This window comes from Drosophila subpulchrella, unplaced genomic scaffold (genome assembly GCF_014743375.2).
Source record: "Drosophila subpulchrella strain 33 F10 #4 breed RU33 unplaced genomic scaffold, RU_Dsub_v1.1 Primary Assembly Seq16, whole genome shotgun sequence".
Classification (NCBI taxonomy): domain Eukaryota; kingdom Metazoa; phylum Arthropoda; class Insecta; order Diptera; family Drosophilidae; genus Drosophila; species Drosophila subpulchrella.
In genome coordinates this window covers 2,313,271-2,385,359 of record NW_023665498.1, presented here as the reverse complement: position 1 = coordinate 2,385,359, position 72,089 = coordinate 2,313,271, and the positions used below count along the sequence as shown (strand labels likewise).

Sequence of the window (72,089 nt, the reverse complement as noted above, 5' to 3'; positions counted from 1 at the left end):
GTATATTGTCATGGAACACCTTTTGATACTTCTCGACCAGCTCCTTAAGTGCGGTTAGTCGTGAGGAGTATTCACTTCCCGTGGGTAGTGCCGCTTGCTGGACCTCTTCATCCAGATCACAAAATTGTTGCCAGAGCTCCGTTAGTTGTTCTAACCTGCCGGCATAATAGCCTTCTCGGAGGCGCCGGTCGGCGGAATCTTTTCCATAGTTCTTAATAAGCTGTTGTATTTTTCCTTGCAGCTCGTTTTGATCGTCTAACAACCGATTGTGTAAATCGATTCTAGTTTGGTTTGTCTGCTCGATGAATGAAGTCGACATAGTGCAGATCTTCAGTAAGTCGGCTACTGCGGTTCTTAAGATAGGCTTGACAGGTGATTGTGTAAACAAGTCTTACCTGTGCAAACCGGTGTGCCTTGCCTATGTGGAAGGCGAATGCTGAAGTGTGATCCTTTGTTGGTAAAGGATCACGTCGGGGTCACCAATGTTCTTGCCTAAGGTCGATGGGCAAGGTCGGGTCACTCCGCGGGACGAGAAGGGGTATAGACGCTCGTCGCTGGCACGGGGACGCTGTTTTATTGCAGTCGGATCGCGTCGCGACACGGGTGATTGTGGGTATCACGGTGCCGGACCACGGGCGATATGGACTGTGTGAGGAGGGGTACCGGATACTCGTGTAACCGGGGTTCAACAGTGTGTTGAGGTCACGCCGCGGGACAAGGAGGATACTGACACACCTGTCGCTAGCACGGGGACACTAGAGAGCACACAGGACGATTCGCGTCGCGACACAGATAGCTAGAGTAGTATGGTGCCGGACCACAGGCGATCGATGAGCTGTGTTAGGGTGAGTTGACAAGAGTCTTTACGTGAGAGAAGTAATAAGACTTGTGAGTGTTTAGATTTGTAACTGACTTTATTGGGTTGTAGACAAGGGCTTAAATACTATTCTAACCCGGAAACGGGTGTCTAAATTCTCTGCTCCGTACGACATCAGCGTTGGCGCTTGCGTTGACCTAGTTTGGTATTGGTTCTGTGGGTCGGTCATCTAGGCTGCAGTGTCAGCAGCACCGCTACTTGTTGGGTTGTTCTGCTGAGTCTCGGTCGATTGTGTCATACCTGTGGCGTCGTCACAATATTGTGCTGCTACTGTACGCCTGGTTGCTGCTCCGTATAAGTTGCGTTGATCGTGTGTTCTTGTTCGCTGGTGTGTTGTTGACCCCTGCAACGCAACTTGGCTAGATCGAACATTGGTTTGATCGATCCGAGTAACCGTGGTTACGAACAGATTCTTTTAAGAGATTTTTTGGAAATGATCCCCGCAAAAATGGACACACGCAACTTATTTATTGTAATCATTGCGGATCTGATACTCATTTCGAGAAGAACTGCTTCAAGAAACGCGATCAAGAGAATATTAATAAAACCTAGTGTAACTTAAAAACATTATATAAGCAATTAGTAGTAATATAATATATTAAAATTCATTCTGAATAGAATAAATTTTTTTAATAAAAAATGCTTACACAATTTATACATCCTTTTACAATGCTTTCTTGTGGATCCTCAGGATCGGGGAAAACAACCTTTTTAGAAAATCTAATCATCAAAAAGAATGATCTTATAAACATTTCAATAGATCGAATTATTTGGTGTTATGGAGAGGAGAGTGCCAAGCCCAATTTCGAAAGGGTTGAATATTTTAAAGGAGTCCCTGAAACAGTTGAAAATGAAACGAATGAACCAATTCTTTTAATATTGGATGACTTGATGATGGGAGCCTTTAATAAAAATGTGTGTAAGCTGTTTACAAAAGGATCACACCATAGCAATTTATCAGTAATAGTGGTAACTGAGAACATATTTCACTAAATACCAAATACATTGTTGCTTTTAAAAATCCTCGTGATAAGCTTCAATTTCAATGTTTAGCAAGACAAATTTCCCCAGAAAACCTACCGGAGCTATTTAGAATATATAAAGAAGTAACGGAGCAACCTCACGGATATTTACTTATTGATCTCACTCAGGGCATTAACGATCTATTAAGATTTAGATCTGACATTTTTAATTCAGAATATTCTGTGTGCTATTCAATTCAGGCAATTATAAGCAAATGTAATAGTGACCTGGTTAAAACAATAGTAGAGATTGTATTAAATACATTACAGGGAAACCATAAAGTTACTAAATCCCATCTTAATGCTCTAAAAAAGTATAAAAATGCATTGCGCTACCTTTCGTGGCCAAAGCGTACATTAAACTCTAAGAGAAAAGTCCTTATTCAAAAAGGGGGATTTCTATTCATTCTGAATAAAATAAATTTTTTTAATAAAAAATGCTTACACAATTTATACATTCTTTTACAATGCTTTCTTGTGGATCCTCAGGATCGGGGAAAACAACCTTTTTAGAAAATCTAATCATCAAAAAGAATGATCTTATTAACATTTCAATAGATCGAATTATTTGGTGTTATGGAGAGGAGAGTGCCAAGCCCAATTTCGAAAGGGTTGAATATTTTAAAGGAGTCCCTGAAACAGTTGAAAATGAAACGAATGAACCAATTCTTTTAATATTGAATGACTTGATGATGGGAGCCTTTAATAAAAATGTGTGTAAGCTGTTTACAAAAGGATCACACCATAGCAATTTATCAGTAATAGTGGTAACTGAGAACATATTTCACTAAATACCAAATACATTGTTGCTTTTAAAAATCCTCGTGATAAGCTTCAATTTCAATGTTTAGCAAGACAAATTTCCCCAGAAAACCTACCGGAGCTATTTAGAATATATAAAGAAGTAACGGAGCAACCTCACGGATATTTACTTAAACTCTAAGAGAAAAGTCCTTATTCAAAAAGGGGGATTTCTACCGATTTTAATAACTTCATTGCTTTCTGGAATTTTTGGAAAACTTTTAAAAAATGATTAAAAATAAACATAATTTAAGCAAAGTTATTTTAATGCATCCTAACAGCTATCAGAAATTGATAAACAATGATAGAGGAAATGAAATAATTAATATAAAATTTTTACCAATTTTGAATAATAACAAAATAAGTGAATTCGATAAATGGCTCAAAATTCGTCAAGAATTAAGTTACTATTAAAATAAAAAACGTAATAAATCATGGAATCTTCAAAATGAACAAAAAGCGAATCCTATTACAACCAGAACAGGTGAATTCCAAACCACTGATTGGATTGATATAAAACCAACATCAAAGTACGATCACTCACGACCGGAAAAATTTGAATTCCCCGATTTACCACCTGAAAGTGATGATGAGGATTTTAGTTCAAATAAAAAAGAAAATGTAGTATCAGATAAACGAAAAGTGAGTGATACCTCTTTTTTAGATAATCAAACAGATAAAAAGAAAATAGGATTAGAGAAACCAGTGCTCAAAGTGAAGCTTAATGAACGAGAACGTAAATTAAAAGCAAAACTACAAAAATTGAAATTACCTTATCAAAATTTTTAATATGTAACAGGACGTGAAAGGCTAATGCGATCGGTTAGAACAAAAAATTCAGTACAAACTGGTAAAAATAAATTAAATTGGATTTCGTATCTTTAGGTTAGGTTAGGTTAGGTAGGAGTGGTTGGAGATTAGATATTAATCCCCTCACTTAGGCCATATTGGGCCCCTTGTGATACCTCATGATCTCTGAACAGATCCGTTTCCCTAGCTCATGGGTTATCTGCTTTCGCGAAGTATTATGTTCTTCTTAAGAAACATAAGAGTTTTTGGACGCTTACGCCCTGAATGGCCGCAAGGTTCGGAAGTGTGTAGCTACCTAGGGTTTGAAAGCGCTTTAGGTTATGCGCTGGGCAGAAGCATAGGAGGTGTTCGATGCTCTCCTCTTCGTCTATCTGTTTGCAGTTGCGGCAGAAGTCGTGGTTACTGAGTCCCAGCCTGAGCACATGGGTCCCTATAAGGCAGTGGACCGTGAGGGCATTTAGGAGAGTGGAGATGTCCTCCCTCCTACATTGTAGGAGAGTTTTTGTTCTTTTCGAGATGTAGTTTGGCCACGTGAGCCTAGAATTGTAGCATGTTGAGATTGAGTTCCAACGGTTGTTGGAAAGTGTGTACATTCTCTGCCTGAGATGGAGCTTGTCCTTATCGCGAAGCATGTCGGCGGTTGTCCCCTGTCTTGCTAGCTCGTCTGCTATGCAGTTGCCCTCAATATTGCAGTGTCCAGGCACCCAGATGAGGTTGATTCTCAGATGAGTGGCCATCTCGTTAAGAGATTTGCGGCATTCAGAGATTGTTTTTGAGTTCGTTGTGTAGGAGTCGAGGCCCCTGAGGGCTGCTTGACTATCCGAGAAGATGAAGATATCAATGTCATGATGTACTGACGTGTCCAGGTGAGTCATGGCTTCCTGAATTGCCATGATTTCCGCTTGGAAAACACTACAGTGGTAGTGGTAGGTAGTGTGGTAGGCGGAATGAGACTTTTATGTCTAGTTCGGGGGAAAGACTCCCCCACCTGTTTGGGAGTTAAGCTTGGAGCCGTCTGTGTATATGTTGACGGCGTTTTCGAATTGGTGTGGAAGGTTGTCCCAGTCTGTACGGGTGGGTATGAAGATCTTGTATCTTCTTTCGAAGTTGACTATGGGTGGAACGTAGTCTGTACTACGTGGTAAGGGTGTATGTTTTGATAGGATATTGGAGTGACCCGTAGAGCCTGTTGTCCATGCCGCTGATTCGCGGAGCCTCAGCGCTGTTGCAGATGCCCAGCTTTTGGCAAGTAGATCCAGGGGTTGGACGTCGAGAATTGTGTTTAGTGCCTCAGTGGCGGTGGTGCGAAGCGCCCCACTGATGCAGAGCTCTGCGCTTCTTTGGATCTTGTGAAGGATCCGGAGGTTGCAATTCTTTTCTAGGGAAGGCCACCAAACGATGTTTCCGTAGAGGAGAATGGGCCTGACTATTGCAGTGTATAGCCAGTAAACTATCATGGGGGAGAAACCCCACTTCGTCCCTATGGCTTTTTTACAAGCGAAGAGGGCTATGGCCGCTTTGGGTGTGCGATCTAGGATGTTGTCTGTCCAGAGGAGCTTTTTGTCAAGGATGACACCTAAGTACTTTGCTTGATTGCTAAGGGTTAGGCGCGTTTGGTGTAGTTTTGGGAGAATTACATTTGGTACCTTATACTTCCTTGTAAAGAGAACTAGTTCGATCTTTTCTGGGTTAACTACCAGTCCACAGACAGCCGTCCACCTGGAGAGGGTGGATAAGGCTGTCTCCATTAGATTGCAAAGAGTTTGCGGGAATTTGCCCTGCAGTAGGATAACCACGTCATCCGCGTAGGCTACCACTTTAGTGCCCGCCTCTTCTAGAAGTGATAGCAGTTTGTTGACCACTATAACCCATAGAAGAGGTGAGAGTACGCCCCCTTGTGGGGTTCCTCTGCTGACATTCCTGGTCGAGTGGGCTGATCCCATAGTGGAGTACACTACTCTGCTGGTTAGCATGGTGTGTATGAGTCCCACTATGGGCCGCTCAATGCCCAGTTCAGTCAGAGCACCAGTAATCGCCGTTGGGGTGACGTTGTTAAAGGCGCCTTCTATGTCTAGAAACGCTGCCAGAGATTATTCCTTATTGTGGAAACCTCTCTCTATACTGGACACTAGAGAGTGGAGGGCGGTATCTGTTGATCTACCCTTACGGTACGCGTGCTGTGCGTCAGAGAGTAGGCTTTGGTCAATGGTTAGCCTGATGTCAATTAGCCTTTCCAGGGTCTTCAACAAGAAGGAAGAGAGACTAATCGGGCGGAAGTCCTTTGGGTTGGAGTGGGAGGGTTCCCCGGCTTTCTGTATAAAAATTACCTTACCGTCCAGCCACCTTGTTGGAATATGGTTTAGAGCAAGGCAGCCGTGGAAGATGGCTGTCAGCCAGGGTAGGGAGATATCTAGTGTCCGTTGTAGCGGGGCCGGGAAGAACCCATCTGGGCCGGGGGACTTGAAGGGCTTAAAAGAGATAACAGCCCACTGAATGCGGCAAGGGTTTGAAATGTTGTCTATACTCTGGTCGTCAAAGTTCTCCTCTACGTAGAGGTCCTCCACTGCGTGGGTGTTTTTAGGGAAGTGGGTGTCTAACAGTAGTTTTCCGTCCAGCTGTCAGCATTGGTTTTTAGATAGCCAATGGTTGCTGGAGATTTTGCTAAAATTCTTCTGAGCCTGGATGCTTCCGCAGTAGATTCTATGCTACTGCAGAAACTAGCCCAAGCTCTACGTTTTGATATTCTAATTTCCTTTTTTGTATAGGCTTAGTTTTGTATGGTATAAATTCCAGGAGGATTCGCTATTGTTGTATTTAGCTCTATTGAAGTAAGTTCTACACTCTCTTTTAAGGTTCGCCAGGGTTGCGTTCCACCAAGGGGGTTTGTGCTTTGTTTTGACTGTTCTGCTTGGGCAAGCCCTTTTTAAGGCCTCACCGCAGATATCAGTAAAAGTGTTAACTAGGTTATCTAATTCTTGACCGTTTCGTATGTGCGTCGGTGGAGCGTGTAGGTTCCTGTTGAGGAGATTTTTGTAGTATCCCCAGTTGGTTAATCTTAGATTAGTAATGTTCTCGGCGGGAGGACAGTCTAGAGTTATTGTAAATTCTATGTATCGGTGGTCTGAGAATGAGTGCTCGATCCCCACCTACCACGCTTCTAGCTGGTTAAGTAGTAGTAACTCACCCCTTTCGTTTGTGTTTGTACTTCCCCATAGTGTGCGGTGTGAGTTAGCGTCCCCACCCAGGATGAGTTCCTTGGATGAGTGTGTATGTATGAGTTGTTGGGTAGTGATGTTTTTTAGTGGAATGATGCTAAGGTGTGATGAGTGCTTTCGTTTAGCTCCAGTCTGACCGTGGTGAGGTCGCCTTCGCTAAACTGTGGAATAAGAAATGTGTTAAAGTGTGTCTTTGTAAGAATGCAGGTTCTGGTTTTACCCTTATCCTTGGTGTAAAATAGCTTGTATAGGGGGGTTGATAAGCCACAGATGTTGTTACCAACAATCCATGGCTCTTGAATGAGGACTACGTCTATGTTGCCTGTTGCCAGTCGGCTGAGGAGGGCAGCGAATGCTGCCTTGCTGAACAAAACTCCCAACATTAAAATTTCACACCTTCGCGCACAAGCAGTCATGAGTAAGGACTCGAGGGTAGGGGGTGAGATTCGGGTTCGTGGGTACGCACGTTCACTTTCTCCTGCTCATTCTCAGAAGATAACGAGGGGTCACAATATTTGAAATGCAACAAAGCGGGAGGATTTCGTGGGATACCAAAGACACTGATTATGGAATGTGTATATGCTTGCAATTAAAAAAACTCATACAAAATACATTTAAAACCGCCGAAAAAAACATCCGAAACCGCTTTTAATAGCTACTTTTTCCAATTTTAAAGCGATAATCTTAACGTAAATTAACTTTTGCAAGCAATTTAACGTAAACTCATTAAATCAATTCCTTTATTAAGAAGTTAACGTAAATTTGTGTTTTTACGCGGTAGCGAGTTGTTGCTCCTTCTGCCGACGTCGCTGCCGCGGCTTGCTGCTGCTGACTGGTTGCTGCGCACTTTGCTAAAGTAATTTTGTTAACAATAACAAACATTTCTTTTTTTCATATTTTAAATTTTATTCTGGTAAATTTTCGATTTTCAATTTTTTTTCATTTTGTTTTAATTTATTTTTATAAGCTTACGTATTTAGGATCTAATAGTCCCATAAGTTTTAGTCTTTTTAAAGACTTACACATATAATTCTATTGTGCCTCGACTATCAGATACCCGTTACTCAGCTAAAGGGACTAAAGGGAAATGGAGATAAGCAAGCAGCAAAGCGAGATTGAAATGCGCCACCTATCGGCGGTAGACAGATTTAAGCGTTATGGGCGTTAGGGTGGGCGTGGCTCAATCGATAGGTATTGACGAGACCAATACAGTTCAGTTAAAATTTTGTATCTAGCATGAAAATTGTGGGCGCCACAGGCTTGGGCGGCTTGTGGGCCTTAGAGTGGGCGTGGCATATTCGCGCAACAAACTTGCGCTGCGCACAAGGCTACGGAATCTAAATCTGAGATCCCAATTCTCTATCTTTGATAGTTCCCGAGATATCCACGTTCATACTTACGATTTTTTAAAGTTTGTGGGCGTAAAAGTGGGCGTGGCAAACTTTTTTTTTATCAATCGATTGGTATTGATAAGAACAATACATTTCAGTTTAAATTTTTATTCTAGTTTCAAAACTGTAGGAGTTTTGGGCGGTTTGTGGGCGTAAGAGTGGGCGTGGCACTCTACTAAAACAAACTTGCGCTGCGTAAGAAGCTCAGGAATCTGCACGCCAAATGTCAACAGCCTAGCTCTCATAGTTTCCAAGATCTCAGCGTTCATCCGGACAGACAGACAGACGGACAGACGGACATGGCTAGATCGACTCGGCTAGTGATCCTGATCAAGAATATATATACTTTATGGGGTCGGAAACGCTTTCTTCTGCCTGTTACATACTTTCCGACGAATCTAGTATACCCTTTTACTCTACGAGTAACGGGTATAATAAAGCCGAAATTCCTACGTGGATTCAGCTTGATTCCTATTTGACGGAGCGCCATCGAACTCTTGAGGCCGTTGATAGCTTCCGATCTGACAATTTGCTCCACGTCCAGTCCAAAGACACAAATCGAGTGGCAGAATTTCCAAAAATAAATTCCTTCAACACAAGGTTAGTTACGATACCCAAATGCTGCGATCTGTGTTCGAAGAATAACCACCCCGTTCGTATATGTCCACGCTTCCTACAGATGACGGTAGACGATCGCCTGGCCTATATTCAAAGGATGCAGTTGTGCTCCAATTGCTTTGCTAACTATTTAATTGTTTGTGTCTCTTACTTTTCTTTTATAAAAAAAAGCAAAAGCCCAAAAAAATAATTTATTACAATTAAATTTATTTTATAAAAACAAAATAGCAAATTATGGGAAAAAAACCAAAAACAACAAGAAAGGAAGTTAGCTTCGGCAAGCCGAAGCTTATATACCCTTGCAGCTATAATTATTAAATTTAAAAACACAAAAAATAATATTCCCAATAGTATAAGATAATATGTCAAAAAACACCGAAGCTATAATTTGTTTCATATTATTTTCCTACCAATTTTCCGATCGTTCCTATGGCAGCTATATGATATAGTCGTCCGATTTTGATAAAATTAAATTCGAAATTCAGAACTAATTAAAAAATCTTATTTCCAAGCATAGGAGGTTATATGTTAAAAAACACCGAAGCTATAATTTGTTTCATATTATTTTCCTACCAATTTTCCGATCGTTCCTATGGCAGCTATATGATATAGTCGTCCGATTTTGATAAAATTAAATTCGAAATTCAGAACTAATTAAAAAATGTTATTTCCAAGCGTTGGAGGTTATATGTTGAAAAACACTGAAGCTATAATTTGTTTCATATTATTATTCCAAAAATTTTCCGATCGTTCCTATGGCAGCTATATGATATAGTCGTCCGATTTCGATAAAATTAAATTCAAAATTCAAAACTAATTAAAAAATGTTATTTCCAAGCTTAGGAGGTTATATGCTAAAAAACACCAAAGATATAATTTTTTTAAATTTTTTTGTCCGATTATTCCTATGGGAGCTATAAGATATAGTTGTCCGATCCGGCTGGTTCCGACTTATATACTACCTGCAAAAGATATAAGACTTTTGGGAAAGTTTCAGCCCGATAGCTTTAAAACTGAGAGACTAGTTTGCGTAGAAACGGACGGACAGACGGACAGACGGACATGGCTAGATCGACTCGTCTAGTCATGCTGATCAAGAATATATATACTTTATGGGGTCGGAAACGTCTCCTTCAATGCGTTGCAAACTTCTGACTGAAATCAATATACCCTCTGCAAGGGTATAAAAAAAAGTATAAGTAGGCTGTCGTAACGTAAAATAAGTAATATATATTTTAATTTATTTGGTACTGTTAATAATTATGCCTTCCGTATGGTACGGATAAACAACATTTTTGGGGAACATGGAGTTTTCAAACTTGTACAAAGTCGAGTCGTCTTGACTTGTCTGCTGCATGTCCTAAATCCATTGGCTAATTATATAGAACGGACAATCTTTTCATTTTAATTGCATAGAAATTATCATTAATTTTAGTTGCACTTTAAAAATTGGATTTTGAAATTAAAGTTTTGTCACAATGTGCTTTTCGTCCAGTCTTGGTGCTATCGGGAGCTTCCCATGTACTAACAAGCTTAATATCGACCCTGCGCTCAGGATCTTCCATTGTTTTTACGTAAACAGAATTATTCATTTATAAAAAAATCTTTTTCAAGATCTTTTTTTGCATTGTGTATATGTAAAGTATTTAGATCAATGTAATTTTATAAACAAGGCTTTTGTTAGAACTGAACTCATCTATGTATTTTTTTCAGTACTAACCCATTCTGTATAAATTGTTGCGAATGCCGATAATGTTTTCTTTTTTTTTCCCCAGGTCAGCAATTAATTTTTTTACCTTATCCTCTTTTGAGGCCAGACAATTTGACGGACAAAATGTAAGATCATTATGAAGATCATGTAAACGGTACGAAAATATTAAGTCCACTTCCAAAAAAAAACCGTTTTTGCTATCAATTGGAATATTGTGAATATAAAAAAAGTTTAAGTCTGTGGTAGATATCCTCTTAAAATCTTTATATAGTAAAGGGTGTGACTTTGCCCAACCATACAAGTTATTCGCATCCACATACATTAAAAATGAAGACTCCTTAGAGAAATCATAATCTGGCAAATATTTATTATTTTCTTTTGTATATCTATGACAACATTGAACTAAACCACCTCGAATGCTATTTCGAATAAATATATACATCTATATCTGTCAGAAATACAAGTTGAAAATATGTGGTTTTCAGCATTGCCTCCCAAGATAGACCTGGTGTCGTAAAATACTGAGCTGGGTAAAGTGAATAAATTTATTTTCGGAATTGAAGGGAATATATCGATCGAGTGGATAGCGGACGGGCACCGATTGCGGGAGTTGTGAAAACTTCGCGTATGTACTTGTGCGTTTGTTTATCAACTTCACAATTTATTAGCAGACCTTTTGTTGGCTTTTATTTTCGGATATTAGGATTTATTTATTTATTGGGAAAGAAAATAGTGGGAACTGTAGGTAGAGAAACCAAATTGAAGAGGACTGTATGAAATAAATAGTACAATTTTTGAGAAATAATTTTAGAATCGAAATTGTGGGCAAAAGATACTAGAATATTGTTGCGTAAAAGCTAACGAAATTGACGTACATATACAAAAACAAGGAAGAACGCTATAGTCGAGTACCTCGACTATCAGATACCCGTTACTCAGCTAAAGGGACCAAAGGAAAATGGAGATATGCAGGCAGCAAATGCGCCACCAACCGGCGGTAGACAGATTTAAGCGTTGTGGGCGTTAGAGTGGGCGTGGCAAAGTTTTTTTTTAAGTCAATCGATAGGTATTGACGAGACCAATACATTTCAGTTAAAATTTTTTATCTACCATGAAAATTGTGGACGCCACAGATTTGGGCGGCTTGTGGGCGTTAGAGTTGGCGTGGCAAACTTTTTTTTAAGCCAATCGGTAGGTATTGATGAGAAAAATACATTTCAGTTAAAATTTTTGTTCTAGCATCAAAACTGTAGGACGTTAGAGTGGGCGTGGCACTCTTCTGAAACAAACTTGCGCTGCGCAGGAATCTCAGGAATCTGCATGCCTAATCCCAGTATTGTAACTCTTATAGTTTCCGAGATCTCAGCGTTCATACGGACAGACGGACAGACGGACAGACGGACAGACGGACAGACGGACGGACGGACAGACGGACAGACGGACAGACGGACAGACGGACATGGCTAGATCGACTCGGCTAGTGATCCTGATCAAGAATATATATACTTTATGGGGTCGGAAACGCTTCCTTCTGCCTGTTACATACTTTCCGACGAATCTAGTATACCCTTTTACTCTACGAGTAACGGGTATAATCAAGGAAGAACGCTATAGTCGAGTGCCTCGACTATCAGATACCCGTTACTCAGCTAAAGATAAGCAAGCAGCAAAGCGAGATGAAAAGCGCCACCTACCGGCGGTAGACAGATTTAAGCGTTATGGGCGTTAGGGTGGGCGTGGCAAATTTTTTTGGGTCAATCGATAGGTATTGACGAGACCAATACAATTCAGTTAAAATTTTGTATCTAGCATGAAAATTGTGGGCGCCACAGGTTTGGGCGGTTTGTGGGCGTTAGAGTGGGCGTGGCATATTCGCGTAACAAACTTGCGCTGCGCACAAGGCTACGGAATCTAAATCTGAGATCCCAATTCTCTATCTTTGATGGTTTCCGAGATATCCACGTTCATACTTACGATTTTTTGAAGTTTGTGGGCGGTTTGTGGGCGTAAAAGTGGGCGTGGCAAACTTTTTTTTTGTCAATCGATAGGTATAGATGAGAACAATACATTTCAGTTAAAATTTGTATTCTAGCATCAAAACTGTAGGAGCCACAGTTTTGGGCGGTTTGTGGGCGTTAGAGTGGGTATGGCACTCTATTGAAACAAACTTGCGCTGCGTAAGAAGCTCAGGAATCTGCACGCCAAATCTCAATAGACTAGCTCTCATAGTTTCCGAGATCTCAGCGTTCATCCGGACAGACGGACATGGCTAGATCGACTATGGCTAGTGATCCTGATCAAGAATATATATACTTTATGGGGTCGGAAACGCTTCCTTCTGCCTGTTACATACTTTCCGACGAATCTAGTATACCCTTTTACTCTACGAGTAACGGGTATAATTACCGGCAAATGTGTGGAACTTATCTGAAGATTAAGAAATCCGTCTCGACCAAATAAGCAAGGAAAGGGTCAGAACAGGTCGCACATATTTTGGCTGCAGGTTGGATAGGATAGATTTTTTCTAACTTACACCATCAATAGATATTTTTGGGAAGATATATGAAACGTATGAGTATAAACGTGTATAGGGAACAGTTTGAAAAATTTCGTATAATTTTTTAAATCAAAGACCTTGTTGTGTTGACTTTAAAGTACGCACATCTAAGGTTAAAGTAAGAAGATAGAAACCTGTATAATATTTCTTTATAAATTGTGTAAATATAAGTAAAAGGCTAAGTAGAAATTGTTGGTAAAGATAGACATCATGAATTTTAATAAAATTAATAATAAAATATGGGGTGTGATTTATTTCTTTTAATCCGAATTGACATCGGAAACATTAACATTATTAAATTAAATATACAAAGAAACATGTTCACAACACCAAAATAAAATAATTTTTTTGTAATTGTAAATATACATTTGACATTTAATTATAGTAAAAATAACAGGTAAAGAAAAAGGGAAAATATTTTCTCGAGTCGCTTTTTATGACGTCCAGGTAATGATAGGTCACGGCAAGTCGGTTTTTTGTAAGTGATGCTTATTTTAATAGTGTCATGTTTATGATTCACTTGTGAAAAGGAGCAAATCTTTAAACATTTTTCAATAAATGATTCTGGGACGGAAACACAAGTGCCAACACATCTGAAAAATAATCAGTTGGGAAACTATTGGGATTGGTTTGAATTCGCATTACGTATTATGTATTACGTATACTCGCTATGGACATGACCGAAACGTGCTAATGACATTAAAATTAGTTCATTCATGAATTATGCTAATTGTCCTGGAAACCGGATACATTAATGACAGGGGCGAGAGCTATTCTACTTAGGAAGTGGGCGGTGGCTATTAATGATAATGTTTTCCATCTACTCACCTCACCCCATTATACTTCCTCAAGGCAGCCATTTTCCTTTCTTTTTCACTTTTTAATTTACACAAAATTTATAAAAAGCATTCATTGCATTTCATAACACTTTCCTAACCTGGTACCTTTGCGACTAATACATAACACATAAATAAATATAAATACTAAATAAGTGTATACATGAATAAGCGAATATTCACTGGTAGCTATTTTATATGTGTATGTAGGTATTTTAAGACATTTTAAATAATCATGCCAAAATATTTATACCCATTACTTAAAGAGTAAATAAAACTCATTTTCGACCCTATGGAACATCAGGATCAGGATCTAGCCATGTCCGTTTTTCAGATTTGTATGATCAATCTTAATGCTGAGAATCGCACCAATCGCATTGTTATTTTAAAGGATATGGCTTAAAAGATATAAATATATATATAACGCAAAATAACGCCAAAAGTCTTCTTAATTTTCGGCTGTGTTTGTATTGGTTGTGGTTGAATAAGCAAAGTTAAGGGACGAATCCAAATAATTCGGTTTCTTGGTCGGCACTATGTGTTTGTGGAGAGTCAGTCTCCTAATATGACAAATGAGATAAAATCTAGTCCAAATATTTGTTTTGCATGACGCGAAATTGCTTCAAATTAAAAATAAATCGTGCTATGTTGTCGTACGCTACGTTTAATTTATTTATATTTTAAAAAATTAGTATCGACTTTGTTAATAGTAGAATATAAATATATAGTATATAGAATAAATAGAATAGTTAGAGCAGTAGAATACTCTGGACCAGTTTTATTTGCCTTAATTGGCAATACGTTTCGCCGACTATACAATGCTATGGTTAGACCATGAAAGGGTACTGTTGAGCACAATCCCAAGGTTATTAGCTAAACCCCTTAGCCTTTGCATTGATGTGTTTATTCCTTTGGTTAAAATATGCAAGACGTTTATTTTTCGCCCAATTGGTAGGTAGATAGCTAAGTAGGTTTTGTTGTGGACTAAAAACTAACCCCAAACTTAGGCCACAAAGGGCCCCTTGTGAACCATATAATCTCTGTCAGAACAATTCCCCTAGCTCTTGGGTCAGTATTTTTCTCGAACTTATTAGATCTTTGTAAGAAAAATAGCAACGTGACAGCAAGCGACGCCTTAATTTGTTCCGCTCTATCGAAATTCGGAGTCAGTGGCCTCAACTTTAGTCTCTCACGAGTCGATCTCAAGCGTAGGGCATCTCTGTGACGTCGATGTGGGTAATTTTGCGAAAAGATCTTCGGCTACATCCGTACAAGGTTAAATTTAAGGAAGAACTCAAAGAGCTCAAGATCCCAGCCTCCTTACCCAAGTTATAAACAAATTCTTTATAAATATTTCTTAGCTGAGAACGCTTTCCAGCTCAAGTGCCCAGACGCCTTACCCAAACCATAAACAATTCTTAGCTGGGAACCCCTTACTCAGCTTTCCCACAGAATCCCATTTAGCTCATCAGACAATCGGCCCTTGGCCTGGCAGTCCAGCCTCGACCATGCTTTCGTGGAGTGCAGACGCGTTTTTGCATTGCTACGAAATTCTTTGTGAAGATTCTATGGACAAGTCCACCTTCGTGGCAAATCAATTTGTTTTTGTAAGTCCGGCAGCTAAAGCTGCAATTGTGGAACCTACTCTAAGTGGGTTTGTCTACTGGAAGTCGGTAAAGCAGTACAGAGCGGTGCACAGCATCCAATATGCCTACAATGTCGGACTTCGAATCCAAATTCGAATCAAAGGTGGTTAAGGCGCAACAGACTATGACTAATGCTCTAAATTCCTCATTACAAAAATATTGCAGCATTTAAAAAGCCAGCTCCATCAACGCCCAGCCCTTACCATCCCATGACATTGAACCCGAGCTAGAAGCCATAGCCCGCGACGATGAAGACTGGTGGACCCCAAGGAACAACAAAACAACTAAGTCTGCCAACCGATTTGCTGAGCTTTCGGACATGGACACAACCAAAGAATATTTACAATCTTACCAAACAGTCAGCCAGTTGGTTAACAACCCTGATCAGGCCAGTACCAGCACAGGCTTAAGCCACGGCAGCTCCAGTAACAGCAACAACGTCGAACGCAACAGCAGTCAATCCAACAACAACAGTATCGACAATGCTACTAACAAACACCAACCCAATCACAAGCCACCGCCGATTGTAATCAATAACTGCAAGAATCTGAACGGGCTAATTCGATCCATGGATAAAATCCGTATAGAGCAATAAGTAAATATTTGATTGCAATAAAGGTCCCGTTCCACTCCTGGCAGCTTAAAGAGGACAGATCTTATCGCATGGTTATTCGGGGTGTTTATCACTCCACTCCGGACGAACACATTAAAGAAAGCCTTACCATGCTTGGCCATATTGTTCGTTTCATTAATAGACCAAAAAGCCGTTTCGACAAAACAAAGTTCGTCAACCTAGTGTTTGTTAAACTAGAGCCATCTCCAACCAACAAGGAAATCCACGAAGTTAAGACTCTATGTCGCCAGCGTGTTCAAGTGGAATTACCATACAAAAAGGATGAAGCCATGATTTCCACCATACAAAAAACAACTGTTTTCTGTATCATAACTGTGTGAGATGTGGTCAGAAACATGCCATAGAGTCCTGCGAACGAGATATTCATCCTGTTAAATGTGTAATTGTGGTGAGAAACACACAACAAATTACAAGGGATGTGTTGTCTACCAGCAGACAGTAAGACGTCGAAAAAATCTTTCATCCCAGGCTAACGCTCTTCCCGAAAAAACCTCTACAAAAAGGACGACTGTTCGATCGGATGTCGTGGGAGCTCTGTCATACGCAAATGTCACCAATGGTCATTCTCGTCACCAAAATCAACAGGGTGGCCGACCCCAGTTGCAGCAACCTGCACCAGAACCAATTCCCTCCACTGGGGACAAGCAATATGAGGCCTAACCAGCAACATAAACCAAATGACCACCCCCGATTACGGACACAAACCATACAGACGACAGACCAACAACAATACCCAGAGACCCGCCATCAGCAGCAGCAGTCCTTCCGGCGACAACATCAACGAAATCGCGAGCAATTCCAAAACGATCAGCAATGGAAACGACAAGAACAAAGGTATCTGCGATCTGAAGAACAACTGTCTGACCTTGTTGCTCGGTTTGACAAAATGCTTCAGATGATGATGTCAATGATGTCTTTTTAACCAACCTCTTACCCATGACCTCTAACCATGAGTCAAATTGGACTCAAAATCGATGTGTGGAACGCCGACGGCTTGACCAACAAGACACTCGAGATGAAGCTTTTTGTAAAGCATATCGACTTTATGTTGGTCAGCGAAACTCATTTCGGCTCTAGATCATACTACCAGCTAAGGGGATATGACGTTAATCTTTCAAACCATCCTGCTGATCGCCATCGCGGAGGATCCGCAATTATCATCAAATCGTGCCTTAAATACTACCAATTCTTATGTATAGAACACCAAACGGCTCAGTGTGTTGCGATCAAATTAAAAACTGACCAAGGGGAAGTAGTCATTGCGTCTATACTTTGTCCTCCAAATTCGCATCTCACAGCTTACCACTACGAAGAGCTTCTTAGTGAGCTTGGGTCAAATTTTATAACTGCCGGGGACTGGAATGCGTATCATCGTCTCTGGGGATCACGTAACTCTACAATTAGGGGCAGAACTCTAGCGGATATTATACTCACATCTCATATGCAGATTCTTGCTAGCGAAGGTCCTACACATTACCCTAACAGCCAACGCATGCCATCAGCCATATACTTTGTCATTTACAAAGGAATTCTTTCTAATTTACTAAGCATCTCTGAAATTGTTGAACTAAGTTCGGACCACATCCCATTAATAATCCAGTACAGAGTTTCCGCTTGTAAGCTTTCCTGCAAGACGTGCGTCCTGCCCCAGAATGCAAATATACCACAGTTTCAGGAAACGATTAACGGTTTAGTTAACCATAACATGCAGCTGAACACTTCTGATGACATCGACGATGCAACTGAAGTGTTTGTGTTTCATCGCTGCTGAATCATCAACCTGCGGCCAAAGACCTAACAGCCCATCTGATCCACCTCACGCCCTTTTAAAACCTGAGGTCCTGGATTTGGTGAGACTTAAAAGGACATTGCGTCGCTGATTTATGCGTTCTCGAGACCCTGCTGACAAAGGAGAATATCGTCGTGCTGAGGACGATCTTAAGAAACTTTTCCTTAGAACGAAGAATGAATACTTTGCTGATATGCTCCGCAATGCTGATCTCACAAAGCCGTTGCATCCTACCTACCAATAAGTCTACTGCCCACCTTCTCTAAAATATTTGAAAGAATATTCCTTAGTAGAATGATGGCAGTAAGAAGTGTGCAGGACGCCATTCCAGACCACCAGTTCGGCTTTAGAAGTCACCATGGGACCCCAAGGGACGCACATCGGGTAACGCAGCACATCCTTGGAGCGTTCGAAAACAAGCAGTACAGTTCTTTCTTGACGTCAAAGAAGCTTTTGACCGCTTTTGGCACGATGGCTTGCTGTTTAAGTTGAAAACTCTCTTGCCTACTGCCCAATATCTTTTCCTGAAATCGTATCTCTTAGAACGAAATTTTATGGTAGATGTGAGAGGCGAAATATCGTCTATCATATGCATTCGAGCTTGCGTACCTCAAGGTAGCGTTCTTGGTCCGGTTCTATACACTCTGTTTACCGCTAACCTGCCATACCCTAGCTACATATGCTGATGATACAGCCTTTATTGCCAACTCCACGTGTCGAATTGAAGCGACTCAAATCACACAAAACTTTTTGTATTTGGGCTTGATTTTGGACAAACGTCTTACGTGGAGGCAGCACATAACTAAGATTACAGCAACATGTCGTGCTAAACTGCGGAAACTAAATTGGATGCTTAAAGGTGCAAGTGAGCTCAGCCTTAGCAACAAAATGTTGCTGTACAGGTCGATAGTGGTTCCTTCATTCACTTATTGCATACAAATATGGGGTACCGCTTCAGACTCAAATGTCATGAGGGTCCAAGGAGTGCAATGCGCCTTGGTACGTAAGGAACGAGGTCCTAGCTTGCGATCTTCACATCCCCACGGTGCGAGGCGAAATCAACGTGCACTCAAGCCGTTACAACGACCGTCTACTAGCCCACACCAACCATCTAGCAGCATCCCTGGCAAACCGAACTATAACGAGAAGAAAACTGAAGCGTCGGCACCCTGACAATTTTTTGGGCACGAGGACTACATCGTACCCATGTCTTAAAACAATGTCTCTGTTATAAATTTGTTAACTTCCTTATTTCTGTTATGTTTCATGTTATTTTTTTCTTTGTTATTTCCATGCCTTTTATAGAAATTAAGTTGGGATTCAGAACAAAACTGGGGTCCGCTCGACTTCGAAGGACTTAATAACAACACTGACATTAACCTTCTTAACAGGTTTTAAGAATACATACTTGTAAAGTCAAGGAAACTTCGCTGAAACATCTGTTGTGTTAACGGTGGTCTATGGACACGATCCTGTGGTTTGTTTGCTTTGCAAGACTCACAAGCATTGATACGTCGGGTACAAGACGAGGCCAAAAACATTATCGCCTCACGCGCTCGATGGTTTTATGTATCCCCCACGAGAGGCTAATGAGCTATTGTGAGTTTGGATAAGGACTTCAGGCATATTCATCGCGAACTTGTTCTTAAGTGTTTTGCATTCAGTTTTAAGATCAGGGAAATAGTCTCCGTTCGCACCAACCATTGCCACAACATCCTTATACGCAACAGACTTTAAATGTTCTGAACATAAATCAACTAACAACCCTTCTCGTAAAATTACTGCTGCGGGTTCGTCCTTGGTAACACGCGATCATGTCCTTCCCCGTATGCTCCAAAGTTATTCACTGTTACTATCGCTGTCAAACACTCCTGCTCGGTAACAATATAGTTTTTCTGAGCTCGATTTAGCTTTTTCAACATAAAGACTATAGGGAGTTCGTCTCCTTCCTGGGATACCTGTAAAACCACAGTACTGACACCAGACTTGCTAGCATCACAATGGTTGGCGAACCGCTTGGTAAAGTCCGGGATACATAACACTGGTGCTTTGCTGAAATTTATCTTCAATACTTCAAAGGCTTTCAATGCTTCTACGGTCAGACTTAACTCCTCAAACCTCGCTGAGTTTTCGGACTTAAAGCGATTGCTTTAACCATTTCAGGATCTGTTTGAATAACGCCAGCGCAAATAATATGGCCCAGATAGCGTACACGTCGCAAGCTGAAATAACTTTTGCCGTTGTTCATTGTCAATCCTGCACGCTTGATGCGATCGACTATCTCCCTATGTACGTAAAGATGGCTCTCAAAGCTCGACGATACTACAAGGAGGATCTAAGTAGATGAATATCTCGTTTCTGAGATGAGCTGGAACAACTTTGTACATCAAGGAGACATTGTGCTGGTGGCATTACAAAATCCAAAAGGCATCCATAAAGGCAGTCTTTTTGGGGAATGAACTTCCAACGGCACTTGCCAATAGGCATCCTTCAAGTCATGAGTGGTAATATACTCGGCTTTTAACAACCGACTTCAGATGCCGCTGATTTGGGGAAGGGAATAGGCGTATTTTTCGGAAAACTGTTGACCGTTCGGCAATATTGACAAATCCCTACTATGCCAAGTTTGGTAGCCATGACGATAGGAGAGGACCACGCGCTTTTCAACTCTTATATAACCACTATTTGCAACGTTCTGTCTATCTCTGCGTACATACTCTTATCAACGGGAGGTAAGACAGGGAGATACCGCTGTTTAACAGGCTTAGCACTGCCCACGTCAATTGAATGTGTAATTAAACAATTATTGCCAAGACCTTCTTTGGCAAATGAAGGGACGCAATTGATAACATTGGATAGCTATAACTTATCTACTTTAGACCACTTGTGTTGATCTACATCGACCTTGCTACTGACTTTTCTAGCTTCCTTAGATTCTAGCTCAGATATATGTAAATTTTTAAGAAGGAGATCATAAAGCCTTCAAAAATCTATACCCTTGCTTTAGTGAGGTTACAATATAAATGTTTAATGACTTTCGATTTTGTCAAAACGATTTGATTCTTTTAGAACTCCGAGACTTCGATTTTTCAAAAGGCACAAACTTTTATGTTTGAAATGTCAGGTAAATTTTTAATTTTACAATATAGTAAAGAACTGCCATTGCTTTCTGGAACGTCAGGGATAGTTTGTGGTGTAAAGTAGTCCACATTTAATCGGTCATTGTTGACTGGCTACTAGATGAACTCGAAATATTTGTTTCGAGAATTCGAAGTGCCGAACCTCGAGTTTTTTAAAACTTTACATTTTGGGCACATCCGTCTCTATCGCAGGTAAAAAAAAAATATATGTACTTGATGGGGTCGGAGACGCTTCCTTCTTTCTGTTACATACTTACCCTACGAGTAACGGGTATAATAAGAACGGAACCGGAATCGCATAAACACCAGCGAGGCTTTTTGCGGAAATATATCTTATACTTTCACGGACTGGTGTAAAAATAAGAGCTTTATAAAAACGAACCCTATCAGCTGTTCAAAATATCGAAAAGTCTGGTCAGGCTGAACTTTAGTTCGCCAGTCGCTACAGGCGTCGTTCCAAATATCGGTAACCAAGCTTGAATTGTTCCCCATAGTGCTTCTGTTCTCGCTCAGCAAATGTCTCTCTCTCTCCATACTTTAAAAGATATGCCTTCCCCACGTTACCTATCTAGATGTTTCAAAAAATTTATACAATTGACATACGGGATTTGTATGTTTATTTTTTTTAGTTGAATTACATCTGAGATTGAAACAAATTGTTGATTTATGCAAGGCTCTAATATTCATCAACATGCCAAAAATTCAAACATAAATCGAAAAGGTTTGTTCTAAAATTTAACCTTCGTGAGCGTAAGCAGATAAAATGGCAGACCATTTCTCAAAACGAATCAGGCTAGTATAGATACAGTCATACCATTAATTTGAAAGCTCTGTAACGAACTGATTTTGTTGGTCTGCTCGCTACAAGATTCGTGCGGCTAGCCCAGTAGTGTGTTGTGTGTTCGTCCCACCAAATTTATATGACGTGACTGCCCCGTAAATCAGTGAGAAAACACAGGGTTCGAATGGTAACAGTGGGTTTTATTCTTGTCTTATTAATACAGCGAGTGTGTGGCTGGACTGGACTCGGAATCTCCTTGCTCTGGTTCCAAAGACTGCTTATGTTCCTCGTCCTGGCTTGTCGACGTTGACTTGACGACCGCTGGCTTCTGTGTCTCGGGATGCTCGTAGTGACCCGCCTCTGCTCGCTTGCCGCCGCGCTGCCTCGGGGTCGCTTGTCACGCCTTGGGCTCGCAGAGAGTTCAGCCTTGCGGGCTTAGGGAAGCGTCACCGATCTCAGACTAGGGTGAACAAGCCTTGCTCTCCAGGGCAACGCCTGTCAATACCTGTCCCTTGCTCTGTCCCGGATGGTCCCGCTAGGTTCTTGCTCAGATCGCGCTAACAGTCAACGCTAACCAGGAAGCTGCCTAGCCGTTCACTTTGCTTTTCGCCTTGTCTCTTGCGCCTCTTGTCTTGCGTGCCCTTGGGCAACCGCCGTTCCGGGACTTGCTGAACCGCAGGGCTCTCCAGGACAACGCGTCTTGAAACCACAAATCGATCCACCGCTCGTCCTTCGCGCCAGGTCCTGCTTGGTCGGGCAAGGTACGCTGGGGCTTAGACAACTTTCCCCCCGAGCTCACGGTTCCTCGTCGCAGGACTTTCTCGCTTGACTCTGACACACCCGCCGGGCGATTCGCCAGGGTGTGGTCGTGACAAATTTGGAAACCAAACGCCTTGACTTAACCGTGCGATGCCTCCCGGACCTCAGCCACCTGTGTCTCAATTCGGAGATACCTGATGTCCCAATCCCGAACGTCTCGACGTAGTGATCTTGCTCCTTGTAGGCTTCCCACGGCGCTGCTTCCAACGACTTGGTATCTTGACTGATCTTGATGGTTTGACTCTTCGTGATCGACTAATCCAGCTCTGCGGCCTTATATAGGGCCTTCGGGAACCGTTATTTCTCTTTTGCGCACGGCACGCTGAATCTCTCCACTCCGGGTCCAAGGTCCGTGGCTCCTGTTTGACCCACTTGTCCTTTACGCACAGCTGGTTCCGCTGCCGAGATGTGGCACTTCTTCTCCCGGTCCAAAGTCAAAAGTCCGGTGGAGTTCCGTTATCCCCTTTTGCACACGGCACTCCTGCTCTGCCCGCCAAGTCTCCACTCTCTCATTCTCCGCTCCTTGGTCTTAAACCTCTCTAATACTCCATCCTTGGTCTCCAAACTCTCTTCTTCTCCAACCGCTCCTCGCCGAGACGCTAATACGCGAATTCCCGGCGTATCTGGTAAGCGGCCGGTTATCCGCTGCTGCTGCTGCTTAGATTTGTGGGGAGTTATTCAACTCCTTACAGCTCAGACAAGGCCGCAAAGAGAAAACTTTTGAAGAATCCGCCACCTGAATCAAGCTTCAAAAAACCCAGAACTTGAGAGAACCACATTCTTTGACTTTGCTAGCTCTATCTACTCAATCTAAACGTAGAGCTGAATGTATATAGGATTAACATGAAAATTTTATCTTGATTTTACCGCGATTTTTTGTTAAAAATATTAAACATTTCCACGTTTGTTCTAATCTGTCCAAACCGTCTGTCCGTTTCTACGCAAATTAGTTATTCAGTCTTAAAGCTATTGGGATGAAACCTTCCCTTAAGGGGGTATTCTAGTCTAGAAATTTGAAAAAATCTAAAAATTTTTTTTTCATAATTCGATAGTTTAGATATTTAAAAATATCTCCCTAAACGGATTTTTCAAAATTCAAATTATTTTTAAAATTATGGCTGATTAAGAGAATGTAAGTTATACGTGCTATTCTATCATTTACACTGCCTGAAATTTAACGTAAAACTTTAAACGCGTTTTTCTCCAAACTACTTTTTCTGATACGGTAGCCATAATATTTCAAGTTCTAATCAGCCGATTTACTTACAATTTGGCATGAATATTCTTTCAATATCTCTCTATCGCATGAACCAACAAAAAATAAGAATTTAAAATTTGTAATATTTTTAAAAAATTCGATAAAATTAAAAAATTAGTGAAAAAATCGACTTTTTTTTTGGGTGGCCGCCATTTTATGAAAAAATTTTTTTTTTTTGTTTTGCTGGTTCATACCATAGCGACATTCGTACTGATTAAGAATCTTTTTTTTTTTTATTTTTCGGATGACCACAAGGGTAGAAATCATGGCGACGAGGACCCGGCCTTTTTTTTCCCCCCTCTACTTCAAGGACACATAACTCGATGAAAAATAAATTTTTTTTTTTCAAATTTTATTTTATGTACTCTTCTAAGTTAAATAAACAAATGATAAAAAACCCGACACTAAAAATATCAATGGTTTAGTTTTAATTAATTGTTAAAAAAGGCTCTAAAATAGAGCCTCTAGACTAGAATACCCCCTTAAGACTTATTTCTATTGCAGGTAGTATATAAGTCGGAACGAGCCGGATCGGACAACAATATCCTATAACTACCATAAGAATAATCGGAAAAACAATTTTGTTGTTATTTTTAGTTACTTAATCGGTGTGTTTTTAAATATCTCAGAAATGTTATTTTTATATCAGAGTTTCGAATTAAATTTTAAAACAATGCGACGACTACGGTATATAGCTGCCTAACTAACGATCAGATAATTATTGGGAAAATAATAGGAAAATAGTTATATCATCGTTATTTTTATACCCGTTACTCGTAGAGTAAAAGGGTATACTAGATTCGTCGGAAAGTATGTAACAGGCAGAAGGAAGCGTTTCCGACCCAATAAAGTATATATATTCTTGATCAGGATCACTAGCCGAGTCGATCTAGCCATGTCCGTCTGTCCGTCTGTCCGTATGAACGCTGAGATCTCGGAAACTATAAGAGCTACAATACTGGGATTATGCATGTAGATTTCTGAGATTCCTGCGCAGCGCAAGTTTGTTTCAGCAGAGTGCCACGCCCACTCTATCGCCCACAAACCGCCAAAAACTGTGGCTCCTACACTTTTCATGCTAGATACAAAATTTTAACTGAAATGTATTGGTCTCGTCAATACCTATCGATTGATCGAAAAAAAACTTAGCCACGCCCACTCTAACGCCCAAAACGCTTAAATCTGCTTAAACCTACCGCCGGTATGTGGCGCAATCTAGCTTTGCTGCTTCCATGTCTCCATTTTCCTTTGGTCGCTTTAGCTGAGTAACGGGTATCTGATAGTCGAGGTACTCGACTATAGCGTTCTTCCTTGTTTATCATGTTCTATTCAATTCCAGTATACAGCAAAATTAGTGTCAAAATATTGCAAAAATCGTTATATTTCGTTTCCGGCAAAACGTTAATAAATTAAGATGTAAGCTTTATTCAAATATTTCTGTAATTTTTATTTTAATTTTATTAAATTTGGAAAGCTTTAAAAAATGTTATGATAGGGAAACGAAGCATTGAAAATATTCTTGAGCAGGACCCTTTAAAATCCTAAAGAAAGTCCAGACGGTCTAGGATTTGAGTATTCTTTTTACTTTTATTAAGACAATGATGGATAAGTTGGAAAATAAAAAAGGAGTCGGAAAATTCGAAATTAATCCGATTTAATACCAGCGCTACAAGATGAATGGGATATAATATACTGCATATATTGAAGACGGCTTAATAAAGTCATAAAAATGAAGGGATATCCTACATAATATTAACATAAGCTTAAGCGGCAAATATAAATTAAAAGTACGTAATGGAAAGTGTATCATGATTTTTGCGGGACCAGATATTTGTATTTATTAAGTCTTTAGAAAACCGATTTTTTTACTGCACCATTTTGAAGTGAATTGCAAAGACCTCGATAAATTAAAACGATATATGGTCGTACGCTTTGATACTGAAAAAACATGTTCGAAGATTTTATCTCTGACATAGGAATTAAGTTAATGCTCTTGATTACACACAAAACAAGGGAAACGGTATAGTCGATGGCCTCGACCTTACGATAACCAGAGTTAAAAATGCTCTGCTATATTTGTATATATATTTGTAATTTGTTTAAAGCCTGGAGCAAAGCATTTTTGATGTACTAAAAACAGAACACCTTAGGTAGCCGTGGCAATATTTAAAATTTTGTTGGATCAGAGCGTACTATATAGTAAAAACCAGGAAAAACGTTCTAGTCCATGGTTTCGACTATTAGATACCCGTTACTCGGCTAAAAAAAAGTGCGAGACCCTCCTAGTGCTAACTAGCGCCACCAAGCCTACAACACCAACTAGCCCTTAGCGCCTCTAGCGGCTTGTTGGCGTATTAGTGCAAACACCTGATTTTCTGCATATGATGACCAATCTCGATTGAATTTGCAAAATATTATTTTTTATTTGGTTTTAACTTTATAATGAATAGTTCGATCTCATTTTTGGCATGGAAGTGGGTGTTGATAATACGAACAAACTCTCATTTAAATTTTTACTTAATATTAAAGATTGTGGGCGCTGGGCGGGCTTTAGTGTTATTGTCGATTGTGGGCGTTAGAGTGGGCGTGGCACCCCGCTGAAACAAACTTGCGCAGCGCAGGAATCCCAAGAATCTGTCCCAACACTCTAGCTTTTATAGTTTCAGAGGTCTCGGCGTTTATACGGGCAGACGGACATGGCTAGATCGACTCGGCTAGTGATCCTGATCAAGAATATATGCATATACTTTATGGGGTCGGAAACGCCTCTTTCTACCTGTTGCATACATTCCGACGAATCTACTATATACCCTTTCACTCTACGAGTAACGGGTATAATAAGCACATATTATTATATCATGATAATGTTACATGTAACGATTTTCGTATTTTTTGACATTAATTTTGCGATCCTTCTTAAGTGGTCATTATACTCTCTGCAAGGGTTAAAAAATTAATTACTGGATGTAGGCTGAAAATCAAACAAATTTAAATTCGGGTATCTATGGGCAGTACAGTAGCCAATACTAGTGAGTTTTTCCAAATTTTTCTTATCATACTCAATGTTCTACATACGGGTTTACCTGGACTTTAACTCCTTCCCCTTTGTATGCCTTAAAAAAATTAAAAACAAAATGTAGCGAAAGAAAACATTGAAAAACAATAAAGGAAGTTAGATTCGGCAAGCCGAAGCTTATATACCCTTGCAGCAATAATTATTAAATTTAAAAACACAAAAAATGATATTCCCAATAGTATAAGATAATATGTCAAAAAACACCGAAGCTATAATTTGTTTCATATTATTTTCCTACCAATTTTCCTATCGTTCCTATGGCAGATATATAATATAGTCGTCCGATTTTGATAAAATTAAATTCGAAATTCAGAACTTATTAAAAAATGTTATTTCCAAGCGTTGGAGGTTATATGTTGAAAAACACCGAAGCTATAATTTGTTTCATATTATTTTTCCACCAATTTTCCGATCGTTCCTATGGCAGCTATATGATATAGTCGTCCGATTTCGATAAAATTTAATTCAAAATACAAATCTAATTAAAAAAGTTATTTCCAAGCTTAGGAGGTTATATGCTAAATAACACCAAAGATATACTTTTTTTAAATTTTTTTATCCGATTATTCCTATGGGAGCTATAAGATATAGTTGTCTGATCCGGCTGGTTCCGACTTATATACTACCTGCAAAAGATATAAGACTTTTGGGAAAGTTTCAGCCCGATAGCTTTAAAACTGAGACTAGTTTACGTAGAAATTGACGGACAGACGGACATGGCTAGATCGACTCGTCTAGTCATGCTGATCAATAATATATATACTTTATGGGGTCGGAAACGTCTCCTTCACTGCGTTGCAAACTTCTGACTAATATCATTATACCCTCTGCAAGGGTATAACAAGACAGGAAGTTAACTTCGGCACACCGAAGTTTGTAAACCCTTGCAGTTATAAGAAATAATCAATGTTAGTAACACCATGTTAAGTTCTTAAGGATTGTTGGTAGCTTCAGTGATATTAGTGTAAAATTAAATTCGTAATGCTGGAAAGTTAAAATGTTCTATATCCCAAAGTAAAAGAAAATACTATCAAAATCAACAAATCAAATTTTTTTTAATAATAATTATTTTATTATTTCTGACCGTTTCTTTGACAGCTATATGTTAGAGTCGTCCGATTTTTATAAAATTTAATTCGAAATTCCTAAATATACAAAAAATTATATTGCCAATGGTATAAGATATGTTAAAAAACACCGAAGTTATAATTTGTTTCATATTATTTTCCCACCGATTTTACGATCGTTCCTATGGCAGCTATATGATATATTCGTCCGATTTTGATAAAATTATATTCGAAATTCAGAACTAATAATAAAATGTATTTTCCAAGCCTAGGAGGTTATATGTTAAAAAACACCAAAGATATAATTATAAAAAATTTTTTTTTCAATTATTCCTATGCAGTGGCGGATCTAGGGGGGGCGAAGCGGGGCAAGCGCTCCGGGCGTCAAATCTAAGAGGCGCTAAATCGAATCCGACTAGCAATATATGTTTCGAGAATTCATATTTTCCCGCGGCGCTGCGCATGTAACGCTCCCTATAGAATACAAGTGTAAGTGTTTTATGATGTGATCAAAAGGAAAAGGGACGCTCGAAACGTCATAATAAACTTTCTTGATTAGAGAGAGAGAGAGAGAGAGAGAGAGAGCGAGCAGTATACGTGTTAGGTTATGAGCGCGTTTGTTTACATACATTCCAATCAAGGCAGTGTTTTTCTATTGCAACATTTAATCAAGGTACTTATGCTTCGATGTTATTTATCAAATATTATTCACTGAACCTTCCATTTCTTGATGTTCTAAAAATATATTTATACTATTTCAAATAAGGCGTGGAAAACACAAAAATGAAACGAATAAAACCAAGTGGTGCCCAGTTCGAAAAAATTCGGACAAAAAAACAACACACCGAAAATTTGTCGAAAGAATTTATGTTAAATTACGTGAAAAGTCATAACAAGGAAAACTCAGACACCTCAAATAATCATTCGGTTTCTGGATCAAACCTGGAAAATCCAACACAGCATGTTATAGACGAGTGTACAAGCTATATTGAAAATGAGGTATGATGAAAGGTGGTGCAATATTTGGAATATGTTGTAATTTTTTTTTTAATGAACCAAATTGATTTTTTATTCAGGTGGAATATTTATCAAAGGAGATTCCGGAGACAGAAAACGCTGGACAACCATCTGTTGGAATTGATAGTGATGTCATTTTTCTTCTGAAAAGGGCCAATAAAAAGGGAGAAAGTCTTGATCTCACTCCAAAAGGAATGCTATTGTATATTTCATCGTTGGGGTTAGAGGCGTACAAAACACTTGTGACGGCATTGAAAATTTTGCTGACTCTACCATTGTCCGTGGCTTCGTTTGAGCGATCATTCAGTAAACTGAAATTGATAAAATCTTATCTCCGCACAACCATGAACCAAGACAGGCTGTCAAATTTAGCTATACTATCTATCGAAAATGAAGTAGCAGCATCACTCGACTACAATGATATTATTACTGAATTTGCGGCAATCAAGGCCAGAAAAGTTATATTCTAAAAGTAATAATTTTTTGTCTTGCAAAAACACAAATAATAATGTTTTTTCCGTTGTTACTGACAAAAGAATCGATATGAAATACAATTCTTCAAACGTATAAGCTTTTAATAATTAATAACCTATTTACACTTAAAATACTCCTAATGTTATTCGTACAGCGAATAGGGAGGGGGCGGAATTTATCGCTTTGCCCCGGGCGCCAGCAACCGTAGATCCGCCACTGTTCCTATGGGAGCGATAAGATATAGTTGACCGATCCGGCTGGTTCCGACTTATATACTACCTGCAAAAGAAAGAAGACTTTTGGACATGGCTTGATCGACTCGTCTAGTGATGCTGATCAAGAATATATATACTTTATGGGTTGCAAACTTCTGACTGAAATCATAACACCCTCTGCAAGGGTATAAAAAAACGGTTCGTTTAGGGAACTTTGCGATCAACTGTTGCAGCAATCCAGCAATGGTACGCATCTTCGAATGATGCCGGCTGATGTTTCTATTACTAAAGTAGTCTTATTTACTCTTTAATAGGATTAAAAATGGTTTACTTTTAATCGCAATCTGTGAAAAATATAATTTAGAGAAGGTAATGTTTAATTTGTTCGAAAATTTTTAATTCGTTTTCAGAGTTATTTGCATATCCAATTGAGCTTGAGCAATGTTTTCCAATGCAGACTGCATTTTTTCTAGCAAAAGCTCGCCCCTTCGAACGACTTCCTCAAGTTCGTGTGCAGTTTCTTGATTTTCAATCTCAAGTTTCTTTAGGCTGGAATTTTGCAGTTCAATGGAACTGTCTTCATTTGGTAATGACTCTATTAATGTGTCAATATCTTTGGCACATCTTGCAATTAACTGTGCAAAAAGCTGGGCATAGTCCTCTTGCGGCTGAGTTGGGTTGGGCGTTTGGCATCCTGTGCGGTCGAAATTTGGAAATTTACTAGGAAAGGATGTTTGCTGAATCACACCAATCGCGTTGCAAAAGTGCTCTGCTTGCTGCAATAAACATTTATATTTTGGCATTTTGGAGTTACTCAGAGTTTTGACTGAATTACCTGATTAACTGTGTCTTGCAACTGCGTAAGTCTATCAGCCATTTTAAAATTTATTGAATTATGATGATGAAAGCAATGTATGTATAGCAAATATGAAATAACATTCCTGGTTTATTTATGGGGCAGCATTTCATAACCGCATTTTTAAAGCACTTCGGAAAAAAAAGTTTATTGCTTTCTCCAAATATAGTATATTGATCTACAGATAATGATAACCAAGCATTAATACTTATTTGCAAAATGACAATTTCAAGGTAAGAGTACTTTAGAGATGTAAGAACATCGATGCCACTATCGATAGCATCGATGCTTATCTTTAAAAACGGCGATATATCTATGTATTTTTTCAAACATCGATGACACTACAGCCTAGTACTCAGTGAGAAATACTCACATCGACGAAATCCGCGAGCTCAGCATGGGAGTCAGCGAGAGGCAAATATGCGGCTAAAGCCTAGTACTCACATCGACAAAAACCGCGAACTAACCATGGGAGTGAGCGAGAGGCAAGTACGCAGCTAACGCTTTTCGTCGGGTACGGTTTTCAGCGCGGTACTCATATGAGCTAAGGAAATACAAGAAAAAATACCAGACTTAGCGCGTGAATTTCGATGAACGCCGTTAGCCGCGGCCAAAAGAATAAGAAATTTAATCTTTGGCGGTTCGTGCAGAAGTGGTGGATAATTTAATTTAATTTCAATTCAAAATGAAAGAAAAACCCCAAAAACGCCTAAAGGAGGTCAGTGCAGATAAAAAAGGACACCTAATCCAAGCTGTTGCCCATTATTGTGGGACTTGACCGGCAGGAAGCAATACCACAACGGGGCCAATCAGCACAATAGTTGAAGTGCAGGAAAAGATCCACTATAGAAGCCCAGTGGGAAGGAACATAGGACATCGCTCGATCTCCGACGAGCTCTCCATTAGGACTCCGGACACCACCACCACCAGCTACTTGGCAGCTAGAGCAGAGGTGGAGGACGCACCGGCTTCTATAGGGAGGAGCCATCACTAACCATTGTCAGGATGCTGGACGACTTCATGCAGCATCAGGCGGAACAACCCCGTTCCCAAATCAGCTCCCACTTTTTCAAGGTAAAATATTACTATTGGGATTCGGAGCTGATTCGGACTATAGATGGTGCCGGAAAGATGGCGAAGCATCCGTGGGACGAGAAGGAAGCCTTAAACTTATAATTTACATAATTAAAAACATTCGTTGAACGTTTCATTTATTTTAATTCTTATTTCTTTGGGCACCAGCAGACTCTTCTTTTTTAAATTGCTCCAATTGATTTGTTTTCCGTCTGGGAACAAGTCCAGTTGCTTGACAGTAAGACCATGCCACATGCATTGCGTGTCAACTTTGAAAACTTCGGTCACACTACAAAGAATACGATTTTTCGACTAGTGAAACTCTTAGCCGATCTGAGTACTAGGCTTTATGTTTTTCGTCGGGTCTATTTTTCAGGGCGGTAGTCAGAAGAGCTAAGGAGATACCAGAAAAATATCAGATTTCGTGGGTGAATTTGCCGTCTCACAAAGAACAAAAAATTTAAACTTTCGGTGTCGTACAGAAGCAGTGTTGCACCGAAAAATAAAAAATGGAAGGCAAGACCCAAAACGACTGCTGGAGGTCAGTGCAGATGAAAAAGGACGTCTAATCCAAGCCTTGTCCGAATTGTCCATTACTGTGGGACTGGACCCACTGGAAGCAATACCACAACTGGGCAAGTCCGCAGAATAGTGGAAGTGCTGAAGACCATTGAGAGCGAGCATGTCGTGTGGGACTTTTCTCCCTACATGGACATCCTGCCGGACTGGTCGACGCAAAGAAAGTAAGTTCTGGACAAAATATCTTTTTAGCAGAACCATCAGTTACACGATCTCAGACGAGCTCTCCATTAAAAATCACAGGACTCCACATCCATCAGCTACTTGGCACCTGGACCTGGAGGACGCGCTGACTTTAATATGGAGGAAGAAAAAAGGCCGCCCGCTAAGGGATAGATGGAGGAGCTATTACCAGCCATTCTCAGGATACTGGACGACTTCCTGCAGCATCAGCGCCACGACCCCGTTCCCAATCCGGCTCCCAGTCGCACAAGGCCAATATTACATGCATTGCGTGTGAGCTTTGATAACATCGGTCACACTACAAAGAATAAGATTTTTCGAGTCGTGAAACTCTTAGACGTTCTTAGTACTGGGCTTAAGCAACCAGTACGTAAGCTAGAACAGTTGGCACGTTCTTCAATTAATACAGTATAGATAGAGTTTATTACAGTTGAAATCTCTTAAGGCGATTCATGGCTTACAATGGCCTATAGACTGAAGTAAGACTATAATAAAAGTAATTTAAGAAATGAACTGTCTTTTTTATTTATACCCGTTACTCGTAGAGTAAAAGGAATGTATGTCTCAGGTAAAAGGAAGCGTCTCTCATAAATTATATATATTTTTTATCAGCAGCACCAGCCGAGTCGATGTAGCGATGTCCGTCTGTCCGTGTGAACGCAGTGATCTCGGAAACTGTAAGAGCTAAAAAGTTGAGAGTTTAGATTTAAATTCCTTAGCTTCGTTCGCATCGCAAGTACTTTATGCCCCCCACGTGTCGATATAGGAAAGCCCGAGTAGATGGCGCCTTATAGGGTCTTTCCACAGAGATCCAATTACCACCTACCATCCGTTGAACGGATGGTCCATAAGGATTTGCCGTTCCGAAAATGTTCCAGTTAGTTCCCCATCCAAATTTGACGGACTATTTTATGCGATGTTAGGCGATAATTTTGGGTGGAAGCCCTAAACTCTTCTTCTTGAAACTGGAAAGTGAAACATTCACTACGAAAACGTAAACAGTGATGACGGGAATCTTTTGAAAATGGAAGGTGAGTTTAAAATGATCTAATAAAATGTATTTATTGCAGATACTAGGGAATACTTTGTGGAGCTCTTGGTTGTAGACCCCGATGACAGGGAAGCCTCCATCTGCAGCGGCAGTCAACGCTCAGGCAGCACTGCACCCCCTGCTAAGCGCGCAAAGGTCGATCACAAGTCGGAGCTTGTGGAGATAGCTAAGGAAAGGCTGGAGGAGCAGCGACCGCAGTCGGAAATATTGTCGAGAATGGCAGACAGCCAAGCTAAATTCCAATCCGATTTGTTGAAGCTGTTGAGGAAAACAACGAATTCCAAAAAATGTAGAAAAATAAGACCAAAATGAAATAATAATTAATAAAAAACAAACAGATTTACAATTAATGAACTTTATTTGTTACCATTTACACAATATTGGCCTTATTTTTTCTGCAGGCTGGCTAAAATCTGCAGACATATTAGTACGATTTGGTTGTTCGCGTAGGTCACTTGCAGCCTGTTGCCAAGTTTCATTTATAGCGCTGTTGTGCTCACTTAAAATGTTTTGCAAAATGCAGCAGGCTAGAATGACTGCATTATTATTCTTGTAGTGGCTGTCAAGACCATTCCCAACAAACCGCTGATGATCCCAAGGTGTACAAGGCTATAGCGATCCGTTTTTCCGGAGGAATGGCATTTCGCCAGTTGGTGTTCTTCTTCCGTAAAACACCTAGTCGGTCCACCAAAAACGAAAAGGTCCTCTTCTCCATACGAAAGCTCTCTTTGAAGAACTCGTCGATGTTTTCCGGTATATTCTTTCCCCAAAATGTCCCGTATCGCATCTGTTTAATATAAATCGCATTCTTTAATAGTATTTTTAATACAATTTAAGATCACGTACCAGCATTCACACACTTCGTGGCATTTGCTCTTTTTCAGAAAAAATGCTTTCGTAGAGATTCAATTCGTCGTCATTCCACTCCTCTGAATTGACAGCTGATTCAACTTAAGATTTTGCTGTTGTACAACAGCCAAAATAGTTGGTAAATTGTTCATTTTGGTCTGGCAAAATCCACTTTAACAATTTTTGCTTGTGTTTTTATAAGCCACAGCTTATCTGACAGCTGTTGTCGGATGGTAGATGTTGTATGTGCCCTGTGGGAATCGGAGTTTCACATTTGTCAAAAATCCCAACTGCTTCGAACGGATAGACTTTATGGGAAGGGGGTATAAAGCACCATAACTTCATCGTAGTGTAAGCGGCTTTTAGAGTCGAGTTATGGAGTTACAGTGGCGAAAAAAATAATAGCACCACTTCAATACATTTTCTTCTGGGTAACATAAATTTGTTTTCAGTGTTTGATTTTTTTCAATACAAAATTTGTATGTACTCTTTAGTATTCTTTCTAACCAAAAATGTGTTACCCTGTTTTTAAATCCTTCCTATAAAAAAGCGTGATATCATCCAAAAGTTGATAAAGGATGGAAAATCTTACAGAGAAGTTGGTCGATTGGTCGGATATTAAAATAAAATGATAAAGAACGCTCTAAGCTTTAAGGAAAAACCTGAAACACGAGGACGAAAACAATCTATGACCCCCTTCACGTCAATCGATTGATTCGTCAGAACAAGAAGGATCCTTTTTAATCTGCTACTGAGCTTAAATAGGAGCTTAAAATAAATGCGACGGTGCAAACTGTGCATACATATCTCAGGGAATATAACCTAAAAGCCTGCAGCCCGAGAAAGGTACCACTTTTAAATGCCAGACGTATTTCTAGGCGAATGAAGTTTGCCAAGGATCATGCAAATTGGTCACCCAAACAGTGGAGGAATATTTTATGGTCAGGTCAGAGCAAGGTGATTATGTCATAAAGCATGTAGGGCGTAGTGTGATGGTATGGGCCTGCTTTTCCAATTAAGGAGTAGGCCCGATACAGTGGATCAAGGCCGTCAGGGATCAGCACGTATACGTGGATATCATGGATACCATTATGCTACCTTTCGCAGAGTATGAAATGCCGCTCGTGTGGGTCTTCCAACAAGGTAATGACCAAAAACATAGCAGCAAGAAGGCAAAGAAATGGTTTGGGGACAACTCTGTAAACGTTATGGAGTGGCGTCCGCAGTCTTCAGACCTTAATCCAATAGAGAATCTGTGGTCGGACGTCAAGAAGGCTGTCGCTGCATCGAAACCAATATCCATGGGATCCCTTTGGGAAGTAATTAAGGAGTCCTGGACTCAAATTTCCATAAAGCGATGCCAGGACCTAGTTGACTCCATCCCAAAACGCTGCGCACCTGTTATTTCCAACAAAGGATACACCACAAAGTATTAAATGAAGAATATAAACATCGATTTAATAGTTCCACATTGTTATCTCATGAATATTGGTAGTTCCTATAATTTTAAACCCATTTTTGAAAAGTGGTGCTATTATTTTTTTCGTTAAAATTTTCGATTTTTTATAAAATTTCTTAAGCAATTAAAAACCTAAAAAAAAAATCTACATTATTTTTTCATTTTCTGATTCTATGTTGCAATTCGATTCCAAAACGGGATTTCATGTTTTGACAGAGCTAAAAATATAGGTAGGGTGGCTATCCAAACATTGCTCGAGTAGGTGGTGCTATTTTTTTTTCGCAGCTGTATGTAAATGCTATTTTTCAGTAATCAGCTTAATGTCCTATTCAAAGAGCAAGTCGATAGCGTGTAACAAAGATTTTAATAAATTAACAATTGCAATTCAAAATTAATAAGAACCATGAATAAAAACGAAAGCAAAAAATTCATAATGCAACAACATTTTTTGTCGGACATTTCTTTAATGGTTATGTGACTGTTAAACTATTAATCTATGGTAAGGTATATAAATGTACGAGAACATAACATTTTACTGGAGTTTCAAAGCGTTAAGATCAACCGTCGTTGTTGTTGTGATGGGAAAATATTGTCCACTCAGCTGTTATCTAATATTGGATGGTGGATGTGCACTGTGGGGGTAGCAATTTAATTTTTTAATATTTCAAAAATCCCAACTGTTTCAGACGATTGGACTGTGTGGGAAAAGGCTATAATACCCCTGCATACAGTCGCTTAAAATTGCAGCAACGAAGAATATTTTTATTTATCTGTTCACATAGGGCATCGCTGCTATGGCAACAGCTGAAGACGTGGATAAAGAAAGAGAACCACAGTGCTTCCCTTGAAGAGCTAACATCAAATTTCTTATGATGCCAAACAAATTTTAATAAGGTGACTTTCTTAAAGCAAATTACTGTCAAATGTCAAATAATTGCACAATGCACCTTATACAACAAATTTATTTCCTTCACTGTCTTGAACCGAGACGTGTACCTTAAACGAGAGAACGCTGTAGTCGAGTGCCTCGGCTTTCAGATAACCGTTACTTAGCTAAGAGGGGTGCAAGGGAGATAGAGATATGCAAGCAGCTAAGCAACTTTTCCCAAGTTCGCACACCCTATTTGCTTTTAACTTTTGAATTGTTGGACCGACTTAAACATGGCATATAGATAGACATTGATAGTCAAAACAAATTACATTAACATATTTCCAAAAATTCAAAAACTTTGTGGGCATTTGAGTGGGTGTGGCACCCTGATGAAATAAACTTGCGCTGCCTCAAGAATTTGCATAACGAATCCCAACATTATCATTTTCGAAATCTAAGCGTACATACGGACGGTCGAACTTACGGAATATATGTACCTTATAGGGTACATATGTATATATACTAGTATATACTAGTATGTAGTATTTTTTTTTGCATACCCTTATCAAGATTAAGGGGTTATATATACTTGTAATTTTTATATGAAGAATGATGTTTGTTTAAATTCTGTGTTTGGTGTCATATGTAAATTTTTTCCTATTTTTTATTTCAAAAATAAGTAAACTTAAAACTAACGGAGTTGTAACGCTGAACGGAGGTATTTGGAAAATGTCGATTACTGCGAAAATGGACGCAGTTTAAACGAAAAAGGTGATTTGTTATCCACATGAAAACTAGTTCCGGATAAACACCGTTCCGAAAAAATCCGATTAAGTAATTCAAGTTTGCTGCTTGGGATGCCAGATTGGTATGATTTCGTGTGTGAGTATTCTTAAAACTATATACTACAAGACAATGCAACAAAATCGCACTAATCCCTCTCAATGCTCATATCTCATAGACATAGTTCATGTTCCTAGTTTTTAAAGAAATTTGAGCAGCTTTACAGATAAATAAATAGTCACATTTATATCATAAAATCGGGCAAAGTATTTACTATTCGAATCGCCGAAGCTTACTACATACATATATTTGTGAACGCTCCACATTGTTTTTCACATTAACTGTGTGTAGACGTGGTTTTATGGTAATAGGGTGTTACAAGGGAAATTAAAAAAATTTTCCTTTTGTCAATCTGGTAACATTATAAATCAGGCGTTCAATAAATGGAAGTGTGATTGCATCACAGTCATATAATTAAAGGTTATTACAGTTCATATACAAGATTATTCAAAAACATTGTAATATGAATAATTTTTGTTACCGTTGGTTTTGTTTTAGTATTATTTAACAGGTACTAATAAGTGTTTAATTACAGCTTGATAATGGCCTTTCGAAACTGGTTCTCACTTCCTGTTGTTCGAGCCGATGACGAAGAGGAGTTAGTGGACCCTCAAGCAGCCCTAAGAGTAAGAATTTAAATTTATTTTTGCAGAAAAATATTACATGTTTTTATGCAACAGGAAAAATGCCAATCTAAAGGCCATATTGAATCCTTGTACAATAAATACCAAGAATGCAATGATCGAGTGAACGGGCGATCTAAGACAACTGAAACTTGCATGGAGGAATTATTTGACTACGTTGCTGAATTGGATCATTGCGTTGCTCACAATCTTTTCTCTAAACTAAAGTAACTGAGAATGAAGGCATATTTATCAATAGCACTGTTTGAAACTAAATGCTTAAAAATTTTAACTTAAATAAACAATTTTTTTGAACAATGTACCTAAGTATGTATGCACATTGTAAATATGTAGTCATTATAGCTAGAGTTACATAATGGTGATGTCTAAAATAAGTCGATTTTCTACATATATGTAAATAAGGCGAGGTGCGCTGGTCCAGTCCTGTGGCAGTTCCTCCTTCCCTTTGTCCAGCGACAGTTACGTACATAGTATCTTATTAAGATTACGGTGGCAGGCTTGACTTCGCCTTTGGTGATTACTGGCCTTGTGGCTCAGCAATGTAATTGTACTATAAAATAATTGATTTTACGGCAGTGTGCCGGAGTAACGTAAGTTTATTCTTAAACGTTGATACAGAAACTGAATTGTAGTCTAAAATTGAATTGAAGTGCAACCCAAAAGCTGAACCCATAAGCTAGAAAGACACAGCCGGCACGCCGACTCAGCATAAGTGATAACGCAGACACTTGCAGCATGGTCAAGTATCAGGTTACCGCTGCTGACCGTTGTGGTCGGGGCGCTGAACTCATGCGTCAGCGGTATGTACATGTTTGGAGCAAATGAGTAAATTGAAGTGCGGTGCAAGTTTCTTATTTGTGAGCAATTCTTATGTGTACAAGTTATATGTAGTGTAGGTACGACCCATATTTTTGGTATGAGTGCTAACAAATGCACTATGGAAACTCAACCGGCAAAATCGGTAAAATTAATAGAAGACCAAACTGCTATATTTAAATTCAGCAACTCCGATAAAGGAAGCTTCTGCAGAGATAATTCCATTCTGGGGCTTAAGAAATTTGACGTAAGGCTAGCATTTCATAATTTCTAAAAATTACAAAGCATTTTTGGTATTTGGTATTGTTGAGGCCAGCGCCACCCTGTCCTCGACTTTACGTAGCACGTCCCGGTTCTAATAAAACTCGCAGGGTAACATATATCCAATTTATTATTCAATATATAACTGCTGGCTGTATGGCGTTACATATAGCCGTGAGAAAAATAAGTAAGGGAACCGCTTTAAAAATAATCGTAGCAGACGGTGGATAGTGCTGTACTGAATAAGCGCGGGCGAAGTAAGTGCTCGCGTACCCGACAAGTGCGCTTAAAGCTTGTGTTGAACGGTACAATTCCAGCCACTCATCTGCTGATTGGAACATTATAGTGGGCTCATTAGATCTGTCTATTGTAACAGATTTCGGCGGTGACATTCTCCCCCCGGTAAACTTGGCTCTCCTGCGTCTGGGTTACCCTCAATCTTGCCGACGTTCAATACAGCCAGCTTCGTTACGGGTCGTCGTAAGATGCCGTGGGCAGTCTTGATCGTAGCGCTTCTTACTTGCTGGTCCTTAGCTAAGACCACATCGGTGACTATTCCTTTCGGCCACGTGTTTCGTGGTAAGTTCTCGTCCACTATGAGGACGACGCTGCCAATCGTTAGAGGTGGCTGCTTGGCGTACCATTTTCCTCGGCGAGCTAAGTCGGGAACATATTCCCTGACCCATCGTTTCCAGAAATGGTCAGCGAATAGTTGAGCCGATTGCCACATGCATCGAACCGAGAGATTGTTGTCGAAGATGGGCTTATATCCGCTTACTGACCCCAGTAGCAAATGATTGGGTGTGATGGCTTCGTCGTCGTTGGTGTCCAGCGATACGAATGTGAGCGGCCTTGAGTTTATTATAAATTCGATCTCCCAAAGTGTAGACTCTCGCTAGTAAACTTCATCGCTGGGTAGATGGCGGACAGGACCCTTTTTATGGAGCCTATAAGGCGCTCCCATGCTCCCCCCATATGAGGCGCTGGTGGTGGGTTAAAGCTCCACTTAATTGTGTCGAACGATCTGTATACTTCGTCGAAGTCAACCCTTGGAAGCTGCTCGCAGATCACCTTCTCGGAAGCTTTAAAATTAGTGCCGTTGTCCGTGAATATTTCTCTAGGTGTCCCGCGGCGATTGAAGAAGTTGCGGATACACATAATGCATGACGAGGCGTCGGGGGAGTGAGCTATTTCTAGATGCACTGCCCTGACCGTGAGACAGGTAAAGATTACTCCCCATCGTTTCTCCTTCCTCCTGCCAACGGACACGAGAATTGGTCCAAAGTAATCGATTCCAACGTAGGTAAATGGGCGTTGATAAGCGGCGACTCTAGCAGTGGGAAGTTGGGCCATTAGCGGCGGTTTTGGGGAGGCATTATCGTTTCTGCAGCGCTGACATGCTCGTCGGGCTGACTTATATAAAACTCTTAAGCGTGGTATATAGTAAATGCCACGAATCCTATTGATGCAGGCCTCGTGCATGGTGTGGTGCATCTGACGGTGATACCAGTTAACAATTAGGCGTGTTACGTAATGCCCGTAAGGGAGTACTATTTGCTGTTGGGGGCACAAGTTTTCAGCTCTCCCTCGGATCCGTAGCAACTGGTCATCGTCTAGAAACACATTAAGACAAATTAGTTTTGAATTTGCGTTTAGAGCTTTACCTTTTGAGAGTAAACATATTTCTTTTCGGAACTCTGATACTTGCGCGTAGCGTATCAGTGTTGTTTGAGCGCGGCGTATCATCTCGGCGTTAATGCTCGTAATCGGAGGCGTTTTCCGCGCTGTTGCTTTCAGCTTTTCGATGTATAATATGAACGTTGCTACCGCTCGATATAGCCTCCGCCAGTCGGAAAAGTGTTCTACGTTCACGATGGGGTCCGGTGGTGTAGTAGCGACGAAAAACACCTGCTTCACTTCGATGTTGGTTGGGGCTCCTAGGTCGGTACAGGTGGGCCAACGAGAGCGTTCCTGGAGAAGATACTCCGGGCCATCAAACCATTTATGCATGGAAGTGTAACTCGAAGTCTTAGTGGCGATGTTAGCAAGGTTTAAGTCTGATGGCACCCAGTGCCATTGGTCGACATTGGTGAGCTCCAACACTTCTCCTACGCGATGCATTACGTACTGCTGGAACTTGCGCGGGTCCATTCGCAGCCATTTGAGGACTGTTTTGGAGTCCGTCCAGTAGTAATGGGAGTTAACTGATAGCCGAGAATTTGTTTGAATTGACTGGCTAAGCTTGGCACCAGTGACTGCTGCCTGTAACTCCATACGAGGGATGGACAGCGGGCTTAGCGGGGCAACTTTAGTTTTGGCTGCTAGCAGGCTAAGATAAACGAAGTTGCCTTGTTGGATGCGAAGATACGAGACTGCTGCATATGCAAGTTCACTTGCGTCTACGAAGGTATGGAGCTGCACGTCATGGATGTCCTCGTTGGTTCTGAAGAAGCATCGCGGAATCTTAACCGTGGCGATAAGGGTTAATGCCTGCTTCCATCGATTCCATCTTGGGAGCAGGCTTTCTGGTATGCAGTCGTCCCAGTCGGTGGGGGTCCGCAACACTTCTTGTAATAATATTTTCAGCTCTATAGTGTAGCAGGCGATGAGGCCGAGGGGGTCGTACATTGACATAAGTACTTGGAGGAGTTCCCGCTTCGAGGGTGCATCGTTTTCAGTCCATATGTCGCGTTTCAGACGGGAGAATTTGAAGATAAACGTTAGGTCGTCCGTTTCCGGGATCCAGTATAGGCCGAGGACTTTCTCGGCGGTGGTGATTTCGACCTCGGTTGACGATGATTCTCCGCCTAGTTCGCCAAGCACAGTCTTCGAGTTCGATGCCCAGTTGCGAATATAGATCCCTCCTGCGGCGTGAATATAGCGAACTTGTGTGGCGATTTCTATCACCTCCTTAATGTCGTTGCCGCTGTAGATAAAGTCGTCGACGTAGTCGTAATTTTTCACGGCTTGTGCGGCGGCGGGATATTGCTGTTGGAACCTGTCAGCGTTTCTGTCCCGTATGAAGTGTGCGATACATGGTGCGCAGTTTATGCCGAATGTGAGCGCTTCCATCGTGTAGACGCTTGGATGGTGTAGTTCGTCATCTTGGTCGTACCAAAGGAAGCGCTGAACATGGGCATCTTCCGGCTTGACTCGAATTGGATGAAACATCTCCGCGATGTCACCGATGATCGCCACCTTTCCGGCGCGAAATGAGATCAGCAGATCCACCAATGGTTTCAAGAGGTCGGGACCGGCGTGTATGAAGTCGTTCAGGGATTGTCCCCCTGACTGCGCCGCTGCATCCCAAACTAGACGAACCCTATTAGGTTTGTTCGGGTTTGTAATTATAAAAGTTGGTAGGTACCATACCCTCGCGTGTTCTTCCAATATCTCGGCTGCACTTAGCTTACGGGCATACTTCTTTTGCACGAGATTGTCGATCTCCTTTTGGGTTTGAATCTTTAGTGCTGGTTCCTTGATGAATTTCCGTTGTAGGCACTTCAGTCGTCTAAGGGCGTTTGGGTAACTATCTGGTAGAGCTACATTTTCGCTCTTCCACAGCAGTCCAATTTCAAATCTACCGTCCTCAAATTTGGCTGTCGAGTTCATGATGGCTAGGGCACGGGAGTCAGCTTCAGAATATAGGTGGGCACGTCGAGGAGCCTCTACTGCAAAGGTTTGCTTAATGGCCTCGTGTAAGGCGATGTCGGCTTCGTAGCATCTACACTCATGGATGTTAACGTGTCCCTCTGCGTTAGATCTTTTGCTCGGAGGGATTTGCAACGTCCATCCCAGTCGAGTTTTGGATGCAATTGGCTGGCGCCACGCTCCCTCCCGGATTCTAAGAGGTACGGCTAGATTCCAGTTATCCGCTCCAACGATTATAGTTGGTCGCACGTTGGCATATGAGGTAATTGGTAGTCCTTTAAGGTACGGGAGCTTCATGGCGAGCTCCTCCATGTTGGCGGACTGTATTGGTAAGTTTAGGCTTCTGACGCTGCGAACGTCTCTCAGTTTAAATTTGGCTCCGTTCTGCGTGTTGATGACACGTAAAGTCGCTGTTTTATAAGTTTCTTCGACACGGGTTGTATTGTCGGTCCATTTCAGGCAGAGTGGGTGTGGTACGCCTGGAAGATAGTTTCTTCGATCAGCGTTACTGATGATCCTTCGTCTAGAAAGGCAAAGGTGTTAATTTGTTGAGTCTTATAATCGATTTTGATTGGTACGATATGGAAATTAGTTTGATCCGCATGTCTATGAGCGAGAATGTGACCGCTCTCCAGCTCGTGTGCTGTTGGCTGGCGCGGGTGTTCGGAGCTGTAGAGTTGTTCTGCATGCAGTAGGGGATGGTGACGTTCGCGACAGTTGTTTATGTTGCATGTCTTCCTTGAAAGGCACTGGCTTCGGTGCTTGTTGAGGCAATTGAGGCACAAGTGATGGGTGCGGGACACGTCCCATCTTTCTGCCGTGTTCATAGCGGAGAAGTTAGGGCAGGTTTGGATCTTGTGGTCTCCGGCATCGCATATCACGCATTTCCCACTAAAACGAAGTGGCTCCTCACTCGCCGAATGGTAATTAAGGCGTTCGCTGCGCCCGAAGTAAAATGGGGATGATACTTGACTAGCTGCTTCGGCGATTGTGTACATCCATTCGCTGAATACTTTCACCACCGGCACAGCGGTTTCTTTTGGGTGCATGGCCCATTGCAATTTTAGCTGCGAAGGAAGCTTTTCCACTAGTTCCTGCACAAGGAGTGGGTTGCTCATGTGGGCAACTAGCTCGCAGGCTTCCATCGTTGAATATATGTTTCTTATGCAGAGTGCGTACTCGATCAGAGGTTCTAGTTTGTCCTTTGGAGGCGGCATTTTCCGTGCTTTATCAAGCATTGTCTGAAGTACATGCTCTGGCCGACCGAAACACATCTGAAGTGTCTGTATGATTTCGGGGGACCATCGCTGGTAATAGTAGCTTACTTTGTACTAGTTCTCGGGCCCTACCTCTTAGGCTTGACTGTAGGCGCATAAGGTTCTCCGCGTTGGTGTAGCCGGCGATCTCTGTGCTAGTTTGAAAACTGCTATAAAATAATGGCCAAGCTTGGGGGTTGCCATCGAATGCTGGCAACTCCCTTGGGATCGCTTGACGAGCGGCAATCTGCGAAGGTGTTGGTATGCCAGAGGTGAGCATTATTTTGTTGGCTGCGTCTGGTCCCACTAATAAGCGCCCTGCGGCTTCGACTTCCTTTGGTCTGATCAGCTGTTGCTTAACCGGGGACGGACCATGCGAGGTTAGGTTCGATAAACCGCATGGCGTTTGAGCGGGCTTTTCGCCTAAAGCTGAGATGCCACCCACTGCCATGCTAGTGGTCGTGACCGTCGTCGACGCGGTTTGTGTATTTTTGTTAATGTGTTCCAGAGGGGAAGCTTGATATGACGCGTTGTATGGAAGTTTTGCCAATCCGTTTCCTTGCGTCGGTGATGAGGAGGCCTGAGGTTTTTGGAATGACATCGGCATCGTTGGCACCACTTCTGTGATGACGTCGCGTATTATATTCTCGCAGTCACATTGCCAGCTGTGATCATCATCAACGCCCACGCACTCGCTGTGGTACCAGGAGTGGCATTTGCTGCACTGGACCATTCGATCACAATCCTCATGTGCACATCGCTTGCAATGGTACACTCCACTTGATAGGTTGTTGTTACAGCCGACCCCTTAATGAAAGCTTCTAACAGCACTGCTTTATAATCCGATGTTTTTTATTAGTTAAATCAAATTACAAAATCAAGATAAAATCAAGAGCTTTAAAAAATCTTCCTCTCCTATTGAGGATCGCTCTGTAACTGTATGGTCTTTCGATTGTCGGCGAGATGTTGATTGGTGTCGGATCCAACCGATGAATTTATGTAAATTAAACGACGTTTCAAAATGTACTGGGGCGGTAACATTCCCCCCCACGTAAACAGCTATGGGGTGTTTACATTTACTTAGAAGCAACGTCCAGTACAGCTATTTTGGTTGCTGGCCATACCATAATACCATGTTGAGTCTTAATAGTAGCAGATCGAACTTGACCATCTTTGGCTGTGACGACCTCTGTAATTCGTCCTTTGGGCCAAAGGTTCCTGGGTAGATTTTCGTCCACTACGATTACGACGTCGCCAACTGCCAGAGGATGTCGTTTGGGAAACCATTTGGATCGTTTGGTGATTATTGGCATGTATTCCTTCACCCACCTCCTCCAGAAAAGATCGGCTAGTTCGTTTGCCTGGCGCCAACGTTGTCTTGGGCTTGACTCGCTTGTCAGTGGAGGCTTGAAGCCGTCTGAGGATCCTAGCAATAAATGGTTGGGAGTAAGTGCGTCGTCGTCTTCTGCCTCCAAGGAAACGAAGGTCAGTGGACGGGAGTTTATTACGTATTCTGCACTTATAAGAGCATTTTTGAGACTTTCGTCGTTGTAATTGGCGTTCGGGGAAATGGATTTGAGTACCATTTTAATCGATCGAATTAAACGTTCCCATGCCCCGCCCATGTGTGGTGCGGCAGGTGGATTGAAGCGCCATTTAATTTTGTCATATTTTATAACGAGCTTGTCGAACTCAACATTTTTTAGCTCCTCTTTGACAATCTTTTCGGTTGCTTTGAAATTTGTTCCATTGTCAGAAAATATTTCCTTGGGTTCCTAGTGTCAAGGCTGTGGGCTATCTCTATATGAACTGCGCGCAGAGTGAGGCATGTAAATATAACACCCCACCGTTTTTCTTTGTGTCGGCCTCCGTTAACGAGAATTGGACCGAAGAAATCCACTCCAGTGTATGTAAAGGACCTCTCGAAGCTGGCGAGTCTAGCTGGCGGTAGTGGTGCCATCTGAGGTGGTTCCGGGATCGCCGTATTATTTTTGCATCTTTGGCACGCTTTCCGTACGGATTTGTAAGCAACACGTAACTGGGGAATAAAATATACGCTGCGGATTAGATTAATTGTTCCCTCGTGAAGCATGTGATGGTTTGTTTCGTGAAATTCCTTTACTATAAGTTGAGTGATGTGGATGCGCTTTGGAAAGACAATTTGGTCTCGGCTTTGATTTATTGTGTCTGTACGGCCTTGGGTACGCATTATTCCATCACTATCTATGTAAATATTCAGTCCAATCAATACGCTGGGCTTACTTATGAATCCGTTTGATTGAAAAGTCTCGAGTTCCGATTTGAAGTTATCTTGTTGTGCTTTCCTGAAGAGTAGGTTTTTGGCCGACGTCAGTTGTTCGAGCGTAAGAATTTTTTGGAGTTTCTTAGCTTTGCATCTAGCTCGTAGAATGTCCAAGTATAACAGAAAAGTAGCCGTTGCTCGGTATAAGCGCTTCCAATCAGAAAAGCGCTCAACGTATAATGGTACCACTACTATGCTTTCTTTTCTGATTATCAAGACCGTTTTTTTAATCTGTGAGTTTGGTTTGCTGATAAACTTTGTCGCCATGTCTGCTACGTTAAGCTTTGTTGCAAGGTGAGTTCTCGGATCGGTAGGAATTGTGTGGGTGCTCCTCCGATTTCGCATGTTGCGGCTGTACATCATTGTAGCTGGTATGAGTATGTACATTATTCGTCCTTGAGTATGAGGTTGAAACGACTGTGGAGGCTGCTTCTGCGATCTTATACAACCAATCGCTAAATGCTTTCACATTCGCTATGGATCCATCTTTTGGGTGCATTGCCCAGTTCAGCTTATATTGATTTGGAAGTTTGTCAACCAACTCGCGAACAAGCATAGGGTTGTTTAGATGTGCATCTAGTTGACAGGCCTCCATGGTAGCACAGATGTTGCGAACAGCAAGGGCGTAGTCGATAAGTGAATCCAGCCTGTCCTTGTTTACTGAAATTCGTTTAGCTTTCTCAATTAGTTTTTGGCCGACGTCAGTTGTTCGAGCGTAAGAATTTTTTGGAGTTTCTTAGCTTTGCATCTAGCTCGTAGAATGTCCAAGTATAACAGAAAAGTAGCCGTTGCTCGGTATAAGCGCTTCCAATCAGAAAAGCGCTCAACGTATAATGGTACCACTACTATGCTTTCTTTTCTGATTATCAAGACCGTTTTTTTAATCTGTGAGTTTGGTTTGCTGATAAACTTTGTCGCCATGTCTGCTACGTTAAGCTTTGTTGGTACCCAATGCCACTGACCAGCGTTTGTGGTCTCCAGGATTTCTCCTACGCGATGCATTACAAAAGAGTAAAAATTACGCGGGTCCATCGTCAGCCAGGAAAGTACTGTCCTTGAATCGGTCCAATAAGTGTGTTGATCGACGCTTATGTTGCGAATGCTCCGCACTTTGTAGGATAGACGTGCACCGATTACGGCAGCAAGTAGTTCCATGCGGGGTATGGAAAGTGGCTTGAGGGGAGCCACCTTACTTTTTGCTGCGATTAGTGAGACGGTGATATCATCCCCTTTTCCTATGCGAAAGTAACACACGGCGGCATATCCGTACTCACTGGCGTCCACGAAAGTATGTAGTTCAACAAAATCTGCCATACAAAGTAAGGGCGAGTAATGGCGCGGTACTTGAACAGTTGTAGCTTGGGGTAGCAAGTCTTTCCATTTCGTCCAAAAACTCAGCCGAGGTCCTGGTAAGATGTCGTCCCAGCCTATGCCTATGCGCCAAATTTCCTGAAGGAGCATTTTGAGGCCAATAGTGTAGCAGGATAAGAATCCTAATGGATCAAATATGGACATCAACACTTGCAGTACCTCGCGTTTGGTTGGCAAGGCTTCTTCCGAAAGGACGTTTCTTTTCATTCGTGCAAATCTGAAAACATATTTAAGCATGTCAGTTACTGGTTCCCAAAACATACCGAGGACTTTTTCTGGATCTCCGAGTTCCTTTGGCGACTGTAGATCGAGGGAATCACCCTGTAAATGTTTCAAGACTTCGGGTGAATTAGAAGCCCAGTTCCTTATATTGTAACCTCTAGCTGCGTGTATGTCTCGGACCTTTAGGGTAACCTCGATTGCTTCAGTTTCGTCGCCTAGGCTATCTATGTAGTCGTCGACGTAGTGTGCCTTGGTAATGGCTTCGAACGCACGCGGGCTTTGCAGCTTGTATTCCTCCGCGTTCTTGTCGCGAACATAATGAGCAATGCATGGCGCACAGGATATTCCGAATGTCATAGATCTCATTACAAAGGTTCTGATTGCTTGCGTTTCGTTGTTATACCATACAAAACGTTGAGCGTGCGCATCTGATTCCAGGATTCGAATTTGGTGGAACATTTCAGCAATGTCGCCACAAACAGCTATCTTACCAACTCGAAACGCCATTAATACTTCGGTAAATGGATATAGTAAATCGGGGCCGGTATACATGAAGTCGTTGAGTGACTTCCCGTGGGATTTAGCAGCCGCATCCCAGACGAGACGGACCTTTTGAGGTTTATTAGGATTGTGGGTTATAAATATTGGAAGGTACCACACGCGTTCGGGCTGTTCAAGGAGTTCGGAACTGGACAGTTCGGATGCATACCCTTTTTCGAGTAGATTATTTATTTGCATCTCAATTTTGCCAAAAAGTTCAGGTTCTCGGTTTATCTTAGCCTTTAGACAGTTTAGACGTTTCATTGCGTTGTTGTAGCTTTCCGGAAGAGTTGGATTATTCTCGCGCCATAGAACTTGATAATGTCCTTCATTCTTTGAACAAGTTTTATCCAATATTTCCAGGGCCTTCTCGTCATCCACGGAACGAAACGTCTTTGGAGTAACAGTTTCAACGCAAAAACTTTCTTTAATGCTCTTTTCAATCTCGTCCCAGTTGCACTGGCAGTGGTGCATGGAAAATGCAGTTTTGGAGCTTGTGGAGCCTTGCAGTCCCCAGCCGAGAATACACTTAGACGCAATGGGATCATTCCATTTTCCTTCTCTGAGCCTTCGTAGTACAGCGAGCTTCCAGTTGTTGGTTCCAATAAGAATCATTGGTTCGGCATTCGAATAAGATTGTAGGGGATTTCCATCTAGATGTGGAAACTTGGTGCGCAATTCATGTACGTTCACCGTCTGTTTTGGCAAGCCTAGGTTTTTCACAGTATGGACATTATTTAGCCAATATGTTTTAGTGGCGCCTGCCCCGGCGACTCGAATATTGCAGCGTTCGGAATTGCTCTCTCTTCTGGTGGTTTGATTGGTCCACTGCATACAGATCGGTTCGGGGGTGCCACTTATGTTTAAACGCTTAAAGAAGGATTCGTCTATTAGTGTGACCGAAGAGCCTTCGTCCAGGAAAGCAAAGGTGTCAACTTTAATATTGTCACCTTGGACATGTATTGGCACAATACGAAAATATTGTTCAACTTCTGTTGACTTGACTTGGTGAGACGTGACAACGTTGATATTGGGCTTGCCTTTGTGAAGTAAGGGATGATGCCTTGACTCACATCCTCCAACACCGCATGCATTAGTAAAAGAGCATCTACGGCCATGAACTTTCAGGCACTTAAAACAGAGCCTGTTGTCGCGAACAACTTGTTGCCTTCCTTCGTAAGTGAGATTTTTGAATTGTTCACATTGAGCGACTTGATGCTGTGCGCTTTGGCATACGAAGCAAGGTGAGTTCTCGGATCGGTAGGAATTGTGTGGGTGCTCCTCCGATTTCGCATGTTGCGGCTGTACATCATTGTAGCTGGTATGAGTATGTACATTATTCGTCCTTGAGTATGAGGTTGAAACGACTGTGGAGGCTGCTTCTGCGATCTTATACAACCAATCGCTAAATGCTTTCACATTCGCTATGGATCCATCTTTTGGGTGCATTGCCCAGTTCAGCTTATATTGATTTGGAAGTTTGTCAACCAACTCGCGAACAAGCATAGGGTTGTTTAGATGTGCATCTAGTTGACAGGCCTCCATGGTAGCACAGATGTTGCGAACAGCAAGGGCGTAGTCGATAAGTGAATCCAGCCTGTCCTTGTTTACTGAAATTCGTTTAGCTTTCTCAATTAGGCGATCCAGAATTTGATCTGGACGACCAAAGAATATTTTCAATGTGCTTATAACCTAGGGAACCATGGTTGGCAACAAAAGCTTGTCTCGGACTAGATCGTACGCTTTCCCTTTAAGACATTTTTGAAGTCGAAGCATATTTTCGACATTAGAAAAGCCGGCAGCAGAAGTGCTGTTTTCAAAGGCGCTTATAAAGGTGGGCCACTCGTCTGGGTTTCCGTTGAATGTAGGTAAATCAGCTGGTAGTATTTGTCGAGCTGATAATTGAACGCTGCAGGGGCCCATTGTCGTGGGTGTCCATGTCATGTTGGGATCATGTTGGCGCGACAAAATATTATATTTTTGTTCAATATATCTCTGCTCAGCTTCTCGTTTTTCCTCTAGCATCTGTAACATAAGAACGTTAGTTGATGTGTTTATACCGGGTGTTTCTTGTAAACTCATTTTCGGCTCTTTTTGCAATCCCTGCGCGGCGGAGCCTTGATGTGCAGTTGTATTGGTCTTCACGATGTCGGTATCACCCTTCTCGCAAGGAGGGCAGGCCCAGCCTTTAAGATTATTTGCTCTTTCTTCACGCACACAAGAGAAATGGTACCAGGTCTTGCAATTATCACATTGAACCCATATTATGTCTTTCCCGGGTCGATCTTTTTTGCAAGCACCGCATATCGAGGTATCATCTCCCCGTGGAAGCATTTTTAATTGTTCGCGAAACTGATTTCGGTTGTGAGCTTCTCTGCCTGTTGGGGGAAAATTTATTTGCTTTCGCAAGCTATGCCCCTACTCACAGCCTTAGTTGGCAGAAAGGCAAACCGTGGAATCAGAATATAGTTTTGTTCTTTTTTTTACCACGAAACACTAACACCAATACGCGGAGTGTCTTCTCAGGAATCTATTTATCAGTTTCTGTCTTCGGTTGGTGTGTATACACTGATTATAAATGTCGCAGTTAATTTAAAGTTCGTGTCACGATTATTGTTAATGTACGGGACTGCGGAACTTTATTGTTCTTAGGACGCAGTCGAGCACCAATTAATAGTTAACCCGCTGTTGGAACTAGATTAGGTTTAATATTGTTACTACAGAACTTTATTGTTCAGACGCAGCAACTTGTGGTGTTTTGTTTCTTTGTACTCTCGTATATTTAGATTTTTTAAAGAATGTTACAGCCGACCCCTTAATGAAAGCTTCTAACAGCACTGCTTTATAATCCGATGTTTTTTATTAGTTAAATCAAATTACAAAATCAAGATAAAATCAAGAGCTTTAAAAAATCTTCCTCTCCTATTGAGGATCGCACTGTAACTGTATGGTCTTTCGATTGTCGGCGAGATGTTGATTGGTGTCGGATCCAACCGATGAATTTATGTAAATTAATCGAAGTTTCAAAATGTACTGGGTTGTTGTTATCCATGTTGGGAATTGATGTAGGTCGGGCAGTTCCCCGAATATTTTCACTTGGACGGGGCTAATGGACTATTAAGTCGGGCACCACGTGATCCGCGTGATTAGTTACGTAATTTATTACGATTATTTTTAAAGATTGTTGAGGCCAGCGCCACCCTGTCCTCGACTTTACGTAGCACGTCCCGGTTCTAATAAAACTCGCAGGGTAACATATGTCCAATTTATTATTCAATATATAACTGCTGGCTGTATGGCGTTACATATAGCCGTGAGAAAAATAAGTAAGGGAACCGCTTTAAAAATAATCGTAGCAGACGGTGGATAGTGCTGTACTGAATAAGCGCGGGCGAAGTAAGTGCTCGCGTACCCGACAAGTGCGCTTAAAGCTTGTGTTGAACGGTACAACTCCAGCCACTCATCTGCTGATTGGAACATTATAGCGGGCTCATTAGATCTGTCTATTGTAACAGATTTCGGCGGCGACAGGTATGATTAATGTATGGGATGTATTAATTTTTTGTATGTTAAGCCTAATACTCATATCGACGAAATACGCGAGCTAACTCTTTTCGTCGGTTCTGTTTTTCAATACCAGAAACAAGGAAGAACGCTATGGTCGAGTACCTCGACTATCAGATACCCGTTACTCAGCTAAAGGGACCAAAGGGAAATGGAGATATGCAAGCAGCAAAGCGAGATTGAAATGCGCCACCTACCGGCGGTAGACAGATTTAAACGTTATGAACGTTACAGTGGGCGTGGAAATTTTTTTTTGGATCAATCGATAGGTATTGACGAGACCAATACATTTCAGCTAAAATTTGTGATCTAGCATGAAAATTGTGGGCGCCACAGGATTGGGCGGCTTGTGGGCGTTAGAGTGGGCATGGCATATTCGCGTAACAAACCTTCGGAATCTAAATCTGAAATCCCATTTCTCTATCTTTGATAGTTTCCGAGATATCCACGTTCATATTTACGATTTTTTGAAGTTTATGGGCGATAAAGTGGGCGTGGCAAACTTTTTTTTTGGGTCAATCGATAGGTGGTGAAAATTGTGGGCGCCACTGGTTTGGGCGGTTTGTGGCGTTTGAGTGGGCGTGGCATATTCGCATAACAAACTTGCGCTGCGTACAAGGCTACGGAATCTCGATCTACAATCCCAATTCTCTATCCTTGATAGTTTCCGAGATATCCTCGTTCATATTTACTATTTTTTGAAGTTTGGGGCGGTTCGTAGGCGTTAAAGTGGGCGTGGCAAACTTTTTTTTGGTCAATCGATAGGTATTGACGAGAGCAATACAGTTTTGGGCGATTTGTGGGCGTTAGAGTGGGCTTGGCACTCTGCTGAAAAAAACTTGCGTTGCGTAAGAAGCTCAGAAACCTGCACGCCAAATCTCAATAGCCTAGCTCTTATAGTTTCCTAGATCTCAGCGTTCATCCGGACGGACGGACAAACGGACATGGCTAGATCGACTCGGCTAGTGATCCTGATCAAGAATATATATACTTTATGGGGTCGGAAACGCTTTCTTCTGCCTTTTACATACTTTCCGACGCATCTAGTATACCCTTTTAATCTACGAGTCGCTTCAGCGGCTTTCCAGTGTTTTTTTTTCATTTTTTTTACGAGCCTAGGTGATTTTCGAACATGGCGTTGCGGGGTTTTTTGAGAAGGAAATGCATTCGAGCTGCAATGGCGCCTTTATAAGGATATTGTTGTTGGTGCAGGCCCAAGGATCCACCCAACGGCTCGGAACCCAGCAGATTATCTTATCTTGAAAAGAAATATTTCCTTTTTTAAGAAAATGATCAACAAAAAAACGTACAAGAACAAGGTATTTAAAGGCGCATCCATTTCCCAAAATTGTTGCTTAAAAATGGATATAGTCAAATAAAAGTGTGCGAGGAAGGTGTTATAAATACTTAAAAGGATCCAAACGGTTCTAAATTGTGAAAGTTCTCGTGGCGTCATTGCTAGCCCACAATAGCCCACAGTAGTATTCATATTACTACATTGCCTGAATAGAAATCTTATCTTGATCAAATTACTAATGACAATAAAATAATCAATATTTCATTGATTTGAATATAAATTCGAATACATTTCATCTATCTACGCTTGCGAAATTCGCCTTCTCAGTCTACTGGGGTATATAGGTATGTCTGCCGATTACGCGTAGAAATTCACCACAAAAATGGTGAACGGTGAATTATAGAGCGTTTTTTATAATTAAACCTCATTTAAATCAGAGTATGGGGGTGCAGGAAATTTTAAGTATAAACTGATCGAACAACCGAAACTTAAGACCAAGACGACTTTTCTCTGTTAAAGATGATATGCCTTTATCTCCGAACGCTCGTTAAGCCGAGTAGAGCGGAGAGTTATTAGAGGGCTTACAGATGTGCATATGCTAACATTAGGGTTATACAGTATTTTGTTAATATTCTGATCTAATATCCCGTCCTCGTTAAAGGGGTCCACTTTTAAGACATCGGAAGTACAGCGAGCTTGTAAACAGGGCGGCGCCAATTTCCCTTGGCGGTGCGCAGCTGAACGACGCGGACTCTGTTGTCGCGCCTATACACTAGGGATCCGATCCTACCCATTCTCCAGTGCTGAGGGGGTACATTATCATCGTGAATAAGCACCATGGTACCGACAGCGCCGATTGGCGATGGGGAAGTCCATTTAGTTATTGATCGGAGTGCGTTGAAATAGTTTGTAGGCGATGCCAAAGGATGCCATGACTGCTTCAAATCGTTGCAATGTGCTGGCTTTAAAATCGTTGTGATCTAGCATGAAAATTGTGGGCGCCACAGGATTGGGCGGCTTGTGGGCGTTAGAGTGGGCATGGCATATTCGCGTAACAAACCTTCGGAATCTAAATCTGAAATCCCATTTCTCTATCTTTGATAGTTTCCGAGATATCCACGTTCATATTTACGATTTTTTGAAGTTTATGGGCGATAAAGTGGGCGTGGCAAACTTTTTTTTTGGGTCAATCGATAGGTGGTGAAAATTGTGGGCGCCACTGGTTTGGGCGGTTTGTGGCGTTAGAGTGGGCGTGGCATATTCGCATAACAAACTTGCGCTGCGTACAAGGCTACGGAATCTCGATCTACAATCCCAATTCTCTATCCTTGATAGTTTCCGAGATATCCTCGTTCATATTTACTATTTTTTGAAGTTTGGGGCGGTTCGTTGGCGTTAAAGTGGGCGTGGCAAACTTTTTTTTGGTCAATCGATAGGTATTGACGAGAGCAATATTTTATTCTAGCATCAATACTGTAGGAGCCACAGTTTTGGCCGATTTGTGGGCGTTAGAGTGGGCACTCTGCTGAAAAAAACTTGCGTTGCGTAAGAAGCTCAGAAACCTGCACGCCAAATCTCAATAGCCTAGCTCTTATAGTTTCCTAAATCTCAGCGTTCATCCGGACGGACGGACAAACGGACATGGCTAGATCGACTCGGCTAGTGATCCTGATCAAGAATATATATACTTTATGGGGTCGGAAACGCTTTCTTCTGCCAGTTACATACTTTCCGACGAATCTAGTATACCCTTTTAATCTACGAGTCGCTTCAGCGGCTTTCCAGTGTTTTTATACCCTTGCAGAGGGTATATTGATTTCAGTCAGAAGTTTGCAACGCAGTGAAGGAGACGTTTCCGACCCCATAAAGTATATATATTCTTGATCAGCATGACTAGACGAGTCGATCTAGCCATGTCCGTCTGTCCGTCTGTCCGTCCGTTTCTACGCAAACTAGTCGCTCAGTTTTAAAGCTATCGGGCTGAAACTTTCCCAAAAGTCTTATATCTTTTGCAGGTAGTATATAAGTCGGAACCAGCCGGATCGGACAACTATATCTTATAGCTCCCATAGGAATAATCGGACAAATAAATGAAAAAAAATTATAACTTTGGTGTTTTTAGCATATAACCTCCTAAGCTTGGAAATAACAATTTTTAATTAGTTTTGAATTTTGAATTTAATTTTATCGAAATCGGACGACTATATCATATAGCTGCCATAGGAACGATCGGAAAATTTGTGGAAAAATAATATGAAAAAAATTATAGCTTCGGTGTTTTTCAACATATAACCTCTAACGCTTGGAAATAACATTTTTTATTTAGTTCTGAATTTCGAATTAAATTTTATCAAAATCGGAGGACTATTTCATATAGCTGCCATAGGAACGATCGGAAAATTGTTAGGAAAATAATATGAAACAAATTATAGCTTCGCTGTTTTTTGACATATTATCTTATACTATTGGGAATATCATTTTTTGTGTTTTTAAATTTAATAATTATAGCTGCAAGGGTATATAAGCTTCGGCTTGCCGAAGCTAACTTCCTTTCTTGTTTTTCATTTTTTTTTACGAGCCTAGGTGATTTTCGAACATGGAGTTGCGGGGTTTTTTGAGAAGGAAATGCATTCGAGCTGCAATTGTTGTTGGTGCAGGCCCAAGGATCCACCCAACGGCTCGGAACCCAGCAGATTATCTTATCTTGAAAAGAAATATTTCCTTTTTTAAGAAAATGATCAACAAAAAATCGTACAAGAACAAGGTATTTAAAGGCGCATCCATTTCCCAAAATTGTTGCTTAAAAATGGATATAGTCAAATAACAGTGTGCGAGGTAGGTGTTATAAATACTTAAAAGGATCCAAACGGTTCTAAATTGTGAAAGTTCTCGTGGCGTCATTGCTAGCCCACAATAGCCCACAGTAGTATTCATATTACTACATTGCCTGAATAGAAATCTTATCCTTGATCAAATTACTAATGACAATAAAATAATCAATATTTCATTGATTTGAATATAAATTCGAATACATTTCATCTACGCTTGCGAAATTCGCCTTCTCAGTCTACTGGGGTATATAGGTATGTCTGCCGATTACGCGTAGAAATTCACCACAAAAATGGTGAACGGTGAATTATAGAGCGTTTTTTATAATTAAACCTCATTTAAATCAGAGTATGGGGGTGCAGGAAATTTTAAGTATAAACTGATCGAACAACCGAAACTTAAGACCAAGACGACTTTTCTCTGTTAAAGATGATATGCCTTTATCTCCGAACGCTCGTTAAGCCGAGTAGAGCGGAGAGTTATTAGAGGGCTTACAGATGTGCATATGCTAACATTAGGGTTATACAGTATTTTGTTAATATTCTGATCTAACATCCCGTCCTCGTTAAAGGGGTCCACTTTTAAGACATCGGAAGTACAGCGAGCTTGTAAACAGGGCGGCGCCAATTTCCCTTGGCGGTGCGCAGCTGAACGACGCGGACTCTGTTGTCGCGCCTATACACTAGGGATCCGATCCTACCCATTCTCCAGTGCTGAGGGGGTACATTATCATCGTGAATAAGCACCATGGTACCGACAGCGCCGATTGGCGATGGGGAAGTCCATTTAGTTCTTGATCGGAGTGCGTTGAAATAGTTTGTAGGCGATGCCAAAGGATGCCATGACTGCTTCAAATCGTTGCAATGTGCTGGCTTTAAAATCGTTGTGATCTAGCATGAAAATTGTGGGCGCCACAGGATTGGGCGGCTTGTGGGCGTTAGAGTGGGCATGGCATATTCGCGTAACAAACCTTCGGAATCTAAATCTGAAATCCCATTTCTCTATCTTTGATAGTTTCCGAGATATCCACGTTCATATTTACGATTTTTTGAAGTTTGTGGGCGATAAAGTGGGCGTGGCAAACTTTTTTTTTGGGTCAATCGATAGGTGGTGAAAATTGTGGGCGCCACTGGCTTGGGCGGTTTGTGGCGTTAGAGTGGGCGTGGCATATTCGCATAACAAACTTGCGCTGCGTACAAGGCTACGGAATCTCGATCTACAATCCCAATTCTCTATCCTTGATAGTTTCCGAGATATCCTCGTTCATATTTACTATTTTTTGAAGTTTGGGGCGGTTCGTTGGCGTTAAAGTGGGCGTGGCAAACTTTTTTTTGGTCAATCGATAGGTATTGACGAGAGCAATACATTTCAGTTCCAATTTTTATTCTAGCATCAATACTGTAGGAGCCACAGTTTTGGGCGATTTGTGGGCGTTAGAGTGGGCTTGGCACTCTGCTGAAAAAAACTTGCGTTGCGTAAGAAGCTCAGAAACCTGCACGCCAAATCTCAATAGCCTAGCTCTTATAGTTTCCTAGATCTTAGCGTTCATCCGGACGGACGGACAAACGGACATGGCTAGATCGACTCGGCTAGTGATCCTGATCAAGAATATATATACTTTATGGGGTCGGAAACGCTTTCTTCTGCCTTTTACATACTTTCCGACGAATCTAGTATACCCTTTTAATCTACGAGTCGCTTCAGCGGCTTTCCAGTGTTTTTTTTCATTTTTTTTTACGAGCCTAGGTGATTTTCGAACATGGCGTTGCGGGGTTTTTTGAGAAGGAAATGCATTCGAGCTGCAATGGCGCCTTTATAAGGATATTGTTGTTGGTGCAGGCCCAAGGATCCACCCAACGGCTCGGAACCCAGCAGATTATCTTATCTTGAAAAGAAATATTTCCTTTTTTAAGAAAATGATCAACAAAAAAACGTACAAGAACAAGGTATTTAAAGGCGCATCCATTTCCCAAAATTGTTGCTTAAAAATGGATATAGTCAAATAACAGTGTGCGAGGAAGGTGTTATAAATACTTAAAAGGATCCAAACGGTTCTAAATTGTGAAAGTTCTCGTGGCGTCATTGCTAGCCCACAATAGCCCACAGTAGTATTCATATTACTACATTGCCTGAATAGAAATCTTATCCTTGATCAAATTACTATTGACAATAAAATAATCAATATTTCATTGATTTGAATATAAATTCGAACACATTTCATCTACGCTTGCGAAATTCGCCTTCTCAGTCTACTGGGGTATATAGGTATGTCTGCCGATTACGCGTAGAAATTCACCACAAAAATGGTGAACGGTGAATTATAGAGCGTTTTTTATAATTAAACCTCATTTAAATCAGAGTATGGGGGTATAAACTGATCGAACAACCGAAACTTAAGACCAAGACGACTTTTCTCTGTTAAAGATGATATGCCTTTATCTCCGAACGCTCGTTAAGCCGAGTAGAGCGGAGAGTTATTAGAGGGCTTACAGATGTACATATGCTAACATTAGGGTTATACAGTATTTTGTTAATATTCTGATCTAACATCCCGTCCTCGTTGAAGGGGTCCACTTTGAAGACATCGGAAGAACAGCAAGCTTGTAAACAGGGCGGCGCCAATTTCCCTTGGCGGTGCGCAGCTGAACGACGCGGACTCTGTTGTCGCGCCTATACACTAGGGATCCGATCCTACCCATTCTCCAGTGCTGAGGGGGTACATTATCATCGTGAATAAGCACCATGGTACCGACAGCGCCGATTGGCGATGGGGAAGTCCATTTAGTTCTTGATCGGAGTGCGTTGAAATAGTTTGTAGGCGATGCCAAAGGATGCCATGACTGCTTCAAATCGTTGCAATGTGCTGGCTTTAAAATCGTTGTGATCTAGCATGAAAATTGTGGGCGCCACAGGATTGGGCGGCTTGTGGGCGTTAGAGTGGGCATGGCATATTCGCGTAACAAACCTTCGGAATCTAAATCTGAAATCCCATTTCTCTATCTTTGATAGTTTCCGAGATATCCACGTTCATATTTACGATTTTTTGAAGTTTATGGGCGATAAAGTGGGCGTGGCAAACTTTTTTTTTGGGTCAATCGATAGGTGGTGAAAATTGTGGGAGCCACTGGTTTGGGCGGTTTGTGGCGTTAGAGTGGGCGTGGCATATTCGCATAACAAACTTGCGCTGCGTACAAGGCTACGGAATCTCGATCTACAATCCCAATTCTCTATCTTTGATAGTTTCCGAGATATCCTCGTTCATATTTACTATTTTTTGAAGTTTGGGGCGGTTCGTAGGCGTTAAAGTGGGCGTGGCAAACTTTTTTTTGGTCAATCGATAGGTATTGACAAGAGCAATACATTTCAGTTCCAATTTTTATTCTAGCATCAATACTGTAGGAGCCACAGTTTTGGGCGATTTGTGGGCGTTAGAGTGGGCTTGACACTCTGCTGAAAAAAACTTGCGTTGCGTAAGAAGCTCAGAAACCTGCACGCCAAATCTCAATAGCCTAGCTCTTATAGTTTCCTAGATCTCAGCGTTCATCCGGACGGACGGACAAACGGACATGGCTAGATCGACTCGGCTAGTGATCCTGATCAAGAATGTATATACTTTATGGGGTCGGAAACGCTTTCTTCTGCCTTTTACATACTTTACGACGAATCTAGTATACCCTTTTACTCTACGAGTAACGGGTATAAAAATAACTGATTAAGCGAGTGAATTTCGATGAGCGCCGATAGCCGCGGCCCAAAGAATAAGAAATTTAATCTTTGGCGGTTTTTGTTCAAAGACGGTGTGAAAATTACATATTAAGAATAAAAGGAAAACCCAAAAAACGACTGCGGGAAGACAGTACAGATGAAAAAGGATGTCTCTTCCAAGCTGTTGCATAATATGGTGGGACTTCACCGACCGGAAACAATAATACAACAGGGCAAATCCGCAGAATAGTTGAAGTGCTGGAGGAGATTCACTAGGTAATTTCAGTGGAAAGCAACATACCGAGTGTGACTTCGCTCCCTACATAGATATCCTGCCGTTCGTGTCCTTGCACAGGAAGTAATTTCTGGCCAAAAGAATTTGGTTATGTTGTATTAATAGAAGTGTCATTTCAGCAGAAACCCTAGAACAATCTTCGACGAGCTCTCCATTGGGGAACCACAGGACTTCACCTCCACCAGCTATTTGGCAGCTAGAGCCGAGATGGAGGACGCACTATAGGGAGGAGGAAAACAAGGCGCCCACTAAGGGACAGCTGGAGGAGCCATTGCCAGGATGCTGGGCGACTCCCTGCAGCATCAGGCCGAAAAACCCCGTTCCCAATCCGGACACGCTTCCTCGAGCTCCAAAATGCCTGTTGGGACTCGGAGCTGGACTACAGATGTAATGAATAGGGCAATGAGTTGGATTCTGAAGTAGGTCAGTGAGTTCAGATTATGTTAAGAGCTTGCGTAGTTGGCTCGGCTGACACTGCAGAATGTGTTGAGTGTGTCGTCCAGTTGTACGGTAAGTTAGTGAGACGTCGTGTCATCCTATGACATTAAATATAATTCTCTGATCAGCAATTCTCATCTGCAGTGGGTGCAACTGGGCGCCTGGTACTGTTCCCAACTTGGCTACTGCTTGATCTGTTGGGTGCTGGTCATGTTGAACGAACACTTCCTGTGACTGTAATGGTAGGCGTAGATATTGAGTTAAAGCGGGGATTTTCTTAAAAGGGAGTCGAACCCTATCAAAAATTCGATTTGCTGAATCCACCTTACACTTCCGCTTTATCCCTAATTTGACAACCGACGGCACCCGTCTTAGGGCTAGCAATCAGTCGGGTCGGGTGAGTTCTTGGCAGTATATTAAAGAGTCCCTCTGTCATTAACTTTTACCTTTGGGTCCATCTATAAACAATCTTGACAACAAATTAAATGGGCTATAGCCTATTCTGATAGAGGGTGTGTCCGCTTCAGCGACCAAACTTCGCTTCAGCGGCTTTCCAGTTTTTTTTTCATTTTTTTACGAGCCTAGGTGATTTTCGAACATGGCGTTGCGGGGTTTTTTGAGAAGGAAATGCATTCGAGCTGCAATGGCGCCTTAATAAGGATATTGTTGTTGGTGCAGGCCCAAGGATCCACCCAACGGCTCGGAACCCAGCAGATTATCTTATCTTGAAAAGAAATATTTCCTTTTTTAAGAAAATGATCAACAAAAAAACGTACAAGAACAAGGTATTTAAAGGCGCATCCATTTCCCAAAATTGTTGCTTAAAAATGGATATAGTCAAATAACAGTGTGCGAGGAAGGTGTTATAAATACTTAAAAGGATCCAAACGGTTCTAAATTGTGAAAGTTCTCGTGGCGTCATTGCTAGCCCACAATAGCCCACAGTAGTATTCATATTACTACATTGCCTGAGTAGAAATCTTATCCTTGATCAAATTACTAATGACAATAAAATAATCAATATTTCATTGATTTGAATATAAATTCGAATACTTTTCATCTACGCTTGCGAAATTCGCCTTCTCAGTCTACTGGGGTATATAGGTATGTCTGCCGATTACGCGTAGAAATTCACCACAAAAATGGTGAACGGTGAATTATAGAGCGTTTTTTATAATTAAACCTCATTTAAATCAAAGTATTGGGGTGCAGGAAATTTTAAGTATAAACTGATCGAACAACCGAAACTTAAGACCAAGACGACTTTTCTCTTTTAAAGATGATATGCCATTATCTCCGAACGCTCGTTAAGCCGAGTAGAGCGGAGAGTTATAAGAGGGCTTACAGCTGTGCATATGTTAACATTAGGGTTATACAGTATTTTGTTAATATTTTGATCTAACATCCCGTCCTCGTTGAAGGGGTCCACTTTTAAGACATCGGAAGTACAGCGAGCTTGTAAACAGGGCGGCGCCAATTTCCCTTGGCGGTGCGCAGCTGAACGACGCGGACTCTGTTGTCGCGCCTATACACTAGGGATCCGATCCTACCCATTCTCCAGTGCTGAGGGGGTACATTATCATCGTGAATAAGCACCATGGTACCGATAGCGCCGTTTGGCGAAGGAGAAGTCCATTAAGTTCTTGATCGGAGTGCGTTGAAATAGTTTGTAGGCGATGCCAAAGGATGCCGTGACTGCTTCAAATCGTTGCAATGTGCTGGCTTTAAAATCGTTGACGATTCGTTCTGGCATGGAACGCAGTTGCGGGGTTTTTTGAGAAGGAAATGTATTCGAGCTGCAATGGCGCCTTTATAAGGATATTGTTGTTGGTGCAGGCCCAAGGATCCACCCAACGGCTCGGAACCCAGCAGATTATCTTATCTTGAAAAGAAATATTTCCTTTTTTAAGAAAATGATCAACAAAAAAACGTACAAGAACAAGGTATTTAAAGGCGCATCCATTTCCCAAAATTGTTGCTTAAAAATGGATATAGTCAAATAACAGTGTGCGAGGAAGGTGTTATAAATACTTAAAAGGATCCAAACGGTTCTAAATTGTGAAAGTTCTCGTGGCGTCATTGCTAGCCCACAATAGCCCTCAGTAGTATTCATATTACTACATTGCCTGAATAGAAATCTTATCCTTGATCAAATTACTAATTACAATAAAATAATCAATATTTCAATGATTTGAATATAAATTCGAATACATTTCATCTACGCTTGCGAAATTCGCCTTCTCAGTCTACTGGGGTATATAGGTATGTCTGCCGATTACGCGTAGAAATTCACCACAAAAATGGTGAACGGTGAATTATAGAGCGTTTTTTATAATTAAACCTCATTTAAATCCGAGTATGGGGGTGCAGGAAATTTTAAGTATAAACTGATCGAACAACCGAAACTTAAGACCAAGACGACTTTTCTCTTTTAAAGATGATATGCCATTATCTCCGAACGCTCGTTAAGCCGAGTAGAGCGGAGAGTTATAAGAGGGCTTACAGCTGTGCATATGTTAACATTAGGGTTATACAGTATTTTGTTAATATTTTGATCTAACATCCCGTCCTCGTTGAAGGGGTCCACTTTTAAGACATCGGAAGTACAGCGAGCTTGTAAACAGGGCGGCGCCAATTTCCCTTGGCGGTGCGCAGCTGAACGACGCGGACTCTGTTGTCGCGCCTATACACTAGGGATCCGATCCTACCCATTCTCCAGTGCTGAGGGGGTACATTATCATCGTGAATAAGCACCATGGTACCGATAGCGCCGTTTGGCGATGGAGAAGTCCATTAAGTTCTTGATCGGAGTGCGTTGAAATAGTTTGTAGGCGATGCCAAAGGATGCCGTGACTGCTTCAAATCGTTGCAATGTGCTGGCTTTAAAATCGTTGACGATTCGTTCTGGCATGGAACGCAATTGCGGGGTTTTTTGAGAAGGAAATGTATTCGAGCTGCAATGGCGCCTTTATAAGGATATTGTTGTTGGTGCAGGCCCAAGGATCCACCCAACGGCTCGGAACCCAGCAGATTATCTTATCTTGAAAAGAAATATTTCCTTTTTTAAGAAAATGATCAACAAAAAAACGTACAAGAACAAGGTATTTAAAGGCGCATCCATTTCCCAAAATTGTTGCTTAAAAATGGATATAGTCAAATAACAGTGTGCGAGGAAGGTGTTATAAATACTTAAAAGGATCCAAACGGTTCTAAATTGTGAAAGTTCTCGTGGCGTCATTGCTAGCCCACAATAGCCCTCAGTAGTATTCATATTACTACATTGCCTGAATAGAAATCTTATCCTTGATCAAATTACTAATTACAATAAAATAATCAATATTTCATTGATTTGAATATAAATTCGAATACATTTCATCTACGCTTGCGAAATTCGCCTTCTCAGTCTACTGGGGTATATAGGTATGTCTGCCGATTACGCGTAGAAATTCACCACAAAAATGGTGAACGGTGAATTATAGAGCGTTTTTTATAATTAAACCTCATTTAAATCCGAGTATGGGGGTGCAGGAAATTTTAAGTATAAACTGATCGAACAACCGAAACTTAAGACCAAGACGACTTTTCTCTTTTAAAGATGATATGCCTTTATCTCCGAACGCTCGTTAAGCCGAGTAGAGCGGAGAGTTATTAGAGGGCTTACAGCTGTGCATATGTTAACATTAGGGTTATACAGTATTTTGTTAATATTTTGATCTAACATCCCGTCCTCGTTGAAGGGGTCCACTTTTAAGACATCGGAAGTACAGCGAGCTTGTAAACAGGGCGGCGCCAATTTCCCTTGGCGGTGCGCAGCTGAACGACGCGGACTCTGTTGTCGCGCCTATACACTAGGGATCCGATCCTACCCATTCTCCAGTGCTGAGGGGGTACATTATCATCGTGAATAAGCACCATGGTACCGATAGCGCCGTTTGCCGATGGGGAAGTCCATTTAGTTCTTGATCGGAGTGCGTTGAAATAGTTTGTAGGCGATGCCAAAGGATGCCGTGACTGCTTCAAATCGTTGCAATGTGCTGGCTTTAAAATCGTTGACGATTCGTTCTGGCATGGAACGCAGTGATCTTCCCGTCAAAAAGTGACCTGCTGTCAGAGCTGAGAGATCATTTGGATCTGATGACATCGGTGTGAGGGGCGTGAGTTGAGGATGGCTTCTATCTCAACCACGACTGTTGAGCTCCTCGTACGTAAACTTGGTGTTTACAAAGGTTCTGTTGAGTAGGCCTTTTTCGCTCTTCACTGCCGCTTCCCACAGCCCACCAAAATGCGGAACCCTGGGTGGGTGAAGTGAAAGCTGATAAAGTCAGCCGCACAAAATTGTTGAGTTGCGGTTTGAGTCTTCTCATTGAACAGGAACTTTCTTAGGTCGTTCAGCTTATTGGAGGCGCCAACGAAATTGGTCGCGTTGTCACAGTAAATATCTGTGGGGAGACCGCGACGTCCAGAGAATCTCTTCAGAGCCGCCAGAAATGCTTCTGTGCTCAAATCTGTGACCACCCCAATATGCACGGCCTTGACGACGAGACATACGAACACGGCGAGATAGCTCTTTGATGGAGGCTTTCCGCGTATTCGGAGATATGTTATAGGTCCGCAGAAATCTACACCTCGAAGTTCTTCCGGAAACGAGTGGTTTGGAAGATTCTAGGTTACGCAGTTTGCTGCGTGCTCTAGTTCTTCCGGACTTAGGGTTGGACCCTTGAACTTGGATGATTTCCGAACGACGTGTATGAATCGAAACACTCATGCGACAATGCGTAGACAAACGGTGTATAAGCTGTGCTTTTCGAGTGAAGCCAGCAGATAGTTATTTGTAGTTGTGGTTGAAAATATATGTTTCCGTTTCTCGCACTTAACGATATCCAAATCGATGGCAGCATTTTTTGCAACAGGCCACTTTGATATGCCTTCATACAAAAACGGAGGACCGGTGAACCATATTGATGCGTCCAGTTCGGTGACAGTGCAACCACGAAAGACAATATCGGCTGGGTTGCTTTGGGTGGGCACTAATCCCCGTTTGGCGGCAGATGTTAAACTCTAGATTTCTGACACGCGATTTCCTACGAAGGTTGAGAGCGTAACGGAGTGCTGCTAGAGCCAATGGAGTACTATTTGTGAGTATGACCAGAAGTATGACGGTAAGAGTTTTTCGCCGAACAATCCTTTGACCTTGTTGAGTAGTTGAGCGAGTAAGTGTGCGGCGAACAGTTTCATTTCGGAAGTGATTGTTTCTTGACAGGGGTTACTCTAGATTTTAATGTCCACAACCGAACGGTGATGTTACTTGGTCCTTCAGTTCGCACGTACACACAACATCCGTACGCCGTGATGGACGCATGGCAAAATCCATGAAGTTGAATTTTGCTATTGGCATTTTGCAGGCAACACCGAGGTACTCGAAGAGTTGGCAACATGTTCAAGGATTTTAAGTACTCGGTCCATGCATCATGTAGGGATTACGGAACCGATTCGTTCCAATTAAGGTTGAGTATCCACAGATCCTGAAGAATCATTTTTGCCACGATGATTATCGGTGACAAAAGGCCAAGGGGGTCAAAGAGCGATGATGCAATGGATAAGATGGATCCCTTTGTAGCTGGCATGGTTGGTTGTTATGAAGCAAGGGTGAACAGAAACGCATCATCGAGTTCATTGCAAATGACACCGAGTGGGCTTGACATAAAACAGTCCGAAACTTGCTGCTATTGTTGTTGCCATCGACCGGCGCTGACCCAGCCGAACCATGTTTTTTGAAGAATTGGCAAGTGAGGTGCGAGCTTTATTTGCCGAACGGCAATCGAATGGTAGAAGACTTCAGCGCCAAGTAAAAGATCGATGCGACGAGATTCATGAAATCTATCATCTGCCAAAGGTGTGTTGGTGGACAAATCCAAGAAGAGATGTCAATCTCAGAGCCTGGCCGATGACATAGAACTCCAGTGAGAAGTGGCGTTAATTTGTGTGAACGAGTTAATGAAATTTTTGTTCTCTGCAAATTTTCCGTCGAAAGTTGGCAAGGTAAGAGGGGCCAACTTCGACGACGACAGAGCAATCGAACTGAATTGGGCCAGCGAAAACGATGAATGTGGTGGTCTGGTGCTGTTGAGTTCCTCACTTAGCTGATCCTTGATGGCGACTTTGGTCTCGACATAACTGTCCTCCAATTCTCCGCGACCGCTGTCGTTGGGATTCAACGTCTCAATCTCAGATTGGACTGCCATTGCTTTCGTGAAGTAAAAGTCTAGAATTCCTAGCCGGCATCGCACTTCGGCACTGAAAAATCCGGTGTCTTCGCCAGCGCTTGTTGTTACAAGGGTTTTAATGCGAGTTATATTCCTTTTAATGTTGGTCCGTTGGCGTTTACATTGCTCAATAGTTGACATCGTAGATTTTACTTAAAGCAATGATAAACGGCGATAAATTTGCGAAGTGCGGCGAGTGCGAAATGTGTGCGAATGGGATCAATGTAGAAGCCAACTGAAGTTTCAGCAGTGACGAGATCGAGAACGAGCTGAAGATTGGCAACAGCGGCGACGAAAGGCGAGCAGAGAAACGAAAGTTTCGGCAGATCTGAAGATTGGCAACAGAGGCGACGAAAGGAGCGCAGCAAAAAAATGAGAAAATGAGCGTCTACAGCTACCGTAAATTTTCACGACGATAAATTAGGAATTGTTAAATTGTATATAACTTTTAATTTTGGAAACACGGCCCCACGTTTGGGCGCCAAAATGAACGGTGAATTATAGAGCGTTTTCTATAATTATAACTCATTTAAATCAGAGTGTGGGGGTGCAGGAAATTTTAAGTATAAACTGATCGAACAACCGAATCTCAAGACCAAGACGACTTTTCTCTTTTAAAGATGATATGCTACTGCCTTTATTTCCGAACGCTCGTTAAGCCGAGCAGAGCGGAGAGTTATTAGAGGGCTCACAACTGTACATATGTATACATTAGGATTATATAGTATTTTGCTAATAATCTGATCCAACAAATGGCAATGCAAAAACAGAATGCATGTGATCGTTGCTGGCTTGCGTATTGATTGCAATCTTTATAAGAAATACACACAGGTATCAACACTTTACACGTTAGCAGACGTATAGAAAATCAAAGCCAGGAATGCTCTTTAAACTAGATGGACTTACAAAAACTTTGATTTAGCCCAAATATAGCGGATTTGTTGGATTTTTTCGCACGTCACTTTTAACGTAGGCGGGCGTATAAAAACTTGGGGTTTTAGCAAATGAAAATTCTAGAACGTCTGTTTTGGTTGCCGCTCGTTGGAAAAGAGGTGTTATTCTAGCAGTCGCGTGGGTCTAGCTTTTTAGCAAGCTGTCAAGTCTAGTACGCAAGTCGTAGAGTTGCGTTTTAATATTGGAAGTATGTTTCAATACTAATAACTGTCGCAAGTCGACTGCTGCCGAACTTCCAACGATCTTTTTGGATGACTTTTTTGTTCGATAAGTTTAGTTCGCCCTAGTCCCTTGTCAGCAAATCTGGGAAACAGCTTTTTAACTATAAAAGCTAGAGAGATGAGATTTGGCATGTAGTGTAGTGTGCCTATGTTGTTGTAGCGAGCAACTACTGTATCAATGCCTACATTATGCTAAAGTGTACTTACATAAAGTCCCGGCCAACCGAAATACGATCACCGAAACGCTCCTCAAAGCCCGACATATGGGAAGTGTAAGTGTCAGCATATTTCCATGGCTCGACAACGCACACAAGCGATGCATGTATATGCAACCTCTCTCGCGCTCTATCTCTCACCAACCTTATGTATGGGGAAAGTTAGATATTCCTATGTATATGGCCGCTGCTGTCGATATTTGGTAGGCAGCGTAGCCGATAGCCTCTAACTGTAAAGTCGCTTTCTTTTGGACCACTGAAATATAAAGATCACTACCGACCTGATGGTCAAAAAACCCCATTCTAACCCTGGGGACATCATACTGGGAAACTAAAGGATGATAAAAATCGGTCAACATTTTTATTTTGATTCTTGAGCATCTTGCGCAGCGCCAATTTGCTTCAGCAGAGTTCCGCGACCACTCTAACGCCCATAACGCTAGTATCCGTTTTGATCATCAACGTTCAACTTTAAACGTTCAATGTTAAAAGCACATAAAGTATGTAATCTGGGGAACAGACGCTTTGCTACTTGTATATGTCTGTCTCCCTTGCACGTTAGTTGAGTAACCGGTATCTGATAGTCTGATAGAGTTCTCTCTTGTTGTAATTATATTTACTCTATTGTTTGTAAAGGTATAACATCTGGTATTATCATTATATATGCAGGTGTTATCCCACGCTGACGCCTGTGTATGTTTTAAGCTGATGCTTGCGGTCGATATTTCGCTCATGAGCCATACTAACAAATATAATAGGTTTATCAGCATTAGGCCTTGGGGTGCCGTTCGATTAATTTCAGCTTACCAATAATTATACTAGTAACTGCCAGTTGTACTAGTGACGGGCCTCAAGTTGTTGATTGCCAATATTTGTAATGGTGGGCGTAGATATTCAGTTATATCGGCTATTTTCCAAAAAGGTAGGTCTCTGAGTTAATATGTTTCATTCTTGCAGAAATATCGGCGTAACAAATGTAATAGGCTTATTAGCATTAGGCCTTGGGGTGCCGTTCGATTAATTTCAGCTTACCAATAATTATACTAGTAACTGCCAGTTGTACTAGTTGTTGATTGCCAATATTTGTAAGATAATTTTTGCGTAGATATTCAGTTATATCGGCTATTTTCCTAAAAGGTAGTAGTGCAGGCAACGGGTAGAATCTTGTCGTGATCTCGAACCCTATCAAAAATTTTGTTTGCTGAATCCACCTGAAAAGGTTATCCGTATAAGGAAAAAAACAACCTTCAACGTTGAGTGAAAAAAACTATAAAAACTTTAAGCTAAAATTTTATTTTTACTAATTCGTTGCTTAGGAAATTAACATGAAAATCGTCACACCGACCACATATGTTTGCCTGAGCGAGAGCCTAACCAACGGACTCCCGCAAAGCCACCCTTTGTGCAGTGTGAAAACTATATCTATGGTCAGGCTCAAGTAGCCTGCACCTTAAGATTTCAATTGTTTGCACTGCACTCTTGTAGGTTTTGAGATACATTACGTTATTTACGGCTCTAGATAGATTTACATATTGACATGAACCGAGCTCGTAAATTTTAAATTTATGACAATTCGTGTTCTTCTTGATGTGGGAGTTAAGTAACTCCGCACAAATAAGGCGAAGGGTAACTGTACGGAGGCCTGCCAGTTGCTGAATACGCAGGAACGGCATCGCCGGAAAAGATAGCTTGGAGAATGCATTTAGAAAGGGTTTGGAGAGTACGAGAAAAGAGAGATCGGAGGGAAGGAGCGGAGAGAGACGACGGAGCGAGAGTAACAGTTGAAGGAGCGAGAGACGAGAGATCGCCGGCATGCCGTCAGCCAAGGAACAACGGTAGATCGCCGCGCTTTGGACCCTAGTGTGGTGCTGTACGCAGAGGGCGAAAATGAGATGCCGAGGTTGAACGGTACCAGGCGTACTATATAAGCGGGCCCCGGATCGGAACACGAGTTAACAACGTCAAGCAAGTCAAAGTCAAATGCACGGCTAGGTTGAGTGGAGACTCGGTCGACTTTTGCAAGATTGCTCTAGATACGTCGGACGGTTGCCCGAATAGTTGAGAAGGAATTGAGCTCTCGTAGCACCGATGTATCCTGTCGATCCTAACGTAGGGTTAACTAATTGTGGCGCCTGATGGTTGTCTGGAAAGCGCAGTCGTCGACTACTTTGAGTCCGGTATTGGAGCCGATCCATCTCAACGATAAACCGTTAGGCTCGGGACGAGTGTCCTGCCGATTCTGACGTGGTAAGTGGCGCCCGACGGTTGTCTGGAAAGCGAAGCCATTAGATACTTTGAGTTTGGTATCGGTCCTGACGTGGAGTCGATTGTTTGTAGCGCCCGACGGTTGTCTGAAAAGCGCATCTATTGGCTACCTTGAGTCCGAGATCGAGACGGACGTCGGACGATTGCCTGAATAGCCAAGCAGGAGTTGTGCAGGCGTAAGCCGGAAGCCCGAAAGCCCAAGACCCAGTTACACAAAATATCGCAGCGCAGGGGCTTCGCAACACATTGGCATCGCCAAGCAAGGACAACGCCGAGCAGCGCAGGACGTCGACAGCAGCACCGCCGTACGCAAGATCGGCGAGGAGAGCACCTAGAATCCACGCACGCTTTAGGTACTACTGCAACAACCCTAAGGGAAGGCTAGAGTGGAACGTTCGTCTTCACTGCCCCGTTTCCCGGAGCATCAAAGGGAACTGAGTGAGCGTTTGTCGGGACCGCCCGGGAGAGAGCAAGGGACAGGAGGCTGTGGCTGGCAGGGCGGTTGTCTTGAGACCTCGGCGCCTGTTCACCCTAGTCTAAGCACGGTGACGCTTTGCTTAGCCCAACAGCCCAACTCTTCGTCATCTCTCGCGACTGCCGGCAGAAGTACCCGGATCAGCGGAGGCCACCGAAAGCGAAAGACTTCGAGAATCATTGGCGCAAGAAGCACAATCATAAGATAACTAAACTTTAAAGCACCAGTCTGGGTAGTTCCGAAAAAGTCCGGTCAGTGCGAGGAATAAAAGTACAAGTAATCGATTTTAGGAAACCTTATTTACCTTACTATCTCAAATCGGTACCCTATTCCCGAAATTGACAAAATTATTGCACAGCTTGGAGACGACAAATATTTCTTGGTGTTGAACATTAAGAGTGGTTTCCACAAAAACCACTGAATGACTCGGTCATAGAAAAACTATATTTGCTGTAAACGGGTGAAATTATGATTTTACTAGACTTCCGTTAGGCTAAAAAAATTTCACACCCATTTTTCATAGAACTTTAGATGACGTATTGAAGGAATACATATGGAAAATTTGGTATGTAAGTTATCCAACCCGTGAAACGGTTCCACTTATGGAATTTATAAACAAATTTTTTAATTCAATCTCAGCTATGTTACCCTTGCCTTCAGCGACATTGCCTTTGCCTTTGTTTAAGATTCTGCCTTTGCCTTCTCCATTTACTTCGAGGGCCGCGCTTGACCGTCCTGCTAAGATAAATAAACCAATCGCAAAGTAAACACAAGCTTCCGTTCGAAACCCAAACTTTTCCGTTCGAAGCCCACAGTATTGCGTTCTAAGTTCAGAATATATTGCGTTCCGATTTTCAATCAAATTGCATCGGTCAGCATAATTACATTTCACAACGAGATGCGACAGTTTCAGCATAACCTTTTATTTTAAATAAAAATTAAAGTTCTGGAAGCTTAAGAAAAGGAAAGCTTCTATTTTATCCGAG

General features: G+C 41.6%; 2 protein-coding genes across 5 annotated transcripts; one reads left to right on the top strand and one right to left on the bottom strand.

Annotated features, from left to right (window-relative positions):
• Window positions 1–29,614: 29,614 nt before the first annotated feature.
• LOC119559045 (mediator of RNA polymerase II transcription subunit 21) lies at window positions 29,615–30,869 on the bottom strand. Of its 2 annotated transcripts, XR_005220620.1 has the most exons (3): window positions 30,590–30,869; window positions 29,892–30,530; window positions 29,615–29,818 (listed from the first exon to the last, which is right to left on the bottom strand). XR_005220620.1 is itself a non-coding variant. In XM_037872173.1 (2 exons), the coding sequence occupies exons 1-2, from the start codon at window positions 30,629–30,631 to the stop codon at window positions 30,150–30,152; spliced, it is 423 nt and encodes a 140-aa protein (XP_037728101.1). In that variant the 5' UTR covers window positions 30,632–30,869; the 3' UTR covers window positions 29,615–30,149. The 2 variants fall into 2 exon arrangements, 1 of the variants encoding a protein (XP_037728101.1); XM_037872173.1 differs by having other exon boundaries at window positions 29,615–30,530.
• Window positions 30,870–37,794: 6,925 nt separating this feature from the next.
• Window positions 37,795–38,464, top strand: LOC119559049 (cytochrome b-c1 complex subunit 6, mitochondrial). Of its 3 annotated transcripts, none has more exons than XM_037872175.1 (3): window positions 37,795–37,939; window positions 38,055–38,145; window positions 38,200–38,464. In XM_037872175.1, the coding sequence occupies exons 2-3, from the start codon at window positions 38,062–38,064 to the stop codon at window positions 38,371–38,373; spliced, it is 258 nt and encodes an 85-aa protein (XP_037728103.1). In that variant the 5' UTR covers window positions 37,795–37,939; window positions 38,055–38,061; the 3' UTR covers window positions 38,374–38,464. The 3 variants fall into 3 exon arrangements, with proteins under 3 accessions (XP_037728103.1, XP_037728104.1, XP_037728105.1); XM_037872176.1 differs by having other exon boundaries at window positions 37,922–37,977; XM_037872177.1 differs by lacking the exon at window positions 37,795–37,939 and adding an exon at window positions 37,944–38,001.
• The last annotated feature ends 33,625 nt before the right edge of the window (window positions 38,465–72,089 follow it).

What these genes read in the sequence shown, in the direction of transcription:
- LOC119559045 (XM_037872173.1), bottom strand. Translation starts at nt 30,631, where the DNA reads ATGGCTGATAGACTTACGCAGTTGCAAGACACAGTTAATCAG. An exon ending in TGCAAGACACAGTTAATCAG is followed by an intron (nt 30,531 to 30,589) that starts GTAATTCAGTCA and finishes TGTTTATTGCAG; the next exon opens with CAAGCAGAGCACTTTTGCAA.
- LOC119559049 (XM_037872175.1), top strand. Translation starts at nt 38,062, where the DNA reads ATGGCCTTTCGAAACTGGTTCTCACTTCCTGTTGTTCGAGCCGATGAC. An exon ending in ACCCTCAAGCAGCCCTAAGA is followed by an intron (nt 38,146 to 38,199) that starts GTAAGAATTTAA and finishes TTTATGCAACAG; the next exon opens with GAAAAATGCCAATCTAAAGG.